Source organism: Coregonus clupeaformis, chromosome 33 (genome assembly GCF_020615455.1).
Source record: "Coregonus clupeaformis isolate EN_2021a chromosome 33, ASM2061545v1, whole genome shotgun sequence".
Lineage (NCBI taxonomy): Eukaryota > Metazoa > Chordata > Actinopteri > Salmoniformes > Salmonidae > Coregonus > Coregonus clupeaformis.
In genome coordinates, this window is record NC_059224.1 from 1,741,435 (window position 1) to 1,813,330 (window position 71,896).

Genomic DNA, 71,896 nt, shown 5'->3' on the forward strand with positions numbered 1-71,896 from the left:
AATAAACACTTGTTGTGAAAATGAAATGCCTTTTATGGTGTCCGAAGGAGTTGACAGAAATCCAGTTAGTTGCATTTTATGCATATTTTTTTATTTGTTAAATTTGGAAGTTGTTCCTTTACTTTGATCTATCAATTTAAAAATATAAATATTTGTGGAAGAAAAGTTGAGATTGTCCCGTCTTTTCAAGAATTGCTGAACTCTAAAACAGCAACATTTTCCTTCAGCCTCATGGCAAAATGTGTAAAATAGCATGAAATTAGCTAAAATAATTAGCACATTTTTCTCGCTGCCCCATGAAAGAAAAAAAACCATGCGAAACTACACTACATCTTATTATTTATTGTACACAGAACAGAAATATAAACGACACGCAACAACGTCAAACATTTTACTGAGTTACAGTTCATGTAAGCAAATCAGTCATTTGAAATAAATAAATTAGGCCCTAATCTATGGATTTCAAATGACTGGGAATACAGATATGCATCTGTTGGTCACAGATACCTTTAAAAAAGATAGGGGCGTGGATCAGAAAACCAGTCAGTATCTGGTGTGACCATTTGCCTCATGCAGCACGGCACAACTTGATCCTTCGCATAGAGTTGATCAGGCTGTTGATTGTGACCTGTGGAATGTTGTCCCACTCCTCTTCAATGGCTGTGTGAAGTTGCTGGATATTTGCGGGAACTGGAACACGCTGTCGTACACGTCAATCCAGAGCATCCCAAACATGCTTAATGGGTGACATGTCTGGATATTATGCAGGCCATGGAAGAACTGGGACATTTTCAGCTTCCAGGAATTGTGTACAGATCCTTGCGACATGGGGCTGTGCATTATCATGCTGAAACATGAGGTGATGGCAGCGGATGAATGGCAGGACAATGGGCCTCAGGATCTCGTCACGGTATCTCTGTGCATTCAAATTGCCATCGATAAAATGCAATTGTGTTCATTGTCCGTAGCTTATGCCTGCCCATACCATAACCCAACCGCCACCATGGGGCACTATGTTCACCATGTTGACATCAGCAAACTGCTCACCCACACGACGCCATACACGTGGTCTGCGGTTAAGGTGGACAATCCTGTAGTCAGCATGCCAATTGCACGCTCCCTCAAAACTTGAGACATCTGTGGCATTGTGTTGTGTGACAAAACTGCACATTTTAGAGTGGCCTTTTATTGTCCCCAGCACAAGGTGCACCTGTGTAATGATCATGCTGTTTAATCAGCTTCTTGATATGCCACACCTGTCAGGTGGATGCATTATATTGGCAAAGGAGAAATGCTCACTAACAGGGATGTAAAGAAATTTGTGCACAAAATTTGAGAGAAATAAGCTTTTTGTGCGAATAGACAATGTCTGGGATCTTCTATTTCCGCTCATGAAACATGGGATCAACACTTTACATGTTGCATTTAATTTTTGTTCAGTGTATATTATACTCCCATGTCATCACTGTTGCCCAGTTGTTATTCTTTACTGACCTTCTCTCTCTCTCTCTCTCTCTCTCTCTCTCTCTCTCTCTCTCTCTCTCTCTCTCTCAACAGGTAAAGGACAAGAGGACGTTTCTGAACTCAGACGTCATCACTCCAACAGCCTCCTTCCAAGCCATTTCTCTGTTTTATTGTCTTTCCTCCTCTTTTTTCTCTTTCTCTCGCTCTCCCTCTCTTTCTCTCGCTCTCCCTCTCTTTCTCTCGCTCTCCCTCTCTTTCTCTCTCTCTCTCTTTCTCTCTCTCCCTCTCTTTCTCTCGCTCTCCCTCTCGTCCTAAAGCAGCACGCCTTGCTGTGGCTGGTCAAACGGAACCAAGTCAGGTGTTACAGTGAGGTTTGGTCCCCTTCAACCAGATACTGCGTGGTGAACTCAGTCAGCAGACAAACAGACACCCACAGCGGGAATGAAAGACAGAGTAGCCTTCTGCTGCATGTTTTTGTGCCTAAATATGTGAGGTGTTAATGTGTTTTTGTGTCTACACAAGTCAGGTGTTTATGTACAACAGTTTGTACACTATGGATTCCTTTTCATGTGTTTCGGTCTTGTTTATTGTTGTGCTTGAAAAGTAAAGAATTAAAGATGTGATTGTGCTTTTATCTCTGATGTTGTGGTATGAAAATAAATTATGGAAATATGATGGGGACTCCTTTTGGTCATAGATAGATAGCTACAGTATATACACATTAATACAGTATACTGCCTTTTAAGTTACTAAAGACATTTAGTAGGTCTAATTTCATATGGGTTTTATATATATAAAAATGTATCAAACTGTACCTCTATACCTAAATGTAAGCTATATTTACAAATGGATGCTGGTAATACCAAGTAAGAATTGGGAATTACTAGAAGTTGCCCCTAAGCTAACAAACTTCATGAAGTTTGAGTTCCACATTGGTCATGTATAGTATGATAATTATAATAATTATAATATCAGTAACTATTTGAACACTACTCTTATGACCAAAGTAAGACCATTATACGTTTGTATAATTAATGTTTTTCACATCCTTCATTGTTTTACAACACATTTACATGGCTCATCTATACGACAACAAATAACCAAGAGCACAAACATTCCAAATAATAATGCAAAATCATTAACCAAGGGATTAAATTGTTCAACTCCTATTTCAACGTAGGACCTACGTTAGCTCCAATGTTGCTAGTAATGTTAACATTGGAGTTCAAAAAAGTATTATTATTATTATTATATATTTATTTTTTAGGGGGTAGATCAGCTTTAATATTGCAGATAGATTGTAGCTTCCATCAATGTAATTGTCTGCATCATTTCCAATCCCCCATATATATTTTTTGTATATAGAGAGTTATACAGTGGGGGAAAAAAGTATTTAGTCAGCCACCAATTGTGCAAGTTCTCCCACTTAAAAAGATGAGAGAGGCCTGTAATGATCATCATTGGTACACGTCAACTATGACAGACAAATTGAGAAAATAAAATCCAGAAAATCACATTGTAGGATTTTTAATGAATTTATTTGCAAATTATGGTGGAAAATAAGTATTTGGTCAACAACAAAAGTTTCTCAATACTTTGTTATATACCCTTTGTTGGCAATGACACAGGTCAAACGTTTTCTGTAAGTCTTCACAAGGTTTTCACACACTGTTGCTGGTATTTTGTATATATATATATATGTATATATACACACACACAAATGGACAGTACCAAAATAAGTGATCTAATGACTCTGTCTCCTCGCAGCAAAATCTGCAGAGCTGGGAAGGTTGTATCCCCCATATACAGTATATAACATTCTATTGGTTGCGAAAATGTTGTACAATAATTTAAATGGAAAATTCTAAGTTTTGAATCCGGCGTCGTTTTGCGTATCAGTTCATAAACTCTGTGCCATGGAATCGGTACATAGAAAATCTCTTCCCAACTATTTTGCAATCTATATGGCACAGCTGTCAATTTTTGGTTCCTTAAATGAAACTGGTATATATTTTTTATTTATCACCATTTTCTTTAACCAATTTTGGTCTTTAATGCAGGGCCGACAGACAAGTTCCTTACTTTTTCCTCCTTCCACTTAAATTGTTAGCTAGGCCTTAGTAATGGTCCCCAGCAACACAAGACAAGGTGTCATAGTTGGATGATGAAAGGACTGCTCATATTGTGGGTTCTTTCTGGGCTCTTTGCCAACATGAAGCCAACAAAACAACACTGAAGCATGCTTGAGGATGACTGTGTGATCACGCTCCCCGTAGCCGATGTGAGTAAGACCTTTAAACAGGTTAACATTCACAAGGCCGCATGGCCAGACTGATTACCAGGACACGTACTCAGAGCATGCGATGGCCAGCTGGCGAGTGTCTTCACTGACATTTTCAACCTCTACCTAACCCTGTCTGTAATACCTACATGTTTCAAGCAGATCACCATAGTTACTGTGCCCAAGAATGCCAAGGTAACCTGTCTAAATGACTATCACCTCATAGAACTCACATCCGTAGCCATGAAACGCTTTGAAAGGCTGGTCATGTCTTACATCAACACCATCATAGACATCCTGGACTCACTCCAATTTGCATACCGCCTCAACAGATCCACAGATGACACAATCTCTATTGTACTCCACACTGCCCTTTCCCACCTGGACAAAAGGAGAACCTATGTGAGAATGCTGTTCCTTGACTACAGCTCGGCGTTCAACACCATAGTGCCCTCCAAGCTCATCACTAAGCTAAGGACCCTGGGACTGAACCCCTCCCTCTGCAACTGGATCCTGGACTTCCTGACGGGCCGCCCCCAGGTGCTGATGGTAGGTAACAACACATCTGTCATGCTGACCCTCAACACGGGGCCCCTCAGGGGTGCGTGCTTAGTCCTCTCCTGTACTCCCTGTTCACCCATGACTGCATGGCCAAGCACGACTCCAACACCATCATTAAGTTTGCCGACGACACAACGGTGGTAGGCCTGATCACCAACGACGATGAGACAGCCTATAGGGAGGGGGTCAGTGACCTGGCAGTGTGGTGCCAGGACAACAACCTCTCCCTCAACGTCAGCAAGACAAAGGAGCTGATCGTGGACTACAGGGAACAGAAGGCCGAGCACACCACCATGGAGTGGTTCGGGAGCTTCAAGTTCCTCGGTGTCCACATCACTAAGGATCTATTATGGTCCAAACACACCAACACAGTCGTGAAGAGGGCACGACAACACCTCTTTCCCCTCAGGAAGCTGAAAAGATTTGTCATGGGTCCTCAGATCCTCTAAAAGTTCAACAGCTGCACCATTGAGAGCATCTTGACTGGCTGCATCACCGCCTGGTATGGCAACTGCTTGGCATCCGACTGCAAGGCGCTACAGAGGGTGGTGCATACGGCCCAGTACGCTGGGGCCGAATTCCCTGCCATCCATGACCTCTATACCAGGCGGTGTCAGAGGAAGGCCCTAAAAATGTTCTACGACTCCAGTCACCCAAGTCATAGACTTTTCTCTCTGCTACCACACGGCAAACGATACCGATGCACCAAGTCTGGACCCAACAGGACCCTGAACAGCTTCTACCCCCAAGCCATAAGACTGCTAAATAGTTAGTTAAATAGTTAACCAAACGGCTAATAGGACTATCTGCATTGACCCTTTTTGAACAAACTTTTTTTGGCTCATCACATACATGCAAAATGGCTTAAGGACAACAAAGTCAAGGTATTGGAGTGGCCATCACAAAGCCCTGACCTCAATCCTATAGAACATTTGGGGGCAGAATTGAAAAAGCGTATGCGAGCAAGGAGGCCTACAAACCTGACTCAGTTACACCAGCTCTGTCAGGAGGAATGAGCCAAAATTCACCCAACTTATTGTGGGAAGCTTGTGGAAGGCTACCCGAAACGTTTGACCCAAGTTAAACAATTTAAAGGCAATGCTACCAAATACTACTTGAGTGTATGTAAACTTCTGACCCACTGGGAATGTGATGAAATAAATAAAAGCTGAAATAAATCATTCTCTCTACTATTATTCTGACATTTCACATTCTTAAAATAAAGTGGTGATCCTAACTGACAGAGTTTAAATGTATTTGGCTAAGGTGTATGTAAACTTCCGACTTCAACTGTAAATAGTTAGTTAAGTAGTTAACCAAATGGCTAATAGGACTATCTGCATTGACCCTTTTTTAACAAACTTTTTTGACTCATCACATACACTGCTGCTACTGTTTATTATCTATCCTGTTATTTAGTCATTTTATTCCTAGTTATATGTACATATCTACCTCAACTATCTCGTACCCCTGCACATCGACTCAGTACTGGTACCCCGTGTATATAGCCAAGTTATCGTTACTCATTGTGTATCTATTATTAATTTCATTATTACGTGTTTTACTTTTCTATTATTTCTCTATTTTCTTTCTCTCTGCATTGTTGGGAAGAGAAAGGAAGCATTTCACTGTTAGTCTACACCTGTTGTTTACGAAGCATGAGACAAATAATATTTTATTTGATATGCTCCTAACTATTTTGCAGGGTGATTGATTTTTTTTTACGTAGTTTAAACAATAAATAAGTACCTCATCTGTGAGAACCACGAGTAGCGGGAAGTCAGATGAGTGACAGGTTATAAAAAGAATGACCATGCCCTCAACAAATAACTCATTTCTAGTTGTTTGGGAGACCCGCTTACTTCAACCGCAAGGGAGCGCTGTCCATTTCCCCACCGCACTAATTCTGACACTTTTCCTTTCGCGGGAAGTTCCTGCTGAAGCTATTGTAAACATGGCGGACTGTGGAGAACCGGGTGAGTCTGAAGAGAATGACAGCTGTCAATATACTTTAGATACGTCGACTATAGCAACAGCTCTGGTTGAAATAATCACGGAGTAACCTGAAGTGTCAGCTTGTGTGCCTTGTAGTAAATGTTAGCTAGCTACAGCAGTCATTGTGGGTAGGAGTTGTGGTTAGCATCGCTGGCTAACTGGCTAGCTAACTAGCCTGCGAGGTGATGGGGGTGGTAGCTATCGTGTGGCTTCAGTCACCACGGTTACATGTTACTGAAGAATATTGCATCATCCACATTGTTTGATTCATGAGCCAACATAAAAACACTTAACCGTTGGCTTTCTTTTAACACCCTGGTTTAAAGTGCTATAGCTAGTTAGTTAACGTTAGTTCTCCTGTCAGATATCACTGGTTAGTTAAGACCTGGCTAGCTAGCGAGATAGCATTGTCACAGCTGGATACAGGTGCAACTTTGCCGTCACGTGTCATCATCACATTTACATTTACATCATTTAGCAGACGCTCTTATCCAGAGCGACTTACAAATTGGTGGATTCACCTTATGATAGCCAGTGGGACAACCACTTTACAATTTATTTATTTGAAATGTATGTATTTTTTTTTTGTGGTGGGTGGGGTAAGGGGGTGTAGAAGGATTACTTTATCCTATCCCAGGTATTCCTTAAAGAGGTGGGGTTTCAAGTGTCTCCGGAAGGTGGTCATCATCGTCACGACACTGTATTCATTGTGTTACAGATGGCCCTCACAAGAAAGATGATATCGCACGGGCAAAAGTAAGTGTATTCTAATCCAATACTGAGACAATGTACCGAATTATTTTGAAATCCGAGAACAAACGACACGACATTGATATTCCTAATACAATATGTTTCACTTTAGGGGTCGTAAAACGTTAAGCCTGCTGCACAGACCCTATGGACGCTTTGGTCTAGAGCGCCTGGTTAAATTGTGCGTAGGAGTTGCCATAAGATACCGACCCTACCATTACGCTTGTTTACACTGAGCTGCACTGGGGTTGGAACGCAATCGTGGTTACATTAAGACACCGTAGAGGCGGCGTTAGATATGGGTCGAAAAACATACCTCAATGCAGGGATGGGATTTGCCAGTGGCGTGTTGCGTTGAAAACAAAGGAGCTGATTGGCCCACACTGCCATTCCAAAATGGCTGCGGTGGCTACTGCTAGGACGAAGGACGAAAGGGGAAGGTTTCCGGGAAAACAAGCAATATTTAAATCTTCTCGATGGAGCGCAGTGTGGATAAAGGTACAATTTGGAGTACAGTGGCGTATCCCATCCCTGCATTGAGGTACTGTTTTCTGACCCATGTCTCGCGCTGGCTTCACGGTGTAACCATGATTTGTGTTCCGACCCTAGTGCAGCTCAGTGTAAACAAGCGTAACGGTAGGGTCAGTATTAGCTCTCGAAAACCATTGTTCTCCGCATGTAGAGTTTCCAGAGCTTACATTCGCCCACTGATGGCTCCATGTGAACTGCAATTCCGACGCTGTGTTTTAACATTTGTAGAGAAACGTCAATCATCGCTTTCAAACCGGTTTTCAAAACATATGCTGATATGCCCCCCGTATCTTTCATATCAGTGGAAAAATATACACTCACTGTAATAGTTTTGCAAAGATCCACAAGCTTGTGTGTGCCTCCAGTTGACGAACTACACTTCCTCCCCAGTTAGCTTACACACCGGTGTTCGGATCATGCTAGATGTCTTGTCTTGTCTGTCTGTCTTCCGTAAAACAACAGATGTGACATGGAGATATGGCCGTGGGGGAACACTAACCGTAACCCTATGGACGGGTTGGTTGTTAAGCAACAAGACCGACGCATGCACAACTATGGAGGCAGAACAGACGGGGTTGACTTAGATTGTTGACATGTAAACTATATTGCATCTCCCAAATGTTTCTTGAAAACATAAATACATTTGCACAATGACCACTTGTTGTCTTCTCAAATACATCGTTACAGTTGTTGGTTAGCTAGCTAGCTTGCGAATGTTTTTTGCCATATTAGCATTGTTAGCAATCAACACCTCAAACAAGACATGGTATCAAGAACAAGATGAAACGAGCTGAAAGGAGTCACGATTCCCCACATGACAGTTTCTTGTCATTGTTGGTAACTATCTGGCCATCCCGAATCACAACAATTCAGACTTCTGCCCCATTAAAGCATGCGCATCGTTTTCGTGACTTAGTCAGCTAAGTCATCTATAAAGGTGTGTATCAATTTTACCTTAAAAAAAAAAAAAAACAGTCAAAAGTTTGGACACACCTACTCATTCAAGGGTTTTTCTTTATTTGTACTAGTTTTTACATTGTAGAATAATAGTGAAGACATCAAAACTGAAATAACACATGGAATAATGTAGTAATGAAAAAAAGTGTTAAGCAAATCAAAATACATTTTAGGTTCTTCAAATAGCCACCCTTTGCTATGATGACAGCTTTGCACACTCTTGGCATCTATAATTCAGGGCGGTCTCTCTATAAAAGTCGCTGGCCACACACATACACCGATACAATCAAACTATCACTTAAAGGGATACTTCAGGATTTTGGCAATGAAACAGTTTATCTACACTGAACAAATATATAAACGCAACAATTTCAAAGAATTTACTGAGTTACAGCTCATACAAGGAAATCAGTCAATTAAAATAAATTCATTAGGCCCTAATCTATTGATTTCACATGACTGGGAATACAGATATGTATCTGTTGGTCACAGATACCTTAAAAAAATAAAAAGGTAGGGGCGTGGATCAGAAAACCAGTCAGTATCTGGTGTGACCACCATTTGCCTCATGCAGCGCGACACATCTCCTTCGCATAGAGTTGAGCAGGCTGTTGATTGTGGCCTGTGGAATGTTGTTCCACTCCTCTTCAATGGCTGTGCGAAGTTGCTGGATATCGGCGGAAACTGAAACACGCTGTCATACACGTCGATCCAGAGCATCCCAAACATGCTCAGTGGGTGGTGACATGTCTGGTGAGTATGCAGGCCATGGAAGAATTAGGACATTTTCAGCTTCCAGGAATTGAATACAGATCCTTTGCGACATGTGGCCGTGCATTATCATGCTGAAATATGGGCCTCAGGATTTCGTCACGGTATCTCTGTGCATTCAAATTTCCATCGATAAAATGCATTTGTGTTCGGTTGTCCGTAAATTATACCTGCCCATACCATAACCACACCACCACCATGGGGCACTCTGTTCACAACGTTGACATCAGCAAACCGCTCACCCACACAACGCCATATACGCTGTCTGCCATCTGCCCGGTACAGTTGAAACCGGGATTCATCTGTGAACAGCACACTTCTCCAGCGTGCCATCGAAGGTGAGCATTTTCCCACTGAAGTCGGTTACGACGCTGAACTGCAGTCAGGTCAAGACCCTGGTGAGGACGACGAGCACGCAGGTGAGCTTCCCTGAGACGATTTCTGACAGCTTGTGCAAAAATTATTCGGTTGTGCAAACCCACAGTTTCATCAGGGGTCCGGGTGGCTGGTCTCAGACGATCCTGCAGGTGAAGAAGCTGGATGTGGAGGTCCTGGGCTGGCGTGGTTACATGTGGTCTGCGGTTGTGAGGCCGGTTGGACGTACTGCCAAATTTTCTAAAACGATGTTAGAGGCGGCTTATGGTAGAGAAATTAACATTAAATTATCTGGCAACAGCTCTAGTGGACATTCCTGCAGTCAGCATGCCAATTGCACGCTCCCTCAACTTAAATAAATAAAAAGTACAACGACTTCTGGTGCCTAAAAAAAATAATACATTCTACTCCTAAATGCATTAACATTTTATTAATTTTTTATATATTTTCTGTATTTTACCCACTTTTTCTCCCCAACTTCGATCTTGTCTCATCGCTGCAACTCCCCAACGGGCTCGGGAGGCGAAGGTCAAGTCATGCGTCCTCCGAAACATGACCCGCCTAACCGCGCTTCTTGACACCCGCCCGCTTAACCGGGAAGCCAGCCGCACCAATGTGTCGGAGGAAACACTGTTCAACTGACAACCGGGGTCAGCCTGCAGGCACCCGGCCCGCCACAAGGAGTCGCTAGAGCGCGATGAGCCAAGTAAAGCACCCCCCGGCCAAACCCTCACCTAACCTGGGTGACGCCGGGCCAATTGTGCGCAGCCCTATGGGACTCCCAATCACGGCTGGTTTTGATACAGCCTGGGATTGAACCCAGGTCTGTAGTGATGCATCTAGCGCTGGCTTAGAACACTGTGCCACTTGGGAGGCCAAAATGCATGAACATTTAATAATGTTGACACCATCTGAAATATAACTGATAGTGCGCCACTATACTTTAGAGAGATGGTGAGGAGCAAGCGCTGGCTTACAACCTGGAGTTCATCTTTCGATCGCCCACGTGGGTATACGCTCCTAAAAACCAATAAGGAAATGGGAGAGGCGGGACTTGCAGCGCGTCAAGCAGACGCTCGTTGACACACACGAGAGGTTTGAAGGAAATGATTGAATAGCATGTATACTCGTGAAATGCGGGCGGTGTGGTCAGCATGCTATTGTTGTTGCATTGTCAAGAAGGAGCCTGCAAGTAAGCATTTCGTTGGATGATGTTTACCATGCATATCCTGTACAATACAGGACATACAACTAATAAAATGTAGAGCTTGACATTATCGTCATATATATATATATATATATACAGTGGGGCAAAAAAGTATTTAGTCAGCCACCAATTGTGCAAGTTCTCCCACTTAAAAAGATGAGAGAGGCCTGTAATTTTCATCATAGGTACACGTCAACTATGACAGACAAATTGAGAAAAAAAAATCCAGAAAATCCCATTGTAGGATTTTTAATGAATTTATTTGCAAATTATGGTGGAAAATAAGTATTTGGTCACCTACAAACAAGCAAGATTTCTGGCTCTCACAGACCTGTAACTTCTTCTTTAAGAGGCTCCTCTGTCCTCCACTCGTTACCTGTATTAATGGCACCTGTTTGAACTTGTTATCAGTATAAAAGACACCTGTCCACTACCTCAAACAGTCACACTCCAAACTTCACAATGGCCAAGACCAAAGAGCTGTCAAAGGACACCAAAAACAAAATTGTAGACCTGCACCAGGCTGGGAAGACTGAATCTGCAACAGGTAAGCAGCTAGGTTTGAAGAAATCAACTGTGGGAGCAATTATTAGGAAATGGAAGACATACAAAACCACTGATAATCTCCCTCGATCTGGGGCTCCATGCAAGATCTCACCCCGTGGGGTCAAAATGATCACAAGAACGGTGAGCAAAAATCCCAGAACCACACGGGGGACCTAGTGAATGACCTGCTGAGAGCTGGGACCAAAGTAACAAAGCCAACCATCAGTAACACTAACGCCGCCAGGGACTCAAATCCTGCAGTGCGAGACGTGTCCCCCCTGCTTAAGCCAGTACATGTCCAGGCCCGTCTGAAGTGCATTTGGATGATCCAGAAGAGGATTGGGAGAATGTCATATGGTCAGATGAAACCAAAATATAACTTTTTGGTAAAAACTCAACTCGTCATGTTTGGAGGACAAAGAATGCTGAGTTGCATCCAAAGAACACCATACCTACTGTGAAGCATGGGGTTGGAAACATCATGCTTTGGGGCTGTTTTTTCTGCAAAGGGACCAGGACGACTGATCCGTGTAAAGGAAAGAATGAATGGGGCCATGTATCGTGAGATTTTGAGTGAAACCCTCCTTCCATCAGCAAGGGCATTGAAGATGAAACGTGGCTGGGTCTTTCAGCATGACAATGATCCCAAACACACCGCCCGGGCAACGAAGGAGTGGCTTCGTAAGAAGCATTTCAAGGTCCTGGAGTGGCCTAGCCAGTCTCCAGATCTCAACCCCATAGAAAATATTTGGAGGGGAGTTGAAAGTCTGTGTTGCCCAGCGACAGCCCCAAAACATCACTGCTCTAGAGGAGATCTGCATGGAGGAATGGGCCAAAATACCAGCAACAGTGTGTGAAAACCTTGTGAAGACTTACAGAAAACGTTTGACCTGTGTCATTGCCAACAAAGGGTATATAACAAAGTATTGAGAAACTTTTGTTATTGACCAAATACTTATTTTCCACCATCATATGCCAATAAATTCATTAAAAATCCTACAATGGGATTTTCTGGATTTTTTTTCTCAATTTGTCTGTCATAGTTGACGTGTACCTATGATGAAAATTACAGGCCTCTCTCATCTTTTTAAGTGGGAGAACTTGCACAATTGGTGGCTGACTAAATACTTTTTTTCCCCACTGTATATATATATAAAAAAAAAAATATTAAAGAGCAGCAGTAAAATAACAGTAGCGAGGCTATATACACAGGGGGGTACCGGTACAGAGTCAATGTGGGGGGGGCGGCACAGGTTAGTCGAGGTAATTGAGGTAATATGTACATGTGTGTAGAGTTAAAGTGACTATGCATAAATAATAAACAGAGAGTAGTAGTCCGGTAGCCATGATTAGCTGTTCAGGAGTCTTATGGCTTGGGGGTAGAAGCTTCCTTTTGGACCTAGACTTGGCGCTCCGGTACCGCTTGCCGTGCAGTAGCAGAGAGAACAGTCTATGACTAGGGTGGTTGGAGTCTTTGACCATTTTTAGGGGCTTCCTCTGACACCGCCTGGTATAGAGGTCCTGGATGGCAGGAAGCTTGGCCCCAGTGATGTACTGGGCCGTACGCACTACCCTCTGTAGTGCCTTGTGGTCGGAGGCCGAGCAGTTGCCATACCAGGCGGTGATGCAACCAGTCAGGATACTCTCGATGGTGCAGCTGTATAACTTTTTGAGGATCTGAGGACCCATGCCAAATCTTTTCAGTCTCCTGAGGGGGAATAGGCTTTGTCGTGCCCTCTTCACGACTGTCTTGGTGTGTTTGGACCATGATAGTTTGTTGGTGATGTGGACACCAAGGAACTTGAAGCTCTCAACCTGCTCCACTACAGCCCCGTCGATGACAATGGGGGCGTCCCGAAGCCACTCCTGCGTTGTCTTGGCTGTGTGCTTAGGGTCGTTGTCCTGTTGGAAGATTAACCTTCACCCCAGTCTGAGGTCCCGAGCGCTCTGGAGCAGGTTTTCATCAAGGATCTCTATGTACTTTGCTACTGACCCTGTATATAGCTACTGACCCTGGAACTGTCCCTGTATATAGCTACTGACCCTGGAACTGACCCTGTATATAGCTACTGACCCTGGAACTGTATATAGCTACTGACCCTGGAACTGTATATAGCTACTGACCCTGGAACTGTCCCTGTATATAGCTACTGACCCTGGAACTGTATATAGCTACTGACCCTGGAACTGACCCTGTATATAGCTACTGACCCTGGAACTGAACCTGTATATAGCTACTGACCCTGGAACTGTCCCTGTATATAGCTACTGACCCTGGAACTGTATATAGCTACTGACCCTGGAACTGACCCTGTATATAGCTACTGACCCTGGAACTGTCCCTGTATATAGCTACTGACCCTGGAACTGTCCCTGTATATAGCTACTGACCCTGGAACTGACCCTGTATATAGCTACTGACCCTGGAACTGTCCCTGTGTATAGCTACTGACACTGGAACTGTCCCTGTATATAGCTACTGACCCTGGAACTGACCCTGTATATAGCTACTGACCCTGGAACTGACCCTGTATATAGCTACTGACCCTGGAACTGACCCTGTATATAGCTACTGACCCTGGAACTGTATATAGCTACTGACCCTGGAACTGTCCCTGTATATAGCTACTGACCCTGGAACTGACCCTGTATATAGCTACTGACCCTGGAACTGACCCTGTATATAGCTATTGACCCTGGAACTGTATATAGCTACTGACCCTGGAACTGTCCCTGTATATAGCTACTGACCCTGGAACTGTATATAGCTACTGACCCTGGAACTGTCCCTGTATATAGCTACTGACCCTGGAACTGACCCTGTATATAGCTACTGACCCTGGAACTGTATATAGCTACTGACCCTGGAACTGTCCCTGTATATAGCTACTGACCCTGGAACTGACCCTGTATATAGCTACTGACCCTGGAACTGTCCCTGTATATAGCTACTGACCCTGGAACTGTATATAGCTACTGACCCTGGAACTGTCCCTGTATATAGCTACTGACCCTGGAACTGACCCTGTATATAGCTACTGACCCTGGAACTGTATATAGCTTCTTACTTTATTGTGTTCTTCTTATTTCTATTTCTGGTGGGGGGTTTTCTACTTTATTTTCTAGTACTACTGATATTGATTACTGCATTGCTAGGAAAGAGCTAGCTAGAAAGGCATTTCACTGTACTAGTGCAGGCGACAATAAAACGTAACGTTGAAGTGATATCAAACTCAACCGTTCATCTTTTCCAGTGATGAAGACATGGATGTCTCATGGTGTGGCGGGGTATGCAAAACGGGTCATCTTTGACCACCGTTATCTCCTGAACGTTTTGGCATTCAGGTCCAAAAAAGTCACTTTCTGACCACTTCTTCCACTGGCAAACATGTATGGAAAGTTTTTTGTTGTTGTTTTTAAATCAAAAGGGGGATGCTGTCAAAAAAAGTGATTTGAATTCAACTGGATTTTACCTTTCCACTTCACCTATTAGAATGAAGGGAAGGAGTTGACCAAAGAGGAGAAGCAACGGCTGAGGAAAGAGAAAAAACAACAGAAGAAACAAAAAGAAAAGGTTGAAAGAGAGAAAGAAAAGAAGCCTGTTAGCTGTTCTCCATCGCTACCTGTGGCAGCACACAAAGGTATTGTATTCTAGCCTGGTCCAGTGCTGCATGTTGCTCTGGTCAACTCTTCTAGAGTTATCGTCATGTCATACAATCCCTATGGTCTACTTAGGGTTGCAAAAAAAAACGTTCAATAAATTCCCTGGTTTTCCTGAAATCCTAGTTGGAGGATTCCCGGAATCAGAAGGGAATGAGCAGGACATCTGGAATCTTCAACCAGGATTTCTGGAAAAGCAGGGAATTTATTGAACGTTCCGGGAATTTTGCAAGGTCTGATTTGTATAATTTCAATAGTTGTTTTACTAATTTTCATAAACTGCTAGCTTTGTCATTGGTTTATTTACCTGTCAATCATGTTCCACCATCCACTTCGTTGGTCCGTTCACCTGTCTGTCTGTTTCCCCAGCTCCCTCAGCGTTTCCCGCCCCTGCCCCTGCCTCTGCACCAATACCTGTGCCTGCCTCGGCTCCCTCCCACTCCTCTCCCGCCCCCTCCCCGGCAGACAAGCCAGCCAAGAGCAGAGCTGAGCTGAAGGTGGAGAGGAGAGCCAGGCAGGAAGCTGATAGGGCCTCTAAACAGCTAGGCTCCTCCTCCAGCTCCTCCTCCTCCAAGACCAAGGCCCCTCCCAGTGATCTAAACCCAGGTACCAACGGCTGCTGTTAGACCTCTGGAGAACCTTGTTGATTTATCATAAAACTTTGTTTCAGAGGGGAAATTTGACTTGGACAATTAAGAGTTCTGCTGCTTCCACGTGCTGGTAAATACGTAGAATCAATTGACACAACATACACACCCCTTCCCACCAACACATACAGTGGGGAAAAAAAGTATTTAGTCAGCCACCAATTGTGCAAGTTCTCCCACTTAAAAAGATGAGAGAGGCCTGTAATTTTCATCATAGGTACACGTCAACTATGACAGACAAAATGAGAAAAAAAAATCCAGAAAATCACATTGTAGGATTTTTAATGCATTTATTGGCATATGATGGTGGAAAATAAGTATTTGGTCAATAACAAAAGTTTCTCAATACTTTGTTATATACCCTTTGTTGGCAATGACACAGGTCAAACGTTTTCTGTAAGTCTTCACAAGGTTTTCACACACCGTTGCTGGTATTTTGGCCCATTCCTCCATGCAGATCTCCTCTAGAGCAGTGATGTTTTGGGGCTGTCGCTGGGCAACACAGACTTTCAACTCCCTCCAAAGATTTTCTATGGGGTTGAGATCTGGAGACTGGCTAGGCCACTCCAGGACCGTGAAATGCTTCTTACGAAGCCACTCCTTCGTTGCCCGGGCGGTGTGTTTGGGATCATTGTCATGCTGAAAGACCCAGCCACGTTTCATCTTCAATGCCCTTGCTGATGGAAGGAGGGTTTCACTCAAAATCTCACGATACATGGCCCCATTCATTCTTTCCTTTACACGGATCAGTCGTCCTGGTCCCTTTGCAGAAAAACAGCCCCAAAGCATGATGTTTCCAACCCCATGCTTCACAGTAGGTATGGTGTTCTTTGGATGCAACTCAGCATTCTTTGCCCTCCAAACATGACGAGTTGAGTTTTTACCAAAAAGTTATATTTTGGTTTCATCTGACCATATGACATTCTCCCAATCCTCTTCTGGATCATCCAAATGCACTTCAGACGGGCCTGGACATGTACTGGCTTAAGCAGGGGGACACGTCTCGCACTGCAGGATTTGAGTCCCTGGCGGCGTAGTGTGTTACTGATGGTTGGCTTTGTTACTTTGGTCCCAGCTCTCTGCAGGTCATTCACTAGGTCCCCCCGTGTGGTTCTGGGATTTTTGCTCACCGTTCTTGTGATCATTTTGACCCCATGGGGGTGAGATCTTGCGTGGAGCCCCAGATCGAGGGAGATTATCAGTGGTCTTGTATGTCTTCCATTTCCTAATAATTGCTCCCACAGTTGATTTCTTCAAACCAAGCTGCTTACCTATTGCAGATTCAGTCTTCCCAGCCTGGTGCAGGTCTACAATTTTGTTTTTGGTGTCCTTTGACAGCTCTTTGGTCTTGGCCATTGTGAAGTTTGGAGTGTGACTGTTTGAGGTTGTGGACAGGTGTATTTTATACTGATAACAAGTTCAAACAGGTGCCATTAATACAGGTAACGAGTGGAGGACAGAGGAGCCTCTTAAAGAAGAAGTTACAGGTCTGTGAGAGCCAGAAATCTTGCTTGTTTGTAGGTGACCAAATACTTATTTTCCACCATAATTTGCAAATAAATTCATTAAAAATCCTACAATGGGATTTTCTGGATTTTTTTCCTCAATTTGTCTGTCATAGTTGACGTGTACCTATGATGAAAATTACAGGCCTCTCTCATCTTTTTAAGTGGGAAAACTTGCACAATTGGTGGCTGACTAAATACTTTTTTTCCCCACTGTAAGTTAATTAGTTCGTGCCAGGACAGGTTGTGACTTAGGTGGCAATTCCACATGATGTAAGGCAGGGGTGTCAAATTCATTCCATGGAGGGCCCAAGTGTCTGCTGTTTTTCCCCCCCTTTCAATTAAGACCTAGACAACCAGGTGAGGGGAGTACCTTACTAATTAGTGACCTTAATTCATCAATCGAGTACAAGGTAGGAGTGAAAACCTGCAGACACTCGGCCCTCCGTGGAATGAGGAAGTGACGTAAGGCCCTACAGGACAAGCTCCAGTCCATGATTGCGGTCTCCCTAATCTGCCCCTGACATGTTCGAAGGATATCCCCTATTGAAAAACATACAGTCATGACTGAAATCATTGGCACCCTTGATAAAGATGAGCAAAAACGACTGTATAAGTAATACATGTTGCAGTAGGAGACATGGAGGATACATTTAAGTCATTTAGCAGACGCTCTTATCCAGAGCGACATACAAATTGGTGCATTCACCTTATGATAGCCAGTGGGACAACCACTTTACAATTTATTTATTTTATATTTTTTAATTTTTAGTGTATTTTTAATTTTCATTTATATATATATATATATATATACACACACATACATGTAGTAGTAGTATACTTGTTGTAGTAAGTCCCATGTATTCAAAGATCATTTGTTGCTTCCTGTCCCCGTTAGTGGTGAAGAGACTTCCTGAGCATGTCCAAGTGGACGACCCTGCAGTGGTGAAAAGACTGGCCAAGAAGTTGGAGAGACAACAGGTTTGTGGCGTGTTATTGACAATGAATACAGTACGCTGCTCTCTGTCCTCAGGCACTGCCTGACTGACTTGATATAGATTGTCAGTGTTTTCCCCTGGATTATTTCCCCTGGATTATTTATCATGCGAGGCGCACGCCTCCCCAAATCAACATCCAGTGTGCCTTTCTAAGCAACATTCTGGAAGCTATTTATTGGTAGGGGAAACCTTGGATTAGGGGAAACCTTGGATTAGGGGAAACCTTGGATTAGGTAAAGGTGAAGTAATAGATTTAACACAGGGAATTGTCAGGCACCAAGCCCAACCTCAACCTCACCTACCTCCTCCATGTCTCACCGCAATTGCTTCTATTCTGTACCTCACGTTTCTTTCAGACGCTACCTCACCCTGCCGCTAAAAAGGTACTAAGTATCAAGGTCTGGCCTCTACTTTGTGTGCCGTTGAGTTTTTTTTTTTTTTTTTACCGTCTTTTGTTTTGCTCAAGGCTGTTTCATGTCCTCATTCCCACCGTCTGACATACCTTCCTGTGATAATGAGAGACGTGTCGGTCTTTAAACTTGGCAGTAGAAAGAACCATTACAACGGAGACGTGCAGGGCGCTCCAACAGGATTGGGACAGTGACAACTTTTTGTTGTTGTTTTGGCTCTGTACTCCAGCACTTTGGATTTTAAATGATACAAAAGTATTGGGACAAATTCACCTTAAAGTAGTCAAAAGTGTAGTATTTGGTCCCATATTCCTAGAATGCAATGATTACATCAAGCTTGTGACTCTAAAAATTTGTTGGAAGCATTTGCAGTTTTGTTTTGGTTGTGTTTCTGATTATTTTGTGCCCAATAGAAATGAATTGTAAATAATGTATTGTTTCATTTATCATTTATTCTAAATAAGAATACAATGTTTCTAAACATTTCTACATTAATGTGGATGCTACCATGGTTACGGATAGTCCTGAATTAGCTGTGAATAATGATGAGTGAGAAAGTTACCAACGCACAAATATCATGCCCCCTCTCATGCTAACCTCTCACCATTACAGTAACTCATCATTATTCACAATTAATTCAGGACTATCTGCAATCATGGTAGCATCCACATTTAATGTAGAAATGTTTAGAAATATATTATATTCTTATTTAGAATAAATGTGACAAATAAAATGAAACAATACATTATTTACCATTCATTTATATTGGGCACAAAATAATCTGAAACAACCAAAACAAAACTGGAAATGCATCCAACACATTTGTAGAGTCACAAGCTTCAGGTAACCATTGCATGCTAGGAATATGGGACCAAATACTTAATGTTTTACTATTTCAGTACACATAAGTGAATTTGTCCCAATACTTTTGGTCCCCTAAAATGGAAGGGGACTATGTGGAGGTTGTTGAGCTGGCCTACAGTCCAGAGGATGGTTGGTTACCGTGGAGGTTGTTGAGCTGGTCTACAGTACAGAGGATGGTAGGTTACCGTGGAGGTTGTTGAGCTGGTCTACAGTACAGAGGATGGTTGGTTACCGTGCAGGTTGTTGAGCTGGCCTACAGTACAGAGGATGGTTGGTTACCGTGCAGGTTGTTGAGCTGGCCTACAGTACAGAGGATGGTAGGTTACCGTGGAGGTTGTTGAGCTGGCCTACAGTACAGAGGATGGTTGGTTACCGTGCAGGTTGTTGAGCTGGCCTACAGTACAGAGGATGGTTGGTTACCGTGCAGGTTGTTGAGCTGGCCTACAGTCCAGAGGATGGTTGGTTACCGTGCAGGTTGTTGAGCTGGCCTACAGTACAGAGGATGGTTGGTTACCGTGGAGGTTGTTGAGCTGGCCTACAGTACAGAGGATGGTTGGTTACCGTGCAGGTTGTTGAGCTGGCCTACAGTACAGAGGATGGTTGGTTACCGTGCAGGTTGTTGAGCTGGCCTACAGTACAGAGGATGGTTGGTTACCGTGCAGGTTGTTGAGCTGGCCTACAGTACAGAGGATGGTTGGTTACCGTGGAGGTTGTTGAGCTGGCCTACAGTACAGAGGATGGTTGGTTACCGTGGAGGTTGTAGAGCTGGCCTACAGTACAGAGGATGGTTGGTTACCGTGGAGGTTGTTGAGCTGGTCTACAGTACAGAGGATGGTTGGTTACCGTGGAGGTTGTTGAGCTGGCCTACAGTACAGAGGATGGTTGGTTACCGTGGAGGTTGTAGAGCTGGTCTACAGTACAGAGGATGGTTGGTTACCGTGCAGGTTGTTGAGCTGGCCTACAGTACAGAGGATGGTTGGTTACCGTGGAGGTTGTTGAGCTGGCCTACAGTACAGAGGATGGTAGGTTACCGTGGAGGTTGTTGAGCTGGCCTACAGTACAGAGGATGGTAGGTTACTGTGGAGGTTGTTGAGCTGGCCTACAGTACAGAGGATGGTTGGTTACCGTGCAGGTTGTTGAGCTGGCCTACAGTACAGAGGATGGTTGGTTACCGTGGAGGTTGTTGAGCTGGCCTACAGTACAGAGGATGGTTGGTTACCGTGCAGGTTGTTGAGCTGGCCTACAGTACAGAGGATGGTTGGTTACCGTGGAGGTTGTTGAGCTGGCCTACAGTACAGAGGATGGTTGGTTACCCTGCAGGTTGTTGAGCTGGCCTACAGTACAGAGGATGGTTGGTTACCGTGCAGGTTGTTGAGCTGGCCTACAGTACAGAGGATGGTTGGTTGCCGTGGAGGTTGTCATCTATGTATGTTTGGACTGTGCCTTGACCTCATCCACCCACCTTTGAACCTTTGACCTCTGAACCCAAGAGAATCACGGTGAACTAAAACGTGTGTGTGTTTATTTCAGATCCCACTGCGATCCGACTATGGCTACAAAGTCAGCCTGTTCTCTCACCTGCACCAGTATAGCCGCAAAGCCCCCCTCACCCAGCAACTCAGGTAACTACCTACAGTGAGGGGAAAAAAGTATTTGATCCCCTGCTGATTTTGTATGTTTGCCCACTGACAAAGAAATGATCAGTCTATAATTGTAATGGTATTTGAATTTGAACAGTGAGAGACAGAATAACAACAAAAAAATCCAGAAAAACGCATGTCAAAAATGTTATAAATTGATTTGCATTTTAATGTGGGAAATAAGTATTTGACCCCCTCTCAATCAGAAAGATTTCTGGCTCCCAGGTGTCTTTTTATACAGGTAACGAGCTGAGATTAGGAGCACACTCTTAAAGGGAGTGCTCCTAATCTCAGTTTGTTACCTGTATAAAAGACACCTGTCCACAGAAGCAATCAATCAATCAGATTCCAAACTCTCCACCATGGCCAAGAACAAAGAGCTCTCCAAGGATGTCAGGGACAAGATTGTAGACCTACACAAGGCTGGAATGGGCTACAAGACCATCGCCAAGCAGCTTGGTGAGAAGGTGACAACAGTTGGTGCGATTATTCGCAAATGGAAGAAACACAAAATAACTGTCAATCTCCCTCGGCCTGGGGCTCCATGCAAGATCTCACCTCGTGGCGTTGCAATGATCATGAGAACGGTGAGGAATCAGCCCAGAACTACACGGGAAGATCTTGTCAATGATCTCAAGGCCGCTGGGACCATAGTCACCAAGAAAACAATTGGTAACACACTATGCCGTGAAGGACTGAAATCCTGCAGAGCCCACAAGGTCCCCCTGCTCAAGAAAGCACATATACAGGGCCATCTGAAGTTTGCCAATGAACATCTGAATGATTCAGAGGAGAACTGGGTGAAAGTGTTGTGGTCAGATGAGACCAACATGGAGCTCTTTGGCATCAACTCAACTCGCCGTGTTTGGAGGAGGAGGAATGCTGCCTATGACCCCAAGAACACCATCCCCACCGTCAAACATGGAGGTGGAAACATTATGCTTTGGGGGTGTTTTTCTGCTAAGGGGACAGGACAACTTCACCGATTCAAAGGGACGATGGACGGGGCCATGTATCGTCAAATCTTGGGTGAGAACCTCCTTCCCTCAGCCAGGGCATTGAAAATGGGTCGTGGATGGGTATTCCAGCATGACAATGACCCAAAGCACACGGCCAAGGCAACAAAGGAGTGGCTCAAGAAGAAGCACATTAAGGTCCTGGAGTGGCCTAGCCAGTCTCCAGACCTTAATCCCATAGAAAATCTGTGGAGGGAGCTGAAGGTTCGAGTTGCCAAACGTCAGCCTCAAAACCTTAATGACTTGGAGAAGATCTGCAAAGAGGAGTGGGACAAAATCCCTCCTGAGATGTGTGCAAACCTGGTGGCCAACTACAAGAAACGTCTGACCTCTGTGATTGCCAACAAAGGTTTTGCCACCAAGTACTAAGTCATGTTTAGCAGAGGGGTCAAATACTTATTTCCCTCATTAAAATGCAAATCAATTTATACAATTTTTGACATGCGTTTTTCTGGATTTTCTTGTTGTTAGTCTGTCTCTCACTGTTCAAATAAACCTACCATTAAAATTATAGAATGATCATGTCTTTGTCAGTGGGCAAACGTACAAAATCAGCAGGGGATCAAATACTTTTTAACCCTCACTGTACCTGCCCCTACCCAGAGGCCGGTTGCACCAGTTGGGGCGTAAAAAAAGTTGGTCTTAAATGCTAGTTCAGGCGTCGCTACGTCCGACTTTGGGATCAGAATTGACACCTATTGCATCAACCAAAAATAAGACTAGTTGTAGCTAAATCCGGCGTTAGCAACGCGCCTTTATGAGATTTGATGCTTCATAATGATGGTTGCTAGGCAGCCCCCGTTACTAGGCTGTTACCATCCTCGTGACAGTTCTAAACTTTGCGAGGCATGTCCCATCTCTTCGCATAGCCCACCACTACTATGCATGTATGTTTTCTTAACCACATCTGGATGGATCAATCAATCAATTACTGTGGGAATGAATATCACTGAATTGCGGAAATATTTGAATAAAGTAGGATAATGCAATTGAAGGAATTTATCATATTGTTGCTTACTGAAACTCCCAAAGTCATCCAACCGTTTTTTAAATACTTTAAAGCAATAGTCGTGTGTGTGGTCAACTATAATTTCAGCACCGTTATGATTGGGACAGCGTTATCTTGCTGCTTTGAGACAAACGTATGGACTCATCTCGATAAATCAATCATTGTCTGATTTTTGTTTTTGTTTTCGCTGAATCTCCGTTTGGATATTTGGTCGTCACAGTTAGGCTGTGGGGAAATGTTAGCCGAGTTGAGTGTTCATGATGATAATATTTTAGTCTAGTTTGCTCATCTAACAGTGTTATCAAAACATTTAGCTAGCATGTTACGTAACCTACGCTAGCCTACAGTATAACAGGTGAATTTATTGACCTCTTCACTGGCGTAGTAAACTCGGCTACATCCTGACTGAAAAGCCCTTGACCTCTGATAATCAATCTGCCCTGAATGCTGATTGGCTGATAGCCGTGGTATATCAGACTGTAACAGTGGTTGTAGTATGAGCGTGTTTTTTGCCTCCTTATTTAAATACAATTATCCTATAAGACTTTCTTCTAGCTACATGTCTACACATGTATTGTCATTTCTATGTAATAGTGAGGTAAGCGGAAGTGAGTAAAATAGGTCATGGCTAACCCTTTCTGCTGATAGTGTTTCTGTGATCTGATTGGTCTCGGCGAGTGGTTGTTTATGTCTGTGATCTGATGGGTAATTGTTTGGTTCTGTCTGTCAGCATTCCCTCTACGGTGATCCACCCCTCCATCGTGCGGTTGGGTCTGCAGTACTCCCAGGGCATTGTGGCAGGATCCAACGCTCGCTCTGTGGCCCTGCTCCATGCCTTTAAACAGGTACAGTACTACTGACCCCAGACCTGCTCTTAGTTAAGCCCCCTAGAGTACAGTACTACTGACCCCAGACCTGCTCTTAGTTAAGCCCCCTAGAGTACAGTACTACTGACCCCAGACCTGCTCTTAGTTAAGCCCCTAGAGTACAGTACTACTGACCCCAGACCTGCTCTTAGTTAAGCCCCCTAGAGGACAGTACTACTGACCCCAGACCTGCTCTTAGTTAAGCCCCTAGAGTACAGTACTACTGACCCCAGACCTGCTCTTAGTTAAGCCCCCTAGAGGACAGTACTACTGACCCCAGACCTGCTCTTAGTTAAGCCCCCAGTGCATCAATCTAAGTTTCATAACAAAAAAATCCCCGTCAAAATCTGTCAGTTTAAGCTAGAGATATCTGTTTTATTGCATTGATGCGTCTCAATCCACCGTACCCGTCAGTGTCGCACTTCCACACCTGCGGTGTTTGTCAGACCATGAGACATCCCGAAAATCGGTCTTTTCACGAAAACGTCTGTAGCGTCCGAACGGTTTCACCTGCAAAAACTATTACGACCACTCTATGGAAAGGGCTGAGACTCTCACGAATACGATGGTGTTCTCCGTTTCACTTTACGACCCCCCCCTCCCAAGTGTCAGGAGACTCGATTGAAGTCGGTACCGTTGATGTGCCAACTTCTGTTTGGGCTACGAACTAGTGGGACCCCACTGTGGAAAGGGGAGATTCTCACGAACCCGATGGTGTTATCCATTTTGCTCTACGACCCCAACGTGTCACGGGACTCGTCTGAAGGTAACCGGTACCGGTTTTTAAAAAACAAATGGAATTAAGGTCGTTTTGTGCCTACCCAAAAAAAGGGGTTAAATATGTGTACAATTTGTATATCATTTACATTTTAGTCATTTAGCAGACGCTCTTATCCAGAGCGAGTTACAGTTAGTGAGTGCATACATTTTCATACTGCCCCCCCCCCCGTGGGAATCGAACCCACAACCCTGGCGTTGCAAGCGCCATGCTCAACCAACTGAGCTACACGGGGGGCCTAGAGTTGGGAAAACACTTCAACCTTGTTTCTTATCCTTTATTTTTAGCATTTTTTTGCCATTTATGAATTTGTTATTCAATGCGTTTCTTTCGGCTTTAGTAGTAAAAATCGCTACTTTATCAACAACAAACAAATCAAAAAAAAATTGATACCGAAAGGGGTCCTAAAATTCTAAATCAAATAGCTAAATGATCCATAATATGACCATCTTAGCGACGTCTTAGTTCCAGTCCTCACTCTGTGACCCTGTTCTACGCCTTTAAACAGGTACTTCTATTTCCCCCCCCCATAAATATAATAATAATAATAATATGCCATTTTAGCAGACGCTTTTATCCAAAGCGACTTACAGTCATGTGCGCATACATTTTTACGTATGGGTGGTCCCGGGGATCGAAACCCACTACCCTGGGCGTTACAAGCGCCGTGCTCTACCAATTGAGCTACAGAGGACCACATACTCACTGACATTGAAGTGTCTTACATTCCCCACATTCATCAGTCTTTATAACTCCTTTTGTGCTATGCACGCACACGGATGATTGTATACCATTACTACACATCTGCCTACAGGTGATTAGAGACTACACGACTCCTCCCAATGAAGAGCTGTCCAGAGATCTGGTCAACAAGCTTAAGCCCTATATCAGGTACCGGATCCTCGTAACACTTTATGTCAAATACTATGTTTATATACCGTGCCTTCGGAAAGTATTCAGACCCCTCTTCCCTTTTTTTTCCTCCACATTTTGTGACGTTGCAACCTTTATTCTAAAATGGATTTAAATGTAACGTAACAATGTGGAAAAAGTCAAGGGGTCTGAATACTTTCTGAATGCGACATCTTGCTGTGGAACTGGCATCTTTTGAATCGTGTCTCAGGGTTGAGCTTTTACCACGTTGTTGTTGTTGCTGCAGCTTTCTCAATCAATGTCGCCCTCTGTCTGCGAGCATGGGCAATGCAATCAAGTACATCAAGAAAGAAATCTCCAATATTCCTAGTCAATGCAAAGAGGAGGAGGTGAGTTCAGAATACATTGTCCGTTCTGTGTGTGTGGGTTAGAGGCCAGGTTGTGACCAGAAAGACTCATGTTTCACTCATCACGTCCATATTATGGCAATGGTCATTCTCTCTCTCTCTCTCTCCCTCCCCTCATATGGTCATTCTCTCTCTCTCTCTCTCTCTCTCTCTCTCTCTCTCTCTCTCTCTCTCTCGTCTCTCTGTCTCTCTCTCTCTCTCTCTGTCTCTCTCTCTCTCTCTCTCTCTCTCCCCTCATATGGTCATTGTGTGTCTCTCTCTCTCTCTCTCTCTCTCTCTCTCTCTCTCCATATGGTCATTCTCTCTCTCTCTCTCTCTCTCTCTCTCATATATGGTCATTGTCTCTCTCTCCCCCCCAATATGGTCATTGTATGTCTCTCTCTCTCTCTCCATATGGTCATTGTCTCTCTCTCTCTCCATATGGTCATTGTCTCTCTCTCTCTCTCTCTCTCTCTCTCTCTCTCCATATGGTCATTGTCTCTCTCTCTCTCTCTCTCTCTCCATATGGTCATTGTCTCTCTCTCTCTCTCTCTCAATTCAATTCAATTCAATTCAATTCAATTTGCTTTATTGGCATGACGTAACAATGTACATATTGCCAAAGCTTGTTTACAATGTAAAAAAGAGAATCAAAATTGTCAACGGGACAACAGTAACAACAATAACCAAGGGTCAAAATAACCATACATTCAACAATAACAATAAATATACAGTAAAGGACATGTGCAGGTTGATTGGTCTGTCAGACACTGTCCCTCAACTTATGGCAGGCAGCAATGTAGTGCGCTGCCAACCCACAGCTCTCTCGTCCTCCCCCAACAGGACGGGTAGCCTATCCTCATCAGAGAGGTCTTTGAAACCTTGAATAAGAGTTTCAAATTTGGGGAAATGACACTCTCTAATTGTTTTATATTTTTGACATTTTGTCAGGAAATGCAGCTCCGTCTCAGGTTCTGCTATTGTGCAGTGGTTGCACAGCCTTTCCTCTACAGGGAGCCAGGTTTTCCTGTGTCTACCCTTCTCAATGGCAAGGCTGTGCTCACTGAGCCTGTACTTTGTCAAGGTTTTTCTAAAGTTTTGATCAGTAACCATGGTCAAATATTTAGCCACGGTGTACTGTCGATTTAGGGCCAGATAGTACTGCATTTTGCTCTGTGCTTGTGCTTGTGTTTCCCAATAAGCAATATAGTTTTGTTTTGACTGTGTTGTAATTTGGTTTATCCTGATTGATTGGATGTTCTGGTCCTGAGGCTTCAGTGTGTTAGTAGAACAGGTTTGTGAACTCAGCCCCAGGACCAGCTGGATGAGGGGACTCTTTTCTTTGTTCAGCTCTTGGTATTGCAGGGCTTGGTAATGATATGAGAGGGGGTCACTGTATTTTAGATGTTTCCAAAACTTAATTGCTCTTTTTGAGTTTTTATTATTAGTGGATATTTGCCTAATTCTGCCCTGCATGCATTGTTTGTAGCTTTCCTCTGGACATGTAGGAGAATCTTACAGAACTCTGCGTGCAGGGTTTCAATGGGATGTTTGTCCCATTTGATGAAATCTTGTTTTGCAAGTGGGCCCCACACCTCGCTGCCATAAAGTGCAATTGGTTCAATGACATATTCAATTAGTTTTAGCCAAATTTTAATAGGTATTTCAATTTGAATTTGCTTTTTAATTGCGTAGAATGCCCTGCGTGCTTTCTCTCTCAGTTCATTCACTGCTTCATTAAGGTGTCCAGTTGAGCTTATTTTTAAACCTAAGTAATTGTAGTGTGTGCAGTGCTCTATATATTTTGTACCAATTGAGAACTTTGGTCTAATTCCCTGAGATCTGGCTCTTCTCTGGAAAATCATTATTTTAGTCTTTTTGGGGTTTACTGCCAGGGCCCAGGTCTGGCAGTACTGCTCTAGCAGGTCCAGGCTCTGCTGTAGGCCATGTGCTGTGGGTGACAGCAGGCATAGGTCATCGGCGAAGAGTAGGCATTTAACCTCTGAATTATGGAGACTAACACCAGGGGCTGAGGATTTTTCTAGAATAGTGGCCAATTCGTTGATGTAAATATTGAAGAGTGCTGGGCTCAGATTACAACCCTGACGAAGGCCCCGCCCCTGGTTAAAGAATTCTGTTCTTTTCTTGCCAATTTTAATGCTGCACGTATTGCCAGTATACATTGATTTAATTATGTCATATGTTTTACCCCCTACACCACTTTCAATAACTTTGTAGAACAGTCCTGTGTGCCAAATAGAATCAAATGCTTTTTGGAAGTCGATAAAGCAAGCGTATATTTTGGTATTATTTTGGTGGACATGTTTATCTATCAGGGTGTGTAGGGTGTAAATATGATCGGTCGTGCGATGTTTTGGTATAAATCCAATTTGGCTTTTACTCAAGACATTGTGCTTATTAAGGAAGTTTAGAACTCTTACATTTATAATACTACAGAAAACCTTCCCCAGGTTACTGTTCACACAAATGCCTCTGTAATTGTTAGGGTCAAATTTGTCTCCGTTTTTAAAGATTGGGGTTATGAGTCCTTGATTCCAGATGTCAGGGAAATAACCTACACTCAGGATCAAATTAAACAGTTTTAATATAGCCAATTGAAATTTTGCACTAGTGAGTTTGAGCATCTCATTTAGGATGCCATCAGGTCCGCATGTCTTTTTAAATTTGAGAGCCTGAAGTTTCTTATAGAGCTCCTGGTCAGTAATTGGGGAGTCCAGTGGATTTTGATTGTCCTTTATAGCTCTTTCTAATCCGTTCAACTTCTCATGAATTTGGCGTTGTTCTGCGTTTGTGTCAATTTGAACGGTGTTGTAGAGTGTTTTAAAATGGGTTGTCCAAATGTCACCATTTTGTATCGCTAATTCCTCTTGTTTAGATTTTTTAATTTTTTTCCAATTTTGCCAGAAGTTGTTTGTGTTTATGGACTCCTCAATTAGCGTCAGCTGCTTTCTGTTGTACTGTGCTTTTTTGGTTCTGAGTGTACGTTTATAGAGTTTTAAAGTCTCACAGTAATGAAGGCGTAATTCACCATTATTTGGGTCTCTGTGCTTTTGGTTGGATAGTGTTCTAAGTTTTTTCCTTATAATTTTACAATCTGCATCAAACCAGTTGTCATCTGTGATCTTTTTTGTTTTGTTTTTTTATCAATTTCAATTGTGCTTCTTTTGCCGTTTGCCTGAATATATAGTTGATGTTTTGTACTGCTAGATTGATGCCTTCTTTATTGTGAGTGAATGTGGTATCCAGAAAGTTATCTAAGAGTGTTTGGATATTTTGGTTCCAGGTTGCTTTCTGGTATTCTTCTGTGCTGTTTTGGGCCCATCTGTATGAATGTCTGATGTTGTACAGCTTACTGGGCTGTGAATGTGTGGTTGTTTCCATGTCTGTTCTTTTGAGGAACAATGTAATTTGGCTGTGATCAGACAGAGGTGTTAGTGGCTTGACAGTGAATGAGCTGAGAGAGAAGGGGTCAATGTCTGTGATCATATAGTCTACTGTACTGTGGCCAAGAGGTGAGCAGTAGGTGAATCTCCCCAAAGAGTCCCCCCGTAACCTACCATTGACAAAGTACAGACCCAAGCTTCTACAGAGCTGCAACAGATCCCTTCCGTTTTTGTTGACGGTGCTGTCACTGTTGTTTCTATTGGGGAGATTAAGACAGTTAGAAACATTATGGCCTGTAATAAAGCTGTCCCCTCGTGTGCTCGTTAGATCAGGTAGTGTTCCTGTGCGCGCATTTGTGTCCCCACAGATGAGCACATTTCCCTGGGCCTGGAAATGGCACGTCTCTTCCTCAAGGGTGGGGAAGATCTCCTCTGAGTAATATGGGGATTCTGAGGGGGATATAAATTGCGCAAAGGAACACATCTTTTCTGTCAGTACAAGTTCTTTTTTCAGTTTTAACCAAATGTGATATTTGCCAATTTTGAGGGGATCAATTAGATGTTGTAGGTCGGATTTGTACCAAATGATCAGTCCTCCAGAGTCTCTGCCTCTATTGACAGAGCTGTGTTTTTGTGACGGCACAATTACCTCTCTGTAACCTGTGGGACAGTGAGTGACAATGTCAGCCTTACACCATGTCTCCTGCAGAATGATGACGTCAACATCTTTAAGATTTTTGTTGAACTCCAGTGCTAAACTCTTCAGTCCAAAGGTTGATGAGTTTAGGCCCTGAATGTTCCACATGCTAACTGACAGCGATTTCATGTTCCAAAAGAAAGAATAGCAGTCAGAAATACAGTAACTAACTATTAAGTTGTTAAGAGCGAGATAAACAGGATAACAGCCAACATTTTTTCTGTTATATATATAAACATTCCTATTCATTGAACAAGTACATTTTAGTACAATAGGTGTGTGTGTGTGTGTGTGTGTGTGTGTGTGTGTGTGTGTGTGTGTGTGTGTGTGTGTATATGCGTCCGTGTGTGTTTAGTGCAGTTTAGTGCAGATGTATTGGAGGAGCTGTTTAATCTCACTCAATCCCACGGGGTTCTCCTGTCCTCTGACGACCTCTGCGTAGCTGCGCTGGTCCTGCTGTTGGGCCCTGTGGGGTGGAGGGGGGCCAGGTCTGGGCCGTGGGGCTTCCTCTCTGGTCTGGTAGGGGTGGTGGTCTGGTGCGGGGTAGTAGGCTGGGCCCGGTCCGGTCTGGCTAAGCCGATGGAAGTGGTGATGGTCTGGTGGTGGGTGGGGCCTGTGGGGTGCGCTGGGTCTGGTGTGGCGTTGAAGGGGCCTGGGGCTCCTTGTTGGTGCAGTGGTCTGGTAGGGGTCTCTGGGTGGTCCTCTGTCCAGTGCGGCATGGGGTGTTTGTCTACCAAGTGCCACGTCCTTTAGAGACTTGACAAACATCCCTACTGTCTGCTTCCTCAGGTGGGAGTAGTCGTGCAGATGCTCTGGGGTGATTGTTGTGTGGTGAGCAACGTGTACGTTTGGGAGTAGGCCACACCCTCTGGTGATGTCAGCGTTGACTTTCTGAATGGTACGGTGATGGAAGTCTTTGCGGGGCAGCAGAGTGGAGATGGTGATGTGGGAGTTGGGGAACCGCTCAGAGGCCCTCTCTGCTACTCTGTTGACCAGCCTGCCTACTCTCTCCTGCTCCTCTCGTAGGTTGTTGGTGCCGGTGTGAATAATAATGTGGCCTGGTGTGCCAAAGTCAGGCTGGGACAGGATGTGGAGTGCATCCTGTGTTTTTGGGCACCATATTTTGCGCACCTTGTGTTGGGGGGAAGAGTTTATCTTCTTGGATGAATTTCCCATTTGAGTCAATGAGGATGGCCACCTCAGTGGGTTTTACCAGATTAGTGTGTTTACGGTCTGGGGCTGGAGTACACAGGGCCTGTGTACATGGAGGGGTGTGGGGGGGTGTGTCAGGGGGCCAGAGAGCTTCTCTCTGTCGTAGGGTGTCTCCATGTGAGCCTCCTTGTTGACTGGGTGTGTGGGTAAAGTGTTGTCGGTATGGGGGGGGTTGTGGGTAAAGGTGGGTCGGTGGGGGGTGTTAGGGGTGGTGAGGGGCTGCAGCTTCTCTCTAGGAGTCTCTACAGTCTGTTCTCTGTGTTGCAGCACCCTCTTGATGCCAGACAACTCCTTTGCCATCTCCTCCTTTACCTGCACCAGCTCTCTCCTCATGGTGGCCTTTACCTCCTCCAGCGCTGTGGTAAGGCTCTCTCTCAGCTCCTGGACAGAGTTCTTCAGCTGGGTCCTGCACTGGTTGATCTGGTCCTGTAGAAGCTCTGTGTCTGGACTGGTGGTGGTGTAGCTGGGGAGCTGCTCCTTCCAGCTCAGTAACCCATACCTCTATCACTGCCAGCCTGTCTCTCAACAGGCTGATGGTAGTGGGGTCTTGGCTCTGGTGGTTGTAGGAAGGCAGGGGGAGGATGGTCCTGCTGTTGGGGTGCCTGAGGTGAGGGGGAGAGGTCGGGGGTGCTGTCCTTTTCTTTTTTGTTTTCCGCTATCTTCGTTAGGGTGGGGAAGTCCTGCACAACAGAGCTGGAGTGCAGCCTCACTGCCCTGGACCATGACAGTGCCGTTCTGATACATATTTACTGTCAGAAACCTGTTTTCCTGGTCCTTATCGCTGTCCTCAAAAATGTGGATTTGCCTTCCCTTGCAGATGCCTTTCTTCGTGGTATAGCTGAAATGCCTGGTTACAGCTGTATGCCAGGCAGTAGTGTGTTCTGTGTAAAATAACAGGTTTGTAACAGTCCTGTTTTGTGAGCAGTCGGCAAACAAAGTTTCTGGGTTCTCCCTCAGAATTCTGTGTTTAAAATTGATTCTTCCTTTCTCTGATTTGATTTCTGCTGGGTATTCAAAAAAAGCGGGGAAAGTCTCTCAGTTTCTGTCGCTGCTAACGCTGCTAGCGCTGCCTCAGTGGCCATGTTGCTATGGTTACCACCAGTAAACAGTTAGAGCTAGACGTTAAGCTAACTGACCGATTTGAATTTGGCTAGCTACCACGATGAAGATTGGTCTTTTAACTCACTCTCTGTCAATTTTTTCCTCCTTTGTTGATCTTCAGTTGTACAATTTGATTACCTATACATTTTTTGCTAATTGAATCGTGTCAATCTCGCTCTTAACAAACAAAAAGTTATAACAAGTCAGGAGCTGTTCCTCTGCATGACCTCTCTCTCTCTCTCTCTCTCTCTCTCCATATGGTCATTCTCTCTCTCTCTCTCTCTCTCTCTCTCTCTCTCTCTCTCTCTCTCTCTCCATATGGTCATTGTCTCTCTCTCTCTCTCTCTCTCTCCATATGGTCATTGTCTCTCTCTCTCTCCATATGGTCATTGTCTCTCTCTCTCTCCATATGGTCATTGTCTCTCTCTCTCTCTCTCCATATGGTCATTGTCTCTCTCTCTCTCTCTCTCTCTCTCTCCATATGGTCATTGTCTCTCTCTCTCTCTCTCTCTCTCTCCATATGGTCATTGTCTCTCTCTCTCTCCATATGGTCATTGTCTCTCTCTCTCTCCATATGGTCATTGTCTCTCTCTCTCTCTCTCTCTCTCTCTCTCTCTCTCTCTCTCCATATGGTCATTGTCTCTCTCTCTTTCTCTCTCTCTCTCTCTCTCTCTCTCTCTCTCTCTCTCTCTCTCTCTCTCTCCATATGGTCCTTGTCTCTCTCTCTCTCCATATGGTCATTGTCTCTCTCTCTCTCTCTCCATATGGTCATTGTCTCTCTCTCTCTCTCTCTCTCTCTCTCCATATGGTCATTGTCTCTCTCTCTCTCTCTCTCTCTCTCCATATGGTCATTGTTCTCTCTCTCTCTCCATATGGTCATTGTCTCTCTCTCTCTCTCTCTCTCTCTCTCTCTCTCTCTCTCTCTCTCTCTCTCTCTCATATGGTCATTGTCTCTCTCTCTCTCTCTCTCTCTCCATATGGTCATTGTCTCTCTCTCTCTCTCATATGGTCATTGTCTTCTCTCTCTCTCTCTCTCTCTCTCTCTCTCTCTCCATATGGTCATTGTCTCTCTCTCTCTCTCTCTCTTCTCATATGGTCATTGTCTCTCTCTCCCCTTCTCTCTCTCTCTCTCTCTCTCTCTCTCTCTCTCTCTCTCCATATGGTCATTGTCTCTCTCTCTCTCTCTCTCTCTCCATATGGTCATTGTCTCTCTCTCTCTCTCTCCATATGGTCATTGTCTCTCTCTCTCTCTCTCTCTCTCTCTCTCTCCATATGGTCATTTGTCTCTCTCTCTCTCTCTCTCTCTCTCTCTCTCTCATATGGTCATTGTCTCTCTCTCTCTCTCTCTCTCTCCATATGGTCATTGTCTCTCTCTCTCTCTCTCTCTCTCTCTCTCTCTCCATATGGTCATTGTCTCTCTCTCTCTCTCTCTCTCTCCATATGGTCATTGTCTCTCTCTCTCTCTCCATATGGTCATTGTCTCTCTCGCTCTCTCTCTCTCTCTCTCTCATATATGGTCATTGTCTCTCTCTCCCCCCATATGGTCATTGTATGTCTCTCTCTCTCTCTCCATATGGTCATTGTTCTCTCTCTCTCCATATGGTCATTGTTTCTCTCTCTCTCTCTCTCTCTCTCTCCATATGGTCATTGTCTCTCTCTCTCTCTCCATATGGTCATTGTCTCTCTCTCTCTCTCTCTCTCTCTCTCTCTCTCTCATATGGTCATTGTCTCTCTCTCTCTCCATATGGTCATTGTCTCTCTCTCTCTCTCTCTCTCTCTCTCTCTCTCTCCATATGGTCATTGTCTCTCTCTCTCTCTCTCTCTCTCTCTCTCTCTCTCTCTCTCTCTCTCTCTCTCTCTCTCTCTCTCTCTCTCTCTCCATATGGTCATTGTCTCTCTCTCTCTCTCCATATGGTCATTGTCTCTCTCTCTCTCTCCATATGGTCATTGTCTCTCTCTCTCTCTCTCTCTCTCTCTCCATATGGTCATTGTCTCTCTCTCTCTCTCTCTCCATATGGTCATTGTCTCTCTCTCTCTCTCCATATGGTCATTGTCTCTCTCTCTCTCCATATGTTCATTGTCTCTCTCTCTCTCTCTCTCTCTCTCTCTCTCTCTCTCTCTCTCTCTCTCTCTCTCTCTCATATGGTCATTGTCTCTCTCTCTCTCTCTCCATATGGTCATTGTTCTCTCTCTCTCTCCATATGGTCATTGTCTCTCTCTCTCTCTCTCTCTCTCCATATGGTCATTGTCTCGCTCTCTCTCTCTCTCTCTCCATATGGTCATTGTCTCTCTCTCTCTCTCTCCATATGGTCTCTCTCTCTCTCTCTCTCTCTCTCTCTCTCTCTCTCTCTCTCTCTCTCTCTCTCTCTCCATATGGTCATTGTCTCTCTCTCTCTCTCTCTCTCTCCATATGGTCATTGTCTCTCTCTCTCTCCATATGGTCATTGTCTCTCTCTCTCTCTCTCTCTCTCTCTCTCTCTCTCTCTCTCTCTCTCTCTCTCTCTCTCTCTCTCTCTCTCTCATATGGTCATTGTCTCTCTCTCTCTCTCTCTCTCTCTCTCTCCATATGGTCATTGTCTCTCTCTCTCTCTCTCTCTCTCTCCATATGGTCATTGTCTCTCTCTCTCTCTCTCTCTCTCTCTCTCTCTCTCTCTTCTCATATGGTCATTGTCTCTCTCTCTCTCTCTCTCTCTCTCTCCATATGGTCATTTGTTCTCTCTCTCTCTCTCTCTCTCTCCATATGGTCATTGTCTCTCTCTCTCTCTCTCTCTCCATATGGTCATTGTCTCTCTCTCTCTCTCTCTCTCTCCATATGGTCATTGTCTCTCTCTCTCTCTCTCTCTCTCTCTCTCTCTCTCTCTCTCTCTCTCTCTCTCTCCATATGGTCATTGTCTCTCTCTCTCTCTCTCTCTTTCTTTCTCTCTCCATATGGTCATTGTCTCTCTCTCTCTCTCTCTCTTTCTTTCTCTCTCCATATGGTCATTGTCTCTCTCTCTCTCTCTCTCTCCATATGGTCATTGTCTCTCTCTCTCTCTCTCCATATGGTCATTGTCTCTCTCTCTCTCCATATGGTCATTGTCTCTCTCTCTCTCCATATGGTCATTGTCTCTCTCTCTCTCTCTCTCTCTCTCTCTCCATATGGTCATTGTCTCTCTCTCTCTCTCTCTCTCTCTCTCTCCATATGGTCATTGTCTCTCTCTCTCTCTCTCTCTCTCCATATGGTCATTGTCTCTCTCTCTCTCTCTCCATATGGTCATTGTCTCTCTCTCTCTCTCTCCATATGGTCATTGTCTCTCTCTCTCTCTCTCCATATGGTCATTGTCTCTCTCTCTCTCTCTCTCTCTCTCTCTCTCTCTCTCTCTCTCTCTCTCTCTCTCTCTCTCTCTCTCTCTCTCTCTCTCCATATGGTCATTGTCTCTCTCTCTCTCTCTCTCTCTCTCTCTCTTCATATGGTCATTGTCTCTCTCTCTCTCTCTCTCTCTCTCATATGGTCATTGTCTCTCTCTCTCTCTCTCTCTCCATATGGTCATTGTCTCTCTCTCTCTCTCTCCATATGGTCATTGTCTCTCTCTCTCTCTCTCTCTCTCTCTCTCTCTCTCTCTCTCTCTCTCCTCTCTCTCTCTCTCTCTCTCTCTCTCTCTCTCTCTCTCTCTATGTCATTCTCTCTCTCTCTCTCTCTCTCTCTCTCTCTCTCTCTCTCTCTCCATATGGTCATTGTCTCTCTCTCTCTCTCTCTCTCTCTCTCTCCATATGGTCATTGTCTCTCTCTCTCTCTCTCTCTCCATATGGTCATTGTCTCTCTCTCTCTCCATATGGTCATTGTCTCTCTCTCTCTCTCTCTCTCTCTCTCTCTCTCTCTCTCTCTCTCTCTCTCTCTCCATATGGTCATTGTCTGTCTCTCTCTCTCTCTCTCTCTCTCTCTCTCTCTCTCTCTCTCTCTCTCTCTCTCTCTCTCTCTCTCTCTCTCTCTCTCTCCATATGGTCATTGTCTCTCTCTCTCTCTCTCTCTCATATATGGTCATTGTGTCTCTCTCTCTCTCTCCATATGGTCATTGTCTCTCTCTCTCTCTCTCTCCATATGGTCATTGTCTCTCTCTCTCTCTCTCTCCATATGGTCATTGTCTCTCTCTCTCTCCATATGGTCATTGTCTCTCTCTCTCTCTCTCTCTCTCTCTCTCTCCATATGGTCATTGTCTCTCTCTCTCTCTCTCTCTCTCTCCATATGGTCATTGCTCTCTCTCTCTCTCTCTCTCCATATGGTCATTGTCTCTCTCTCTCTCTCTCTCTCTCTCCATATGGTCATTGTCTCTCTCTCTCTCTCTCTCTCCATATGGTCATTGTCTCTCTCTCTCTCTCTCTCTCCATATGGTCATTGTCTCTCTCTCTCTCTCTCTCTCTCTCTCTCTCTCTCTCTCTCTCTCTCCATATGGTCATTGTCTCTCTCTCTCTCTCCATATGGTCATTGTCTCTCTCTCTCTCTCTCTCTCCCATATGGTCATTGTGTCTCTCTCTCTCTCTCTCTCTCCATATGGTCATTGTCTCTCTCTCTCTCCATATGGTCATTGTCTCTCTCTCTCTCCATATGGTCATTGTCTCTCTCTCTCTCTCTCTCTCTCTCTCTCCATATGGTCATTGTCTCTCTCTCTCTCTCTCTCCATATGGTCATTGTCTCTCTCTCTCTCTCTCTCTCCATATGGTCATTGTCTCTCTCTCTCTCCATATGGTCATTGTCTCTCTCTCTCTCTCTCTCTCTCTCTCCATATGGTCATTGTCTCTCTCTCTCTCTCTCTCTCTCTCCATATGGTCATTGTCTCTCTCTCTCTCTCTCTCTCCATATGGTCATTGTCTCTCTCTCTCTCTCTCTCTCTCTCTCCATATGGTCATTGTCTCTCTCTCTCTCTCTCTCTCTCCATATGGTCATTGTCTCTCTCTCTCTCTCTCTCTCCATATGGTCATTGTCTCTCTCTCTCTCTCTCTCTCTCTCTCTCTCTCTCTCTCTCTCTCTCTCTCTCTCTCTCTCTCTCTCTCTCTCTCTCCATATGGTCATTGTCTCTCTCTCTCTCTCCATATGGTCATTGTCTCTCTCTCTCTCTCTCTCTCCATATGGTCATTGTCTCTCTCTCTCTCTCTCTCTCTCCATATGGTCATTGTCTCTCTCTCTCTCCATATGGTCATTGTCTCTCTCTCTCTCCATATGGTCATTGTCTCTCTCTCTCTCTCTCTCTCTCTCTCTCTCCATATGGTCATTGTCTCTCTCTCTCTCCATATGGTCATTGTCTCTCTCTCTCTCTCTCTCTCCATATGGTCATTGTCTCTCTCTCTCTCTCTCTCTCTCTCCATATGGTCATTGTCTCTCTCTCTCTCTCTCTCTCTCTCTCTCTCTCTCCATATGGTCATTGTCTCTCTCTCTCTCTCTCTCTCTCTCCATATGGTCATTGTCTCTCTCTCTCTCTCTCTCTCTCTCTCTCTCCATATGGTCATTGTCTCTCTCTCTCTCCATATGGTCATTGTCTCTCTCTCTCTCCATATGGTCATTGTCTCTCTCTCTCTCTCCATATGGTCATTGTCTCTCTCTCTCTCCATATGGTCATTGCTCTCTCTCTCTCTCTCTCTCTCTCTCTCTCTCTCTCCATATGGTCATTGTCTCTCTCTCTCTCTCTCTCTCTCTCTCTCTCTCTCTCCATATGGTCATTGTCTCTCTCTCTCTCTCTCTCTCTCTCTCTCTCTCTCTCTCTCTCTCTCTCTCTCTCTCTCTCTCCATATGGTCATTGTCTCTCTCTCTCTCTCTCTCTCTCTCTCTCTCTCTCTCTCTCTCTCCATATGGTCATTGTCTCTCTCTCTCTCTCTCTCTCTCTCTCTCTCTCTCTCTCTCTCTCTCTCTCTCTCTCCATATGGTCATTGTCTCTTTCTCTCTCTCTCTCTCTCTCTCCATATGGTCATTGTCTCTCTCTCTCCATATGGTCATTGTCTCTCTCTCTCTCCATATGGTCATTGTCTCTCTCTCTCTCTCTCTCTCTCTCTCTCTCTCTCCATATGGTCATTGTCTCTCTCTCTCTCTCTTTCTCTCTCTCTCTCCATATGGTCATTGTCTCTCTCTCTCTCTCCATATGGTCATTGCTCTCTCTCTCTCTCTCTCTCTCTCTCTCTCTCTCTCTCTCTCTCTCCATATGGTCATTGTCTCTCTCTCTCCATATGGTCATTGTCTCTCTCTCTCTCCATATGGTCATTGTCTCTCTCTCTCTCCATATGGTCATTGTCTCTCTCTCTCTCTCTCTCTCTCTCTCTCTCTCTCTCTCTCTCTCTCTCTCTCTCTCTCTCTCTCTCTCTCTCTCTCTCTCTCTCCATATGGTCATTGTCTCTCTCTCTCTCCATATGGTCATTGTCTCTCTCTCTCTCTCTCTCTCTCTCTCTCTCTCTCTCTCTCTCCATATGGTCATTGTCTCTCTCTCTCTCTCTCTCTCTCTCTCTCTCTCTCCATATGGTCATTGTCTCTCTCTCTCTCCATATGGTCATTGTCTCTCTCTCTCTCTCTCTCTCTCTCTCTCTCTCTCCATATGGTCATTGTCTCTCTCTCTCTCTCCATATGGTCATTGTCTCTCTCTCTCTCTCTCTCTCTCCATATGGTCATTGTCTCTCTCTCTCTCTCTCTCTCCATATGGTCATTGCTCTCTCTCTCTCTCTCTCTCTCTCTCTCTCTCTCTCCATATGGTCATTGTCTCTCTCTCTCTCTCTCCATATGGTCATTGTCTCTCTCTCTCTCTCCATATGGTCATTGTCTCTCTCCATATGGTCATTGTCTCTCTCTCTCTCTCTCTCTCTCTCTCTCCATATGGTCATTGTCTCTCTCTCTCTCTCTCTCTCTCTCTCTCCATATGGTCATTGTCTCTCTCTCTCTCTCTCTCTCTCTCTCTCCATATGGTCATTGTCTCTCTCTCTCTCTCTCTCTCTCTCCATATGGTCATTGTCTCTCTCTCTCTCCATATGGTCATTGTCTCTCTCTCTCTCTCTCTCTCTCTCTCTCTCTCTCTCTCTCCATATGGTCATTGTCTCTCTCTCTCTCTCTCTCTCTCTCTCCATATGGTCATTGTCTCTCTCTCTCTCTCTCTCTCTCTCTCCATATGGTCATTGTCTCTCTCTCTCTCTCTCTCTCCATATGGTCATTGTCTCTCTCTCTCTCTCTCTCTCTCTCTCTCTCTCTCCATATGGTCATTGTCTCTCTCTCTCTCTCCATATGGTCATTGTCTCTCTCTCTCTCCATATGGTCATTGTCTCTCTCTCTCTCCATATGGTCATTGTCTCTCTCTCTCTCTCTCTCTCTCTCTCTCTCCATATGGTCATTGTCTCTCTCTCTCTCTCTCTCTCTCCATATGGTCATTGTCTCTCTCTCTCTCCATATGGTCATTGTCTCTCTCTCTCTCTCTCTCTCTCTCTCTCCATATGGTCATTGTCTCTCTCTCTCTCTCTCTCTCTCTCTCCATATGGTCATTGTCTCTCTCTCTCTCTCTCTCTCTCTCTCCATATGGTCATTGTCTCTCTCTCTCTCTCTCTCCATATGGTCATTGTCTCTCTCTCTCTCTCTCTCTCTCTCTCTCTCTCCATATGGTCATTGTCTCTCTCTCTCTCTCCATATGGTCATTGTCTCTCTCTCTCTCTCCATATGGTCATTGTCTCTCTCCATATGGTCATTGTCTCTCTCTCTCTCTCTCTCTCTCTCTCTCTCCATATGGTCATTGTCTCTCTCTCTCTCCATATGGTCATTGTCTCTCTCTCTCTCTCTCTCTCTCCATATGGTCATTGTCTCTCTCTCTCTCTCTCTCTCTCTCTCTCTCTCCATATGGTCATTGTCTCTCTCTCTCCATATGGTCATTGTCTCTCTCTCTCTCCATATGGTCATTGTCTCTCTCTCTCTCTCTCTCTCTCTCTCTCTCTCTCCATATGGTCATTGTCTCTCTCTCTCTCTCTCTTTCTCTCTCTCTCCATATGGTCATTGTCTCTCTCTCTCTCCATATGGTCATTGTCTCTCTCTCTCTCTCTCTCTCTCTCTCTCTCTCTCCATATGGTCATTGTCTCTCTCTCTCTCCATATGGTCATTGTCTCTCTCTCTCTCCATATGGTCATTGTCTCTCTCTCTCTCCATATGGTCATTGTCTCTCTCTCTCTCTCTCTCTCTCTCTCTCTCTCTCTCTCTCTCTCTCTCTCTCTCTCTCTCTCTCTCTCTCTCTCTCTCTCTCTCTCTCTCTCTCTCTCTCTCTCTCTCTCTCTCTCTCCATATGGTCATTGTCTCTCTCTCTCTCTCTCTCTCTCTCTCTCTCTCTCTCTCTCTCTCCATATGGTCATTGTTCTCTCTCTCTCTCTCTCTCTCTCTCTCTCTCTCTCTCCATATGGTCATTGTCTCTCTCTCTCTCCATATGGTCATTGTCTCTCTCTCTCTCTCTCTCTCTCTCTCTCTCCATATGGTCATTGTTCTCTCTCTCTCTCCATATGGTCATTGTCTCTCTCTCTCTCTCTCTCTCTCCATATGGTCATTGTCTCTCTCTCTCTCTCTCTCCATATGGTCATTGTCTCTCTCTCTCTCTCTCTCTCTCTCTCTCTCTCTCTCCATATGGTCATTGTCTCTCTCTCTCTCTCCATATGGTCATTGTCTCTCTCTCTCTCCATATGGTCATTGTCTCTCTCCATATGGTCATTGTCTCTCTCTCTCTCTCTCTCTCTCTCTCTCTCTCCATATGGTCATTGTCTCTCTCTCTCTCTCTCTCTCTCTCTCTCTCCATATGGTCATTGTCTCTCTCTCTCTCTCCATATGGTCATTGTCTCTCTCTCTCTCTCTCTCTCTCTCCATATGGTCATTGTCTCTCTCTCTCTCCATATGGTCATTGTCTCTCTCTCTCTCTCTCTCTCTCTCTCTCTCCATATGGTCATTGTCTCTCTCTCTCTCTCTCTCTCTCTCTCCATATGGTCATTGTCTCTCTCTCTCTCTCTCTCTCTCTCCATATGGTCATTGTCTCTCTCTCTCTCCATATGGTCATTGTCTCTCTCTCTCTCTCTCTCTCTCTCTCTCTCTCTCCATATGGTCATTGTCTCTCTCTCTCTCTCCATATGGTCATTGTCTCTCTCTCTCTCCATATGGTCATTGTCTCTCTCTCTCTCCATATGGTCATTGTCTCTCTCTCTCTCTCTCTCTCTCTCTCTCTCTCTCCATATGGTCATTGTCTCTCTCTCTCTCTCTCTCTCTCCATATGGTCATTGTCTCTCTCTCTCTCCATATGGTCATTGTCTCTCTCTCTCTCTCTCTCTCTCTCTCTCCATATGGTCATTGTCTCTCTCTCTCTCTCTCTCTCTCTCTCCATATGGTCATTGTCTCTCTCTCTCTCTCTCTCTCTCTCCATATGGTCATTGTCTCTCTCTCTCTCTCTCTCTCCATATGGTCATTGTCTCTCTCTCTCTCTCTCTCTCTCTCTCTCTCCATATGGTCATTGTCTCTCTCTCTCTCTCCATATGGTCATTGTCTCTCTCTCTCTCCATATGGTCATTGTCTCTCTCCATATGGTCATTGTCTCTCTCTCTCTCTCTCTCTCTCTCTCTCTCTCCATATGGTCATTGTCTCTCTCTCTCTCCATATGGTCATTGCTCTCTCTCTCTCTCTCTCTCTCTCTCTCTCCATATGGTCATTGTCTCTCTCTCTCTCTCTCTCTCTCTCCATATGGTCATTGTTCTCTCTCTCTCTCCATATGGTCATTGTCTCTCTCTCTCTCTCTCTCTCTCTCTCTCCATATGGTCATTGTCTCTCTCTCTCTCTCCATATGGTCATTGTCTCTCGCTCCCTCCCCCCCATAGGCGAAGACCAAACTGCAGAACTGTATAGACCGTTACATAGAGGAGAAGATTGTTCTGGCAGCCAGGGCCATATCTAAATACGCCATAGAGAAGATCAGTGATGGAGACGTCATTCTAGTTTATGGATGGTAAGAAAATATAATGTATTTTAATCAAGAGGGCTGAGCCTCTTGGGGCCGGTCACCTGGACACTGATGGAGCGGTTTCCACTTAGTCATTAACACTATGGAGCGGTTTCCACTTAGTCATTAACACTATGGAGCGGTTTCCACTTAGTCATTAACACTATGGAGCGGTTTCCACTTAGTCATTAACACTATGGAGCGGTTTCCACTTAGTCATTAACACTATGGAGGCGGTTTCCACTTAGTCATTAACACTATGGAGGCGGTTTCCACTTAGTCTAACACTATGGAGCGGTTTCCACTTAGTCATTAACACTATGGAGCGGTTTCCACTTAGTCATTAACACTATGGAGCGGTTTCCACTTAGTCATTAACACTATGGAGCGGTTTCCACTTAGTCATTAACACTATGGAGCGGTTTCCCGGACACTGATTAAGCCGAGTCCTGGGCTAAATAGCATGGTCAATTGAGAATATCCATTGAAATTGTTTTTTAGTCCAGGACTAATCTTAATCTGTGTCAAGGAAACCGCTCCATAGTGTTAATGACTAAGTGGAAACCGCTCCATAGTGTTAATGACTAAGTGGAAACCGCTCCATAGTGTTAATGACTAAGTGGAAACCGCTCCATAGTGTTAGACTAAGTGGAAACCGCTCCATAGTGTTAATGACTAAGTGGAAACCGCTCCATAGTGTTAATGACTAAGTGAAACTGCTCCATAGTGTTAATGACTAAGTGAAACCGCTCCATAGTGTTAGACTAAGTGGAAACCGCTCCATAGTGTTAATGACTAAGTGGAAACCGCTCCATAGTGTTAATGACTAAGTGGAAACCGCTCCATAGTGTTAATGACTAAGTGGAAACCGCTCCATAGTGTTAATGACTAAGTGGAAACCGCTCCATAGTGTTAATGACTAAGTGGAAACCGCCCCATAGTGTTAATGACTAAGTGGAAACCGCTCCATAGTGTTAATGACTAAGTGGAAACCGCTCCATAGTGTTAATGACTAAGTGGAAACCACTCCATAGTGTTAATGACTAAGTGGAAACCGCTCCATAGTGTTAATGACTAAATGTTGGAGACCAGGGTTTGAGTCGTGGTTGGGATACACTCCATATTCACTACATTACAATACATAACTGATCTCCCATCCTGTCTCCCCTCTGTAAAATCTATCCAATCCTCTCAACTCTACAGTAGTGCCAACTTAGAGTATAGGACAGGGGTACGCAACTCTGACCCTACGAGGCCCGAAGCCTGCTGGTTTTCTGTTCTACCTGATAATTAAATGCACACACCTGGTGTCCCAGGTCTAAATCGGTCCCTGATTAGAGGGGAACAGTGAAGAAATGCAGTGGAACTGACTTCGAGGTCCAGAGTTGAGTTTGAGGGGTATAGGGGTTAGGGGTCGGTTTACAATCCAGTAGAATCCAGAAGTTATCAAACCTGTGTCCCTTCTCCCCCTTCTTAGCAGATCTGGGACCAGGCTAGGGGTCAGTAAGGAACTCATCAGTTATTGATGTCATATCCTGTCCTTCCGTAGCTCGTCCCTGGTGAACCACATCCTGTGCGAGGCGTTTGAGAAGAGCAGGAAGTTCCGTGTGATTGTGGTGGACAGCCGGCCTCGTCTGGAGGGAAGGGAGGCTCTGAGACGCCTCGTACAGAGAGGCATCAGCTGCACCTACGTCCTCATCTCTGCCCTCTCGTACATACTACCTGAGGTAAACTAGTCCTCATCTCAGCCCTCTCATACATACTACCTGAGGTAAACTAGTCCTCATCTCTGCCCTCATACATACTACCTGAGGTAAACTAGTCCTCATCTCTGCCCTCTCATACATACTACCTGAGGTAACCTAGTCCTCATCTCTGCCCTCTCATACATACTACCTGAGGTAAACTAGTCCTCATCTCTGCCCTCATACATACTACCTGAGGTAAACTAGTCCTCATCTCTGCCCTCTCATACATACTACCTGAGGTAACCTAGTCCTCATCTCTGCCCTCTCATACATACTACCTGAGGTAAACTAGTCCTCATCTCTGCGCTCTCATACTTACTACCTGAGGTAAACTAGTCCTCATCTCTGCCCTCATACATACTACCTGAGGTAACCTAGTCCTCATCTCTGCCCTCATACATACTACCTGAGGTAAACTAGTCCTCATCTCTGCCCTCATACATACTACCTGAGGTAACCTAGTCATCTCTGCCCTAATACATACTACCTGAGGTAACCTAGTCATCTCTGCCCTAATACATACTACCTGAGGTAAACTAGTCATCTCTGCCCTCATACATACTACCTGAGGTAAACTAGTCCTCATCTCTGCTCTTATACATACTACCTGAGGTAAACTAGTCCTCATCTCTGCCCTCATACATACTACCTGAGGTAAACTAGTCCTCATCTCTGCGCTCTCATACATACTACCTGAGGTAACCTAGTCCTCATCTCTGCGCTCTCATACATACTACCTGAGGTAAACTAGTCCTCATCTCTGCTCTTATACATACTACCTGAGGTAAACTAGTCCTCATCTCTGCCCTCATACATACTACCTGAGGTAAACTAGTCCTCATCTCTGCCCTCATACATACTACCTGAGGTAAACTAGTTCTCATCTCTGCCCTCATACATACTACCTGAGGTAAACTAGTCCTCATCTCTGCCCTCATACATACTACCTGAGGTAAACTAGTCCTCATCTCTGCCCTCATACATACTACCTGAGGTAAACTAGTCCTCATCTCTGCCCTCATACATACTACCTGGGGTAACCTAGTCCTCATCTCTGCCCTCTCATATACAGTGGGGAAAAAAAGTATTTAGTCAGCCACCAATTGTGCAAGTTCTCCCACTTAAAAAGATGAGAGAGGCCTGTAATTTTCATCATAGGTACACGTCAACTATGACAGACAAATTGAGAGAAAAAAAATCCCAAAATCACATTGTAGGATTTTTAATGAATTGATTTGCAAATTATGGTGGAAATAAGTATTTGGTCACCTACAAACAAGCAAGATTTCTGGCTCTCACAGACCTGTAACTTCTTCTTTAAGAGGCTCCTCTGTCCTCCACTCGTTACCTGTATTAATGGCACCTGTTTGAAGTTGATATCAGTATAAAAGACACCTGTCCACAACCTCAAACAGTCACACTCCAAACTCCACTATGGCCAAGACCAAAGAGCTGTCAAAGGACACCAGAAACAAAATTGCAGACCTGCACCAGGCTGGGAAGACTGAATCTGCAATAGGTAAGCAGCTTGGTTTGAAGAAATCAACTGTGGGAGCAATTATTAGGAAATGGAAGACATAAAAGACCACTGATAATCTCCCTCGATCTGGGGCTCCACGCAAGATCTCACCCCGTGGGGTCAAAATGATCACAAGAACGGTGAGCAAAAATCCCAGAACCACACGGGGGACCTAGTGAATGACCTGCAGAGAGCTGGGACCAAAGTAACAAAGCCTACCATCAGTAACACACTACGCCGCCAGGGACTCAAATCCTGCAGTTACAGACGTGTCCCCCTGCTTAAGCCAGTACATGTCCAGGCCCGTCTGAAGTTTGCTAGAGTTCATTTGGATGATCCAGAAGAGGATTGGGAGAATGTCATATGGTCAGATGAAACCAAAATAGAACTTTTTTGGTAAAAACTCAACTCGTCGTGTTTGGAGGACAAAGAATGCTGAGTTGCATCCAAAGAACACCATACCTACTGTGAAGCATGGGGGGTGGAAACATCATGCTTTGGGGCTGTTTTTCTGCAAAGGGACCAGGACCGACTGATCCTTGTAAAGGAAAGAATGAATGGGGCCATGTATCGTGAGATTTTGAGTGAAAAACCTCCTTCCATCAGCAAGGGCATTGAAGATGAAACGTGGCTGGGTCTTTCAGCATGACAATGATCCCAAACACACCGCCCGGGCAACGAAGGAGTGGCTTCGTAAGAAGCATTTCAAGGTCCTGGAGTGGCCTAGCCAGTCTCCAGATCTCAACCCCATAGAAAATCTTTGGAGGAGTTGAAAGTCCGTGTTGCCCAGTGACAGCCCCAAAACATCACTGCTCTAGAGGAGATCTGCATGGAGGAATGGGCCAAAATACCAGCAACAGTGTGTGAAAACCTTGTGAAGACTTACAGAAAACGTTTGACCAGTGTCATTGCCAACAAAGGGTATATAACAAAGTATTGAGAAACTTTTGTTATTGACCAAATACTTATTTTCCACCATAATTTGCAAATAAATTCATTAAAAATCCTACAATGTGATTTTCTGGAATTTTTTTTCTCATTTTGTCTGTCATAGTTGACGTGTACCTATGATGAAAATTACAGGCCTCTCTCATCTTTTTAAGTGGGAGAACTTGCACAATTGGTGGCTGACTAAATACTTTTTTTCCCCACTGTATACTACCTGAGGTAACCTAGTCCTCATCTCTGCCCTCATACATACTACCTGAGGTAACCTAGTCATCTCTGCCCTCATACATACTACCTGAGGTAAACTAGTCCTCATCTCTGCCCTCATACATACTACCTGAGGTAAACTAGTCCTCATCTCTGCCCTCATACATACTACCTGAGGTAAACTAGTCCTCATCTCTGCCCTAATACATACTACCTGAGGTAAACTAGTCCTCATCTCTGCCCTAATACATACTACCTGAGGTAAACTAGTCCTCATCTCTGCCCTAATACATACTACCTGAGGTAACCTAGTCCTCATCTCTGCCCTAATAGATACTACCTGAGGTAACCTAGTCATCTCTGCCCTCATACATACTACCTGAGGTAAACTAGTCCTCATCTCTGCCCTCATACATACTACCTGAGGTAAACTAGTCCTCATCTCTGCCCTCATACATACTACCTGAGGTAAACTAGTCCTCATCTCTGCCCTAATACATACTACCTGAGGTAACCTAGTCCTCATCTCTGCCCTCTCATACATACTACCTGAGGTAAACTAGTCCTCATCTCTGCCCTCATACATACTACCTGAGGTAACCTAGTCATCTCTGCCCTCATACATACTACCTGAGGTAAACTAGTCCTCATCTCTGCCCTCTCATACATACTACCTGAGGTAACCTAGTCATCTCTGCCCTCATACATACTACCTGAGGTAAACTAGTCCTCATCTCTGCGCTCTCATACATACTACCTGAGGTAAACTAGTCCTCATCTCTGCCCTAATACATACTACCTGAGGTAAACTAGTCATCTCTGCCCTCATACATACTACCTGATAGTGATGGGGGAATAAATAGATAGTTAGATATCGTAATATTATCAAGTATCAGTTCATAAAAATATATGTATTTTTCCCCCCCGCTACTGTAGGTAGCGTTAGCTAGCGCTAGTCAGCTGTATCTGCGCCAAAACTCTGGTCTTTTTCATCCTATAGCTTGTTCTCCATCTTTTTTTAAATAGTGAGCCAGCATGTTTTCAGTGCTTTTATGTCCATGACTGATCAAAACTAATTTTCTCATGCTCTCTCTTTCTGCAGCAGACATGGTGAGCAATATATTTTGAACATCAAATCGCAACACATACAGGGCTTTCAGTAATTATTCATACCCCTTGACTAATTCCACATTTTGTTGTGTTACAGCCTGAATTCAAAATGGATTAAATAGATTTTTAAAATCCACCCATCTACACACAATAGGATTCCCACGGGGGGGCAGTATGAAAAATGTATGCACTCACTAACTGTAAGTCGCTCTGGATAAGAGCGTCTGCTAAATGACTAAAAATGTAAATGTAATAATGACAGAGTGAAAACATGTTTTTAGAAATGTGAGCAAATGTATTGAAAATGAAATACAGAAACATTTACGGAAGTATTCACACCCCTTTGCTATGACACTTGAAATTGAGCACAGGTGCATCCAATTTCGTTTGATCATCCTTGAGATATCGCTACAACTTTGATTGGAGTCCACCTGTGGCCAATTCAATTGTTTGGACATGATTTAGAAAGAAACACACCTGTCTATATAAAGGTCCCACAGAAGCAGAAACTATACCATGAAGTCCAAGGAACTGTCCGTAGATCGCCAAGAGAATTGTGATGAGGCAAATATCTGGGGAAGAATTAGAAATGAAGCCAAAAAAAAATTATTCTAGAGTGTTGAAAGTTTCCAAGAGCACAGTGGTCTCCATCATTGGGAAATTCAAGAAATATGTAACTACCCAGACTCTGCCTAGAACTAGCCGTCCGACCAAACTGAGCAACCGGGCATGAAGGACCTTGGTCAGGGAGATGACCAAGAACCCAATGTCCACTCTGACAGAACTACAGAGTTCCTTGGCTGAGATGGGAGAACCTGCCAGAAGGACAACAGTCTCTACCGCACTTCACCAATCTGGGCTTTGTGGGAGAGTGGCCAGACGGATGCCACTCCTGAGAAGAAGCCAAATGGCCGCATGCCTGGAGTTTGTAAAAAGGCACGTGGCAAAAGATTCTGTGGTCTGATGAGACAAAAATGTAACTCTTTGGCCTGAATGCAAAGCGTTATGTCTGGAGAAAACCAGGCACAGCTCATCACCTGTCTAACACCATCCCTACCGTGAAGCATGGTGGTGGCAGCATCATGCTATGGGGATGCTTTTCAGCAGCAGGGACTGGGAGACCGGTAAGGATAGAGGGAACAATGAATGGAGCCAAATACAGGCAAATCCTTGATGAGAACCTGCTTCACAGTGCAAACCACCTTAGACTGGGGGAGAAGATTTACGTTCCACCAGGACAATGGCCTCAAGCATACAGCCAAAGCAACACTGGAATGGCTTCAGAACTAGAATGTGAAAGTCCCTGAGTGGCCCAGCCAGAGGCCAGACTTGAATCCCATTGAAAATATGTGGAAAGACTTAAAGATTGCTGTTCATCACTGCTCCCCATCTAACTTAACAGAGTTTTTGAGAAAAACTGCAAGGGAGAAAATCCCCAAATCCAGATGTGAAAAGCTGATAGACATACCCAAGATGACTCAAAGCTGTAATTGTCGCCAAAGGTGCTTCTACAAAGTGTTGACTCATGGGTGTGAAAACTCTTGGAGGACTGGAGGTGTCATTGCACTATGGCACTTATCATTGAGATTTTTGGTGTTATAGGTATTTGTTGATTTATCACAATGTAGAAAATCCAAAGGCCCAGTGAATGTTTTCCTTACAATGTTCTTTGGTTTAACACTCTCGCTCTTCCCTGTTCTTTTAACTAACCTCCCCACAGCACATGCAACTAACTGTATGTGGGTTTTTATAAATGGTCTAATTTAACTCAAAATTCAATCATTAAACTTGCCCCTCTCCCAGGTATCTAAGGTGTTCCTGGGTGCCCATGCCCTGCTGGCTAATGGCTACGTGATGTCTCGTGTGGGGACATCTCAGATAGCTCTGGTGGCCAGGACCTTCAACGTGCCAGTCCTGGTCTGCTGTGAGACATACAAGTTCTGTGAGAGGGTGCAGACTGACTCCTTCGTCTCCAATGAGCTCGGTAATGTGGCAAGCATTCATTTAGCCTCCTTGAGTTTATAATTTAATAAGTAAGGCATGAGAACCCAGGGATTATCGTGTGATAACTCCCGACTGAGGGCTCCTCTGAGCCGAGGACCGGGAAACCGTCCTTAGGAGGGAGTTATCACACAATAATTCCCGGGTTCGAGGACCTTGTTGCTTTTATAAAACAGTTGCCAACATATATAAAAAAAATAAAAAAAATAAGATTTGTTTTCATTAAAAACATTAACATTTTAATTCATCCTTCCACGAGACTATATAGTCCGGGCAAAAGCCAGTTGTTAGTTCTGAGGTTCTAAAGTTGCTAACCAAACAGGCTGGTCGTTAACTCTATTGGAATGTTTTGACCCAGTCGTTCATTCTATCCATTCTACGTTGCTATGCTAAACAAATCATTGGCATGTAGCTAGATAGCAGAGGTTCAATGAAGATGAGAGACAAGAACTACAATAAAATATTTAATTAATAAATACTTTATAAATAGGCAACAACCAGTTGATTGTCGAGTCAATAAGATGGTTATGGAGGATAGCTAGGCTAACGTTACTTCTCCTTTGCTAGCTAACGTTAGCTAGCCAACTAAAGCTAACACACAATCACATCAAGCAGCTGAATTAACAGCAAACTATGTGCATTTTTAGTTTGTTTGACCTTCGTTTGCAGAACAGTGGTTGAAGTTTATAAATGCCTGGCTGGACTACAGAACAGTGGATTGATACTTGAAATGGAATTATGGCATTTTGCGTGGATTATCGTGAACAACTAATGGCTATCAACCAATCAGCATCCAGGATCCAAACTTGGCGTTCTCTAAGTAGAAGCATAAACCTACAGTATATGGTTATCGTATTAGAGCTAATAGAGGAATCTACGGTATGAAATGCTAAAGTATTTCTGATACCCAAGAATAGTAAAGCCCCCTTTGCTCGGCTATTTGAGCCAGTAATCAGCCTGTTACCGACCCTTAGTAAACTTTTTGGAAATAATTGTGTTTGACCAGATACAATGCTATTTTACTGTAAACAAATTGACAACAGACTTTCAGCACGCTTATAGGGAAGGGCATTCAACAAGCACGGCACTTACACAAATGACTGATGATTGGCTGAGAGAAATTGATGATAAAAAGATTGCAGTGGCTGTTTTGTTAGACTTCAGTGCGGCTTTTGACATTATCGATCATAGTCTGCTGCTGGAAAAACGTATGTGTTATGGCTTTACTCCACCTGCTATATTGTGGATAAAGAGTTACCTGTCTAACAGAACACAGAGGGTGTTCTTTAACGGAAGCCTCTCCAACATAATCCAGGTAGAATCAGGAATTCCCCAGGGCAGCTTTCTAGGCTCCTTGCTTTTTTTCAATCTTTACTAATGACCTGCCACTGGCTCTGAGTAAAGCCAGTGTGTCTATGTATGCGGATGACTCAACACTATACACTTCAGCTACTGCAGTGAGTGAAATCACTGCAACACTTAACAAAGAGCTGCAGTTAGTTTCAGAATGGGTGGCAAGGAATACGTTAGTCCTTAATATTTCATAAACTAAAAGCATTTTATTTGGGACAAATCATTCACTAAACACTCGATCTTGTAATAAATAATAAAATGTGGAAATTGAGCAAGTTGAGGTGACTAAACTGCTTGGAGTAACCATGGATTGTAAACTGTCATGGTCAAAACATGTTGATACAACAGTAGCTAAGATGGGGAGAAGTCTGTCCATAATAAAGCGCAGCTCTGGATTCTTAACAACGCTATCAACAAGGCAGGTCCTACAGGCCCTAGTTTTGTCGCACCTGGACTACTGTTCAGTCGTGTGGTCAGGTGCCACAAAGAGGGACTCAGGAGAATTGCAAAAGGCTCAGAACAGGGCAGCGCGGCTGGTCCTTGGATGTGCACAGAGAGCTAATATTAATAATATGCATGTCAATCTCTCCTGGCTCAAAGTGGAGGAGAGATTGACCTGATCACTACTTGTATTTGTGAGAGGTGTTGACATGTTGAATGCACCGAGCTGTCTGTTTGAACTACTGGCGCACAGCTCGGACACCCATGCATACCCCACAAGACATGCCACCAGAGGTCTCTTCACAGTCCCCAAGTCCAGAACGGACTATGGGAGGCACACAGTACTACATAGAGCCATGACTACATGGAACTCTATTCCACATCAGGTAACTGATGCAAGCAGTAGAATCAGATTTAGAAAACAGATACAAATACACCTTATGGAACAGCGTGGACTGTGAACAGAAACACGCACTCTACACACACGTACACATGGATGTTGTATTGTAAATATGTGATAGTGGAGTAGTGGCCTGAGGGAACACACTAAATGTATTGGGTAAAGTGTTATGAAATGTAATGTCATGTAATATTTTTTATTGTATATAACTGCCTTAATGTTGCTGGACCCCGGGAAGAGTAGCTGCTGCCTTGGCAGGAACTAATGGGGATCCATAATAAACCCCAGGAAGAGTAGCTGCTGCCTTGGCGGGAACTAATGGGGATCCATAATAAACCCCAGGAAGAGTAGCTGCTGCCTTGGCAGGAACTAATGGGGATCCATAATAAACCCCGGGAAGAGTAGCTGCTGCCTTGGCAGGAACTAATGGGGATCCATAATAAACCCCAGGAAGAGTAGCTGCTGCCTTGGCAGGAACTAATGGGGATCCATAATAAACCCCAGGAAGAGTAGCTGCTGCCTTGGCAGGAACTAATGGGGATCCATAATAAACCACAGGAAGAGTAGCTGCTGCCTTGGCAGGAACTAATGGGGATCCATAATAAACCCCAGGAAGAGTAGCTGCTGCCTTGGCAGGAACTAATGGGGATCCATAATAAACCACAGGAAGAGTAGCTGCTGCCTTGGCAGGAACTAATGGGGATCCATAATAAACCACAGGAAGAGTAGCTGCTGCCTTGGCAGGAACTAATGGGGATCCATAATAAACCCCAGGAAGAGTAGCTGCTGTCTTGGCAGGAACTAATGGGGCTCCATAATAAACCCCAGGAAGAGTAGCTGCTGCCTTGGCAGGAACTAATGGGGATCCATAATAAACCACAGGAAGAGTAGCTGCTGCCTTGGCAGGAACTAATGGGGATCCATAATAAACCCCAGGAAGAGTAGCTGCTGTCTTGGCAGGAACTAATGGGGCTCCATAATAAACCCCAGGAAGAGTAGCTGCTGCCTTGGCAGGAACTAATGGGGATCCATAATAAACCCCAGGAAGAGTAGCTGCTGTCTTGGCAGGAACTAATGGGGCTCCATAATAAACCCCAGGAAGAGTAGCTGCTGCCTTGGCAGGAACTAATGGGGATCCATAATAAACCCCAGGAAGAGTAGCTTCTGCCTTGGCAGGAACTAATGGGGATCCATAATAAACCCCAGGAAGAGCAGCTGATGCCTTGGTAGGAACTAATGGGGATCCATAATAAACCCCAGGAAGAGTAGCTTCTGCCTTGGCAGGAACTAATGGGGATCCATAATAAACCCCAGGAAGAGTAGCTGCTTCCTTGGTAGGAACTAATGGGGATCCATAATAAACCCCAGGAAGAGTCCCCTGTAGCTCAGTTGGTAGAGCATGGCGCTTGCAACGCCAAGGTTGTGGCTTAGTTTCCCACGGGGGGCCAGTATGAAAAATGTATGCACTCACTATCTAAGTCGCTCTGGATAAGAGTGTCTGCTAAATGACTAAAATGTAAATGTATCTTTAATCAATACAATGAAACATTTTAGTTTCTGAGTTTGGGTCATTTCTGTTCTGCTCCCAGGTAACCTAGATATGGATCTGCAAATGTAATATTAACTTCAATCGACAAAGTTGTCCAGATATTAAATTATCTTCCTAACCTGACTTGAATAGAAACAACATTAGTAGCAGTGCAAATTTCACAAACCCTATTTTTCTTTCCTCAGATGACCCCGATGACCTGATGGTGACCCGGAAGGGGAAGATCCTGCTGGAGAACTGGCAGGACGTGAGCTCCCTGGGTCTGCTGAACCTGGTCTACGACGTCACGCCACCGGACTTCGTGGACCTGGTCATCACAGACCTGGGCATGATCCCCTGCACCTCCGTTCCTGTTGTCCTCAGGGTCAAAAACCTTGACCAGTAAGAGTGGAGGGGACTGGACCCAGGGGGTCTGGCGTAGAGTCGCAGACTGACGACGCAGGGGTTTGACTTTGATGTGGTGTTCCATAAGAAGTTATAGGCTGTGTCTTAGATGGTACCCTATACCATATATAGGGGATAGGGTTCCGATTGGGGATGTACACTAATGTTCCAATGTCCATTCTAGCAGAGGACATCCCAATGCATAGGCCTGCCCAATTCATTGTTTTAATTCTTAGTAGCATGCTAGTGTTGCTATTGGAACGGGGCTTTAGACTCAGTCTCTCTCCCTTGGCTCAGTGTTTCTCCATGCTAGGCTATATCCACTGTAACAGCTGGCCCAAGCAAGACTACAGAAGTGCTCTGCTCTTCTTGAGTGTTGATTCACACCTGTGCTTTTGGCATGCAATAAATATCTGAAATGGCACATGCTTTTTAAACAGAGTTCCTATGTGTTCTTTTGGCAGGGTTGAATATAGAGAGGGGGGAGGGAGGGAGGGGGGAGGGGGTACAGTGGGGAGAACAAGTATTTGATACACTGCCGATTTTGCAGGTTTTCCTACTTGCAAAGCATGTAGAGGTCTGTAATTTTTTTATCATTAGGTACACTTCAACTGTGAGAGACGGAATCTAAAACAAAAATCCAGAGGTAGAAGGTCTGTCATCTTTATCATAGGTTGAATATAGAGGGGGGGGGAGGGGTAGAAGGTATAGGGTGAATGTGGGAACAGGTCCCGTATCCACAGAGTGTCTCAGAGTAGGACTGCTGGGATCTGTCCATACAATCGTATTTATTATGATCTAAAAGGCTAAAATGATCCTAGATCAGCACTCCGACTGTGGATACGGGCAGAAGTGGCAATGAAGTCAAGATTTCTGTTTTGACCGTTTTTCAATCAAACCATATTTAAAGTTTTGCAAATAATGTATTGCTGTAGTTGTGTAATACTAAATGATGTGTCCTCATTCACACTACAGCAAACCATTTAACTGTTCTGATTTCATTACAACTTTTAATTAGGTATCGCTGTGGCTAAATGCCCATAACAATTATCAGTGTTTAAGAGAATACACTCCTGGAAGAAGAGCGAACGTTTCCTTAATGACTTTTCTTTAGTGTTCCATAACAGAGACAAAAAATCAACACACTAGTTTTCAATGAACTGCTCAATGGCGCAGAGGAAATGGGCAGATTGAGGTTTCTGGTCAGTGCATAAAGTCACCTGTGTGCAGTTCAGAATTGTCTGGAGGCCTATCGCTTCAGGTCGACACACACACACAGTAAACAGCAAATCACTTGAGTCTGTGTATAACATCTTTCTTTAATCCAGGGTAAAACACAAAAGGCAACCCATTTGGTTTATAACATCAATCGATCTGTACACGTACGAACAAGTCAACTTTAGCGGTGCCGTCTGCAAGCAAGGGGTTTTGCTCATGTCTCCCTATAATGTGATTTATCAATCGATATCTTGATATGTTGTCAGTTTTCCCAGACAATTATAATATTTTGTTGCTATTGCAATTTATATTGCACATTCATAGCTCCTACTACAATCCACATGGAGTCTCAGTAAACCTCTTTGTAACCACGGTTGGAACATAAATTGAGTTCCAGCTTATGTTGAACATAACGCCATGTTTTATCTAGATAAATGGCTGCAAGCTGTACGATAATTGCATAATTTGTGGCGATTAAAACACTGAGCATCACCCACCCTCCCAAATTGTTTAGAATAAATTAAAGCATAGCTGCCTTTCAAAGAGAAGTCTAGACACATGTCACATGGGCCTGAGACCATCTCCTCAATCAACAGCTCACTGTCAGCACTATACCATTAACCCCTGAGACCATCTCCTCAATCAACAGCCCACTGTCAGCACTATACCATTAACCCCTGAGACCATCTCCTCAATCAACAGCCCACTGTCAGCACTATACCATTAACCCCTGAGACCATCTCCTCAATCAACAGCCCACTGTCAGCACTATACCATTAACCCCTGAGACCATCTCCTCAATCAACAGCTCACTGTCAGCACTATACCATTAACCCCTGAGACCATCTCCTCAATCAACAGCCCACTGTCAGCACTATACCATTAACCCCTGAGACCATCTCCTCAATCAACAGCCCACTGTCAGCACTATACCATTAACCCCTGAGACCATCTCCTCAATCAACAGCCCACTGTCAGCACTATAACATTAACCCCTGAGACCATCTCCTCAATCAACAGCTCACTGTCAGCACTATACCATTAACCCCTGAGACCATCTCCTCAATCAACAGCCCACTGTCAGCACTATAACATTAACCCCTGAGACCATCTCCTCAATCAACAGCTCACTGTCAGCACTATAACATTAACCCCTGAGACCATCTCCTCAATCAACAGCCCACTGTCAGCACTATACCATTAACCCCTGAGACCATCTCCTCAATCAACAGCCCACTGTCAGCACTATACCATTAACCCCTGAGACCATCTCCTCAATCAACAGCTCACTGTCAGCACTATACCATTAACCCCTGAGACCATATCCTCAATCAACAGCTCACTGTCAGCACTATACAATTAACCCCTGAGACCATATCCTCAATCAACAGTCCACTGTCAGCACTATACCATTAACCCCTGAGACCATCTCCTCAATCAACAGCTCACTGTCAGCAATATAACATTAATCCCTGAGACCATCTCCTCAATCAACAGCTCACTGTCAGCACTATACCATTAACCCCTGAGACCATCTCTTCAATCAACAGTCCACTGTCAGCAATATAACATTAACCCCTGAGACCATCTCCTCAATCAACAGCTCACTGTCAGCACTATACCATTAACCCCTGAGACCATCTCCTCAATCAACAGCTCACTGTCAGCACTATACCATTAACCCCTGAGACCATCTCCTCAATCAACACTCCACTGTCAGCACTATACCATTAACCCCTGAGACCATCTCCTCAATCAACAGCCCACTGTCAGCAATATAACATTAATCCCTGAGACCATCTCCTCAATCAACAGCTCACTGTCAGCACTATACCATTAACCCCTGAGACCATCTCTTCAATCAACAGTCCACTGTCAGCAATATAACATTAACCCCTGAGACCATCTCCTCAATCAACAGCTCAATGTCAGCACTATACCATTAACCCCTGAGACCATCTCCTCAATCAACAGCTCACTGTCAGCACTATACCATTAACCCCTGAGACCATATCCTCAATCAACAGTCCACTGTCAGCACTACAACATTAACCCCTGAGACCATCTCCTCAATCAACAGTCCACTGTCAGCACTACAACATTAACCCCTGAGACCATCTCCTCAATCAACAGTCCACTGTCAGCACTATAACATTAACCCTAATCCCTGAGACCGTCTCCTCAATCAACAGTCCACTCAGCATTTTCCCTGCCGTTTCAGGTCAGTACCACTTGAAAATGTCAGTGTTGTCCATAGAGTCCTAGGACTAGGCCTCAGACCAGAGGCTCGGGTAGAACTTCAGATTGATCTGGCCTTGCGTCTTTGGGTGACCCATAGCAGGATGGAGACCAGGACCGTGGAGCCCGCTAGAGGCCCGAACACCTGGATTATAGGAAACTCTCCCTGCCAACAACACACAGACAAGGATTTCATTTGACCACAGCAGTTATTATGTTTCAAGGGCTGTGAGTTTGTTTCCTTGACAGTTCATACTTGCGTTGTCTTCAACAATCAGTGATGGAATATGGATATGAATGAATAGGCTATTGTTTGTGATGCAACTTATCGCCATTGTCCCCAAATAATAATAATAGCTTCTTTTTTTTTAAGGAATATTTTCCAATAAATGACAGGGTGGCTGTGTTGTAGCAACTGACCTCTCGAAGACACTTGTATCCATAGAAGTCATCCACACAGCTACATTGAAAGAAGCCGGGACCGTATGGGGCACAGAGGGAGTTCTCAGGGCAGTTCAACGCTGTAGAAGCAAAGTTATGGAGGGAAAATAAGCATATAAAAAGGTACTATATAAACTGTCAGTTATAACACCGATGCCAGTTCACTGTATTTAGAATCACAGCTTAGGTGGCACTCACATTTTAATTGTTTCCCAAATGTAAGTTAAACTAGAAATAAGGAATGCTCGTTTACTCAACAAAACAAATGTCACACAGCAGAAACCCTTAATGGTAAGTGACTGATTTACACAAATGGCCAGTCTGGTTGCAGATGTCCTCCTGTCCTTCACAAACACGAGTCTCCCCTTTGACCTCCATCTTATCCCATGATGCATTGCCTCCTGGACAGACCAGGTTGGCGGGCAGAATCCTTACAGGTCCAAAGACAGAGAAGAAAATAGTATTTTTAGAACCGCCAGACCGTATTGCACCAGAGCTACAGGAGAGCTCAGTCCCCGAGTACAGTACAGGAGGGATTTAGTAATGGTGTTATTGGCAAACACCGATGGACAGTAAATAACGTTGACATTGTGCTTACAGGTTAGCCAACTGGATAAAGCCTTCAAACAGGGCATTGTTCAGGTTTACAATGGGGTTCAGTGACAGATCTCTGCAAGGTCAAGAGAGAAAACAGAAGTTAACGCTGCGCATAGTAACACACTGATAATGTATGTAAATGTGAACAGTCTGTTTTTTTTTCCATACATTGTTGTAGCGTTGAATGCATCTTGAAGGTCTTCAACGTGGCTTAGGGAACAGTTTGATAGGTCCAACCTGAGAGAAACGTATCGAGTGGGATTAATACATGTTAATAAAGGGCACAGACAGTTAAAAAAAAACAATGACAGACACTTCATCAGTTGGTACATTTTACTAACCAGTTGTTACATGTTATAGTTGTTGGATGTTACTAAATGTTATTACACAAAGTATCTGTCCTCTATGGGCAATTCAGTAGGACCACCATATTATCAACTGTAAATGGTTCCAAAACGAATCCTTGTCAAAGCACAAAATCGAATTCCTACCCAATGATGTAGTCAGCATCCCTGGTGTTTTCCTTTCGCTGCAGGCAGCAGCGGCCATCAATCAAACCCGCAGACGCGGAACAGAACTGGCTCACGGCGGTGCCATTCTGGACTGTCCCGTTGCAGCGATGGCACAGGCCTACCTGTTGTTGTTGACCACAAATACACAACGCGGAGCTATTCACAACGCCGTTATGAACAAGACCTAGCCTATCAACAGTAGCTTTCTACAACAAATGCTTCAGAAAAATCTTATCTTGCAGGCAACTATTGACCAATACTATATATAGCTTCAAGCGACAAATCTCGGGGAGTGTGTAGCATGCAGGCTAGCAGCAGACAGTTACAATTTAACAACACTGCGTGTAGCCAAGTAGCATAGCAGTTACGACGTAACAACACAGTAAAGCACCAATGTAACACATCCGAGTGTATAAACAATGTAACAACTCTACTCTTGAGTGTAGCAGCAGTTACAGTGTAACAGCAACAATGTAACGGATCTGACATGGCACTGAGCAGCATTTCCGCATTGCCTATAGCGCTCAAGCAGACCCCTTACCTGTAACTCAGTCAGTTGATAACCCCCATAGAAACATAAATGACTGATTAATAAGACCACTGCAGCATTCTGCTGGCTGGATCCAGCGGTCATTTTCCACGGCGCAAGTCACATGATCGATACGTAAAACGCATGTAAGCGACTGAATCACGTCCGCGTCCCGATTCATCTGCATGTCTCCTTGCCTCGTTTCCTTTTCACCCTTGATGTGTGCTCGATTTGAATAGAGAAACAAACACTGTGGTAGGCTAATATAGCAAATGCCCTTCAGAAAGATCGTATGTTTTTGCTTTTAGACCTAGGCTATTATTAATCTTTCTTTTCACATGAATGATCAGTAAGAGACAGAGAATATAAAAGGAAACCTGTTGTGAGTGTTTGAACGCAGCCAGTGCTTCATGACGTTACAATTTTCGCAACGTTTTCGCATATCTAAAATGCAGCCTATAAATTGCGGATCCCAAAGAGAAAGGTTAGATTACTGTTAAAAATTATAATTATAAAAAATGTAGCATTATTAATTGTCTATATTCCTCTGTTCCTTGCCTTTCAAGACAAAAACAAAATGAACAGGCACAAATTCACAAAATAATTTACAATTTTCCCAATGCTGATATTAAGAAAAAAAAATCCATTGATTTTGGAAGTTGTCTGGACTGCTGAAATCCACCGTCATCTGACCATCCCGACTCTCAGGAAAGTACCATCACAGAACAGGGGTCAGAAGACGAGAGGAAATCGTTTACGTAGGGGATTTTTTTGCATGCTGTTAGAAAATATAACATAATTTATGTATGTGTGGCCTAAACCCCAACATAAATTAACATTTTCTTAATGAATTCCTTTAAAAGTAGGGATATAATTGTTTTTTTAATGTTTTCAATAAATGTGGTCTCCTCTCTCAGAAATGGTTTGGACCGGAGGACTGTTGCAACGCTTCTTGATGAGCTACTTGATACATCTTTGCTGGACGGCTACAATGTAGCCAGTTTTATTGGATTTGGATCACGTCTGTTTTCCGAACCGCTTGCTCGCCCAATGCATCCTATTTAGGAAAAACTTCAAGACACAGAAAGAGTTACAAAAAAAATAGGCTACAACACATCGGTGCTTGTTTTCTCGTTTGTACATTTTAGGGCAGTGACTGGGGTTTGCAGGAGCAAACTGCGTCTTTTCATTGGAAAGTTCTAATGATTACGCAAGTGAATGGAATTGTCGGCACGAATTGAAAAACGGATTGCTGTAACAGCGTCAACGGTGAATGTTTTTTGGACCACCACACACAGAGTCGACGAATAAGTACAATTTTACTGCCAACAATGAAGGTGGAATTACCTACATCTGCAACATGGCTGCTACGGCGACGCTAGTGGGAAAAGTTGAAGTTTAGAGCACTGACGCGGGGGGAAGTTTTATACTGATCCAGTACAGTGCAGCAGGAATTGTTGGATAAAGAACATCTGGGTTTTTTTCGTCGCATCGGATTGAACAACGTACATAACACGGTGGAATGCCCGACTAAGAGCGGAGGAGTACAAGACCACTTTCTTCTTCAAATGATTGTGGTCATCATCACCAAGCAATCGCGTGGACTTTCTCTTCAAGATTTGTCATTTCCATCCTAAATAGTGGACACCTCGTCCAGTGGGCCATCTGAAATCTAAAATGCATTTCTCCATTCCCGAAACGGAGGTTCGTTCGGGAGAAAATGGATCAACATATGTGGTGAGTTCCAGAAATGATTTGTTTGTCTGTTTACGACGTGCAGTTATTTTACTGCAGGTTCCTCGCATGTGAAATCCATTGCAGGGATTCCCAAATGTGCCGAATTGGTCAATTGATACATTTTCAAGTACATAACTATAGAGAACATACAAAAATGATATGGTAATACAAAATGTAAGTTTACACACTCCCAGGAATGTCATACATGATGGATCATTAGCTTATACACTAACTTTCACACATCTAGATGGCCGGGCAGGGTGGGTGTGGAGACAGCAAGGGTTCAAACTGTAGAACCCAGTTCCCTACATTTGAATATAAAAATTGATTTTATGCAACAAAACTCTGCTATATTTTATCTCTGGGACACTTAGGATGACAAATCAGAGCAAGATTACTGAATGTAAGTACATTATTTACCTTCAGAGGTGAATGTATCAAACCAGTTGCCATGATAAGTTTTTTGTTGTTGTGCACTCTCCTCAAACAATAGCATGGTATTTTTTCACTGTAATAGCTACTGTAAATTGGACAGTGCAGTTAGTTTAACAAGAATTTAAGCTGTCTGCCCATATAAGACATGTCTATGTCCTGGAAAGTTTGCTGTTACTTACAACAGTCATGCTAATCACATTAGCACACGTTAGCTCAACCGTCCCGTATGCGGGACACCGATCCCGTATAGGTTAACTGGGGAGGAAGTGTAGTTTGTCAACTGGAGGCCACGGTGTATGGATCTGTGCAAAACTGCATCAGTAAGTATCTTTTTTTTATTTGAAAGATTCTTTCTGGCTGACCTGAAAGATAATGTTTCGAAAACTGTTTAGAAAGCAATGGTTATTCACGTTGCTAAAAGTTAAAACACAGTATCAGAATTGTAGTTTACGCGGAGCCAAATGTAGGCGAATGTAATGGCTCAAAACCCTACATATGGAGAATAAAAGTTTTAAACAGGTAGCCCAGGTCTAAAGCCCACCAGCGGCTGCCCAGGTCAGGTTACAAGTAAAGGTAATTACTTGTATGGTTTGTTAAACTTTTTCAAATCAGTGGTTTTTGTTTGGGATACATTTTAAGTAAAAAAATCGGAGTCCCAGGGCAATTTCGTTACTGTGGAATTGCCCTAAACAATTCGACAGGACTTTCACTGTCTGTCAATGTCCCTCACCAGGCATTGCAATATTGTGATACAATGTATCATTTGATGTATCCTTATCAGTTAACCCCCAATTTCTTGGGGGAATCACACTCGATTGACACGTCCAGGCAAAACGTTGTGGATCAATAGACATTGATCTATATCGATGTAAAGTTAACACTGTGTAATAACATGTGTTTTAATGTGTTAACATCAATTTAATCATAGGTGTTGATTGGACACTTCTCACAACAGGCATGCTACAGTCACTTTCATGGAAAGATTTAGCAAAGGTGACTTACACTAGTCGCTGAGCTTGATGTTGATGACATCGGCCAGTGAATTTAGCCTCTGCAGTTATTAGCTAGTTAGCTAGCTAACGGTAAGACTGTCTGGTAGGCTGTAGCTAACGTAACCTAAGGTAGCTAACGTTAGCTTGCAAAGTTACAAATCATATCACCAGATAGCAGCTGGCTAATTACATTGATTTGCTTTGGAATGTCTAGCTAGCATATCTAAAAATTAGATAAACAAATGTAGTTTGTTAGCTATGTTACCTCTGCTCGAATTATTTTCTGCTGCGCTGATGTTGGCTGATCGGATGCCTTCCTCTTTGAAGCGAAGGGGAAAATTGATGGCATAGCATCACTTTTTAACGATCAACAACCTGGCAACCCCATCAGTTAAGACTTCAGGTCTGTTTAGAAATCCTCTGGCTGAAAGTGCTGGCTACAAACATGGACATTTTGATATTTCTCCACGGGAGTATTCACATCATAGGCAGCGTTCTTTATTGCCGCCAGCCACTGTTGGCTCCGAGGATAATCGCCGGCAGGTAACCAATGAAATGTTACCCCAGCAGCCTGTGCTTTCTTGTAGTTTGCACATCCAGGTACTGAGCACCACACCATGAGTAGCTTTACAGAAAAATAAATAGTTATTTGCAAGCTGATGTTCTATGAACGAGTGGCAGGTCCAGTGAGTAACGTTAGCTACCTGTTGACACCCATTCTCAACTGGATCCACCTCGACAAATTGCGATCTACTTCGCCAGAGTCAGATGAACTCGTGCATACCATTTTTTAAGTCTCTGCACGCAATTTTAAGGAAGTTGCTAGCTAGTGCAATTGCTAACTAGCATTAGCGTAATGCGATACCCATAGACTTCCGGTTATTGCGCTAACGCTAGTTAGCATTGACTTGCTAAACTACCTCTAACTTCCTTCATACTGGACACAGAGCCATAAAAATTGTATCCACGAATTCATCTGACTCTGCGTAAGTAGATAAAGGGCCCCATTGCCAACATCCCGAAGTATCCCTTTAAGATAGCTAGATGAAACAACCACATCACTGTCATAGTAAGTAATTGTTTCCTCAAGATTATCAGCAAAGTTGCTGCTAGTAGGAAAATAAAAGTGTGAATGTCAGCCTACACAATCACTGTCTCAGATGTAGCCTGCAGCAAAATGTCTGTCTGTTGACACCTGAGGGAACGGAGCAACACCGGAGTAAAGATTGATGATTCATAGAGGTCATTCAAGGACTCCTGCATCTGGTGAGACATGTATAGACAGGTTTCAACCATTAACCATGAGTGAGTGGTGGAGAGAGAGCAAAGGACAAGGGGTAACCCTAACGGTCATTAAGGAAATGCACCAACTTAGAGTTCTTACCAGCATCTCAAGGAAATGATTTTTTTTATGAATAGGTACTTATGGGCGCTGGTCAAAAGTAGTGCACTATATGTCAAAGGAAAATTCCACTCAAACTATCTTTTGGTATTTGTTTCATTAGTCCACGGTTGATGCACTTCCGAAACACATCATACTGTGACACTTTATGGATTTTTTTAAAAGTTCTATATCTAGAACTTGATTGCCGACATGCAAAAACATTTTGGGACTGTATCAAACAGTGGACTAATGAAACAAATACCTAAATCTATTTTTATATTTTTCCTTTAATACTGAGGGATTGTCTGTGTACCTTGGAACCAGCGGAATGTGCAGCGTCTGCACCTCACAGCACAGTACAGTACAGAGGCTTTAGGAAAACAAAGACTGCATTTTAAATGACGCAATTCCTTTCTGAGCGAAAAACCCTTTTGTTCTTTATGACAGTTCTCTCACTTCCTGTGGGTTAGGAACAGGCAACAGTTTTCCTGTGTAGTTAATATGGCCTCTATGCTGAACTATGGTTAATATATCTCTACTGAACGAGTGCAGTCAGGAAAGGAGACTATGGTGTGTGTGTGTGTGTGTGTGTGTGTGTGTGTGTGCAGTAATTGATAGTGTGTGTATTGTTTAGTCGGTGGCAGATTTGAAACAGGTCAAGGCCTGAAATGCTTTGATATCATCTGTTGGGTTTGTTTCAGGGTTTATTTACTGTAGCTAAATGCCTTGATATCATCTGTTGGGTTTGTTTCAGGGTTTATTTACTGTAGCTAAATGCCTTGTCCCCTTTCTTAGACATGCATCACATTCCAATGTGAATACCTAGTCATATCCTTTGAGCCAGGGTATAGGCTAGTCCAATAAAAAAAAGTTCCATGCTTGTGACTTTGTTCTGAAAAGCATAAAGTGTACTGGGTTTTGGACTTCAATGTGTTGTTATTGCCACAATAAGCTTGCATGTGTTGAAGACTGCAATTACTATGGACCTCTAGTCGTGGACCTCTCTTGGCCAATATTTGTGCAGGCAGCATTGCTTAATGTTGAAACCTCAACTTCATACAAATGGGTTTTACGGCATTAGAAATAAATCGGACTCATTCCACCTCAAAAAAGCACAACAGGATTTCGACACCCACCATCTCAGATTTTTCTGAAATTGTTTCTGTAGTTAGAAACAGGATAAGATAAGCATTACTTTGTTGAAAGATAATTTGAACTCTGGGAAATTAAGGTAATTGATTGTACCCAAATTGGGCATTTTCAATTTGTTGAAATTTATAATATTCAATAAATATAGTACCCAACATCCGATTTGAACAAAACCTCTTCTTAACAATGATTTAAGGAATCCACATGAGGAATCCACAAATATATAGTCCAAAGCCACCCACAGACCCCACACACCAAGCCCCAAAGGCCAGTATACAGTATCAGTTTTCCATGTATGAAGCTGCGGCTTGGAGTATTGTTGATTCATATGATATAATGTATTCGCAGTGAATTTGGTATTATTTATTTTTTCCCCTATTCAGAGAAAATAGCCATAGAGTGGTGAGGAGGAGTCTACCGTGTCCGGAAGCAACTTCACCATTCATTTTCTGTATTCAGGGTTCACTCAAACATTGTTTTAAGCTTTGTTTTACTATTGACAGTTACAGCTGATTTCGGGATTGTATATTGATTTACGCTCCATAAATACACTGAGTGTACAAAACATTAAGAACACCTTCCTTAATATTGAATTGCACCCACTTTTGCCCTCAGAACAGCCTCAATTCGTCAGGGCAATGACTCTACAAGGTGTTGAAAGCGTTCCACAGGGATGCTGGCCCATGTTGACTCCAATGCTTCCCACAGTTGTGTCAAGTTGGCTGGATGTCCTTTGGGTGGTGGACCATTCTTGATACACACGGAAAACGGTTGAGCGTGAAAAATCCAGCAGCGTTGCAGTTCTTGACACACTCAAACCGGTGTGCCTGGCACCTACTACCATACCCCGTTCAAAGGCACTTAAATCCTTTGTCTTGCCCATTCACCCTCTGAATGGCACACATACAAAATCCATGTCTCAATTATGTTGAGGCTTAAAAATCCTTCTTTAACCGGTCTCCTTCATTTCATCTACACTGATTTGAAGTGTATTTAACAAGTAATAATAATAATAAGCCATTTAGCAGACGCTTTTATCCAAAGCGACTTACAGTCATGTGTGCATACATTTTTATGTATGGGTGGTCCCGGGGATCGAACCCACTACCCTGGCGTTACAAGCGCCGTGCTCTACCAGCTGAGCTACAGAGGACCACGTGACATAAGGGATCATAGGGAGGGTGCTGAGGAGTATTTCTGTCTGTAATAAAGCCCTTTTGTGGGAAAAATTCATTCTGATTGGCTGGGCCTGGCTCCCCAGTGGGTGTACCTGGCTCCCAAGTGGGTGGGCCTATGCCCTCCAAGGCCCACCCATAGCTGCACCCCTGCCCAGTCATATGAAATCCATAGATTAGGGCCTAATGAATTTATTTAAATTGACGGATTTCCTTCTATGAACTGTAACTCAGTAAAATCTTTAAAATTGTTGCATGTTGCGTTTTATATTTTTGTTCAGTATAGCTGGCTTGACTTTGTAACTAGTGACAACCCTAAACTAGCTGAACTATGCTAGTTTTAGTCCTCATTGCCAAACCTAATAAATACTGCACCCTCAACTTCAAAACTCCTCTGCTAGTTATACAATCATGCACACTACCGTTCAAAAGTTTGGGGTCACTTAGAAATGTCCTTGTTTTTGAAAGAAAAGCAGTTTTTTTGTCAATTTTAAAATAACATCAAATTGATCAGAAATACAGTGTAAACATTGTTAATGTTGTAAATGGCTATTGTAGCTGGAAACGGCTGATTATTAATGGAATATCTACATAGGCGTACAGAGGCCCATTATCAGCAACCATCAATCCTGTGTTCCAATGGCACGTTGTGTTTGCTAATCCAAGTTTATCATTTTAAAAAGACTAATTGATCATTAGAAAACCCTTTTGCAATTATGTTAGCACAGCTGAAAACTGTTGTGCTGATTAAAGAAGCAATAAAAATGGCCTTCTTGAAACTAGTTGAGTATCTGGAGCATCAGCAATTGTGGGTTTGATTACAGACTCAAAATGGCCAGAAACAAATAACTTTCTTCTGAAACTCGTCAGTCTATTCTTGTTCTGAGAAATGAAGGCTATTCCATGCGAGAAATTGCCAAGAAACTGAAGATCTCATACAGTGCTGTGTACTACTCCCTTCACAGAACAGCGCAAACTGGCTCTAACCAGAATAGAAAGAGGAGTGGGAGGCAAGAGGACAAATACATTAGAGTGTCTAGTTTGAGAAACAGATGCCTCACAGGTCCTCAACTGGCAGCTTCATTAAATAGTACCCGCAAAACACCAGTCACAACGTCAACAGTGAAGAGGCAACTCCGGGATGCTGACCTTCTAGGCAGAGTTGCAAAGAAAAAGCCATATCTCAGACTGGCCATTTTAATATTTTCTTTTTATTGGCCAGTCTGAGATATGGCTTTTTCTTTGCAACTCTGCCTAGAAGGTCAGCAGAGCTGCCACTTGTTGGACTATTCAAGGAGAGTTGGGTTGAAGCATTAGGTTGCAAAGAGAAATAAAAACTTCATTGGCTAAATTTAATGCTAGCAGATGCCTAATTTTAGCATGCTAGCAGATGCCTAATTTTAGTCAATGCGCTAACGCTAGTTAGCATTGTCTTGCTAAACAGCCTTTAACTTCTTTTCATACTAGAGACATACAAATCAAATCCACGAGTTCATCTGACTCTGGGGAAGTAGATAAAGGGCTTCGTTGCCTAAATCCTGAAGTATTCCTTTAATGGAAGATTTGCATTAAAATAAATCAACCCTGTATCCATATACTCACCAAGTTCTCCTTGATACATGTCATGACTTTTATTTTTTGCGCCCTAAATGGCACCCTATTCCCTATATAGTGCACTACTTTTAACCCTAGGCACTAGATAGGGAATAGGGTGCCACTATATTTTGTCTTGTCATAATTATTCCTCACTCATCCTTCCTGCATTAACATTTAGTTCTGCCTACATCAGTATGCTCTTGTCCTGTGATTGACCCCATGTGTTTAGATTTTGGTACGTTCCAGTTGGCCTGGAGGAAGCAACCATCAGCATCCTTTTAACTCGTGGGGGGGGGGGGGGTCGGGGTCATCATCAGAAACAGTTTTCTTTGTTTCTACAGATGACATGGCATCTTGTTGACTGTAACTATTCATGCTAGTGAGTGAACAGACTAGCAGATAAACGGACAGACGGACAGAATCTTATGTTCATTCTTTTACAGTCTATAGTCTATAGTTTACGGGCTATAGTTTACAGGCTATAGTTTACGGGCTATAGTTTACGGGCTATAGTTTACGGGCTATAGTTTACAGGCTATAGTTTACGGGCTATAGTTTACGGGCTATAGTTTACGGGCTATAGTTTACGGGCTATAGTTTACAGGCTATAGTTTACGGGCTATAGTTTACGGGCTATAGTTTACGGGCTATAGTTTACGGGCAATAGTTTACGGGCAATAGTTTATAATCTATAATTTACAGTCTATAGTTTGTAGTCTATAGTTTACAGTCTATAAATTAGTCGATAGTCTATAGTTTAGTCTATAGTTTGTAGTCTATAGATTAGTCTATAGTCTATAGATTACAGTTTACAGTCTATAGTTCAGAGTGTTGACTGATCCTTCTTGTCTAAAGACCTTTGAACAGGAAACTCCTCCTGCCAATGAATGCATGTTTTTCCTCTTATCCTTGGCCACTGCTCTTCAACACGCCCACAGCTCCTCTAGACAGTGTGGTTTTATATGAATCATTTTTCATAGGCCTAAATACATTTTTCATAGGCCTAAATACATTTTCCATAGGCCTAAATACATTTTTCATAGGCCTAAATACATTTTTCATAGGCCTAAATACATTTTTCATAGGCCTAAATACATTTTATTTTCATTTGTTTTGACTGACTGTCAGAACTAGAGAACCATCTTTCATCATCACCAAGTTATCAAGATAGACAGTCTAGGCCTAGATCAGATGCTTTCAGAAGACAGTCTAGGCCTAGATCAGATGCTTTCAGAAGACAGTCTAGGCCTAGATCAGATGCTTTCAGAAGACAGTCTAGGCCTAGAACAGATGCTTTCAGATGACAGTCCAGGCCTAGAATCAGCTGCTTTCAGAAGACAGTCTAGGCCTAGATCAGATGCTTTCAGAAGACAGTCTAGGCCTAGATCAGATGCTTTCAGAAGACAGTCTAGGCCTAGGTCAGATGCTTTCAGAAGACAGTCTAGGCCTAGAACAGATGCTTTCAGATGACAGTCCAGGCCTAGAATCAGCTGCTTTCAGAAGACAGTCTAGGCCTAGATCAGATGCTTTCAGAAGACAGTCTAGGCCTAGAACAGATGCTTTCAGATGACAGTCCAGGCCTAGAATCAGCTGCTTTCAGATGACAGTCCAGGCCTAGAACAGATGCTTTCAGAAGACCGTCTAGGCCTAGATCAGATGCTTTCAGAAGACAGTCCAGGCCTAGAATCAGCTGCTTTCAGAAGACCGTCTAGGCCTAGAATCAGCTGCTTTCAGAAGACAGTCTAGGCCAGGGGTGTCAAACGTCCGGCCCGCGGGCCGGATCAGGCCCGCAAACGGGTTTAATCCGGCCCGCGAGATGATTTTGTAAAGTATAAAAATGCTCAGTTCATAGAAGAAAAAGGCAAACCAGTGTTAGAATTTCATTCCGCAGAATGGATGCAGGACCTTGCATTTATTGTGGATGTTACAGAGCACCTGAATAACTTGAACAAACAGCTGCAAGGGCGCAACAAAGTTGTCACGCAGTATTATGACAGCATACGTTCTTTCAAGTTGAAGCTGTCATTGTGGGAGACGCAACTCGCCGGTGGTGATGCAGCTCACTTCCCCTGTCTGAAAAATGTGTGCGCGACCCAACATGTGGTAGACATGAAGCGGTTCAAAGATAAAATAACGGGACTGTTACGGGAGTTTGAGCAACGCTTTCAGATTTTTGGTGAACTGGAGAAAGACTTCAAAGTTTTTTGCTCGCCATTCACCGTGAATCCCTCTGATCTGCCCGTCAGCATGCAACTTGAAATAATAGACTTGCAGTGTGACTCGGATTTGAAGGGCAAATTTGCCGCAGCTGGCTTGGACACATTTGATCAGAATCTCTTGCCAGGTTACCCCAACTTGACAGCCCTCGCTGCAAAACTGTTGGGCATGTTTGGAACCACATATCTTTGTGAGCAAGTTCTCTCTGTAATGAGCATGAATAAAACAAAGCTGCGCTCAAGGCTCACGCACAAGCACTTGAATCACATCCTGAAGTTGGCTGCCACTCAGGATGTGATGCCTGATATTGATGCGCTGGTGAAAGCTAAAAGATGCCAGGTATCAGGAGTCAAATAAACTATGCAACCCCACTTAAAGTGCTGCATGAGACACCCTGATATAGTTCTGTGATCTGTGATATACTTCTGTGAATCACTGAGGCATTGTGTGTTTGTGTGTTCTTTGTCCTCAGAACTTTCAAATAACTTGAGGTGTTTTATGATTAATAGTGATGTTGTGCTTTTGGACACACTGTCCTCAGGCTCCAGCTTTATGTTTATATGTTTTTATGTTGATGTGCTATTGTTTTTAATTGATTTTATTTTATTTGTATATTTAACCTATTCTTGACTCTGTGGTTCCTGCACTTGTTTGGGGAACAGGATTTCATTATTTTTATCTACATTTCTGCCTGAGAAATGACACCCTGATATAGTTCTGTGATCTGTGAAACAGTTCTGTTAATCACTGAGGCATTGTGTGTTTGTGTGTTCTTTTTCTTTAGAATTTTCAAATAAACTTGACGTGTTTTATGATTAATAGTGATGTTGTGCTTGTACTATTTTGGACACACTGTCCTCAGGCTCCAGCTTTATGTTGTATGTTGATCGTATTAAAACAAAGAAAACAATCTGAAGTTGTTGTTTTTAAGTTATATATACCATGATTTTTCCGGTCCGGCCCACTTGGGAATAGATTTTCCTCCATGTGGCCCCTGAGCTAAAATGAGTTTGACTCCCCTGGTCTAGGCCTAGAATCAGCTGCTTTCAGAAGACAGTCTAGGCCTAGATCAGATGCTTTCAGAAGACAGTCCAGGCCTAGAATCAGCTGCTTTCAGAAGACAGTCTAGGCCTGGATCAGATGCTTTCAGAAGACAGTCCAGGCCAAGAATCAGCTCCTTTCAGAAGACAGTCCAGGCCTAGAATCAGCTGCTTTCAGAAGACAGTCCAGGCCTAGAATCAGCTGCTTTCAGAAGACAGTCTAGGCCTGGATCAGATGCTTTCAGAAGACAGTCCAGGCCTAGAATCAGCTGCTTTCAGAAGACAGTCCAGGCCTAGAATCAGCTGCTTTCAGAAGACAGTCTAGCTCTTCAACAGATGCTTGGCAAAATGCATAGAATTGCAGGAGATTAGCTTCAAAACTCAAAAATGTTATTTTCACCGCCAAGATTCCTTTCTAGCTAATAGACCATGTTATACTTTACACTTCCTCTTCCAATGAACTGTGGGAAGGTCAAAATAATGAAACTGTCTACCAAATCAACATTTTTTAAAAGT

At 43.7% G+C, this 71,896-nt stretch overlaps 3 protein-coding genes across 3 annotated transcripts in view; 2 read left to right on the forward strand and 1 right to left on the reverse strand.

The window, feature by feature from the left end:
- The first annotated feature begins 6,211 nt into the window (after positions 1 to 6,211).
- On the forward strand, positions 6,212 to 54,557 carry eif2b4 (eukaryotic translation initiation factor 2B, subunit 4 delta). Its single transcript, XM_041859919.2, has 13 exons — positions 6,212 to 6,282; positions 7,020 to 7,057; positions 14,932 to 15,079; positions 15,468 to 15,704; positions 18,149 to 18,231; positions 21,053 to 21,144; positions 23,918 to 24,032; positions 25,646 to 25,722; positions 25,991 to 26,093; positions 42,339 to 42,466; positions 44,010 to 44,187; positions 49,796 to 49,976; positions 53,922 to 54,557. Exons 1-13 carry the CDS (start codon positions 6,261 to 6,263, stop codon positions 54,119 to 54,121), a joined length of 1,602 nt encoding a protein of 533 aa, XP_041715853.1. The 5' UTR covers positions 6,212 to 6,260; the 3' UTR covers positions 54,122 to 54,557.
- Positions 54,558 to 55,419: 862 nt separating this feature from the next.
- Positions 55,420 to 59,813, reverse strand: atraid (all-trans retinoic acid-induced differentiation factor). Its single transcript, XM_041859921.2, has 7 exons — positions 59,668 to 59,813; positions 59,106 to 59,248; positions 58,783 to 58,851; positions 58,616 to 58,687; positions 58,326 to 58,447; positions 57,997 to 58,097; positions 55,420 to 57,742 (listed from the first exon to the last, which is right to left on the reverse strand). Exons 1-7 carry the CDS (start codon positions 59,758 to 59,760, stop codon positions 57,638 to 57,640), a joined length of 705 nt encoding a protein of 234 aa, XP_041715855.1. The 5' UTR covers positions 59,761 to 59,813; the 3' UTR covers positions 55,420 to 57,637.
- A 778-nt stretch (positions 59,814 to 60,591) lies between these two features.
- The window catches only part of snx17 (sorting nexin 17), a 649,426-nt gene continuing 638,121 nt past the window's right edge, over positions 60,592 to 71,896 (forward strand). The window contains exon 1 of the mRNA XM_041859922.2: positions 60,592 to 61,392. Coding sequence (XP_041715856.1) covers positions 61,333 to 61,392 — 60 coding nt within the window. The 5' untranslated portion in view covers positions 60,592 to 61,332. The remainder of the gene's footprint in view (positions 61,393 to 71,896) is intronic.

What these genes read in the sequence shown, in the direction of transcription:
- eif2b4 (XM_041859919.2), top strand. Translation starts at nt 6,261, where the DNA reads ATGGCGGACTGTGGAGAACCGG. An exon ending in AGAAGTTGGAGAGACAACAG is followed by an intron (nt 18,232 to 21,052) that starts GTTTGTGGCGTG and finishes TGTTTATTTCAG; the next exon opens with ATCCCACTGCGATCCGACTA. An exon ending in AAGCTTAAGCCCTATATCAG is followed by an intron (nt 25,723 to 25,990) that starts GTACCGGATCCT and finishes TTGTTGCTGCAG; the next exon opens with CTTTCTCAATCAATGTCGCC.
- atraid (XM_041859921.2), bottom strand. Translation starts at nt 59,760, where the DNA reads ATGACCGCTGGATCCAGCCAGCAGAATGCTGCAGTGGTCTTATTAATC. An exon ending in GCATTCAACGCTACAACAAT is followed by an intron (nt 58,688 to 58,782) that starts GTATGGAAAAAA and finishes TTGACCTTGCAG; the next exon opens with AGATCTGTCACTGAACCCCA. An exon ending in GATACAAGTGTCTTCGAGAG is followed by an intron (nt 57,743 to 57,996) that starts GTCAGTTGCTAC and finishes TGTTGTTGGCAG; the next exon opens with GGAGAGTTTCCTATAATCCA.